The 65,780-nt window shown below is 34.8% G+C and overlaps 1 protein-coding gene across 1 annotated transcript; it reads left to right on the forward strand.

The window, feature by feature from the left end:
* Positions 1 to 27,605: 27,605 nt before the first annotated feature.
* Positions 27,606 to 57,653, forward strand: LOC149082959 (alkaline phosphatase, tissue-nonspecific isozyme-like). Its single transcript, XM_089236906.1, has 9 exons — positions 27,606 to 27,734; positions 42,247 to 42,467; positions 48,774 to 48,948; positions 50,200 to 50,378; positions 50,570 to 50,771; positions 52,217 to 52,355; positions 52,572 to 52,765; positions 54,598 to 54,720; positions 56,331 to 57,653. The coding sequence occupies exons 1-9, from the start codon at positions 27,650 to 27,652 to the stop codon at positions 56,675 to 56,677; spliced, it is 1,665 nt and encodes a 554-aa protein (XP_089093032.1). The 5' UTR covers positions 27,606 to 27,649; the 3' UTR covers positions 56,678 to 57,653.
* Positions 57,654 to 65,780: the final 8,127 nt, after the last annotated feature.

Raw genomic sequence — 65,780 nt, forward strand, 5'->3', positions numbered from 1 at the left:
CAAACGAGAACTAGCAAAGATTCACTGTAGATTTACCCAAATTAGTTACATCCGCCTGCCTGAATACAAAAATACAATTTTCTTTGAATCGAATTAGAACAGAAAATCACGAAATATTAGTTTATCCTTTAATTACCAATTCCACTCTATTCAATTTTTCAGAAAGAAAAAGTTTTTACATTTTAATGGATTTGATCCTAATTCCGGTTAGTTTTCTTCAATCATGCTTGAGTTAGGAGACAAAATGACAAGATTCCAGTCATTCGTTCTTATTTCGAAATGAGCTTTGAATCTTTTTCAAAAATTTTGTTCTTACTAAATACAGTTTTTCCAGGAATAAATAAATCGATCTTTTCATTAGAAGTAAAGTAAATGTTTGGAAAGATGATGCGTATTTGGAAGATGATCTGTATTTCAGAATGTTTTTCATACAGTGGGTGCAATTTCTAAGCATAAATTTATACATAAAAACAGTTATATAATACTACTCACAATAAATGAAACGAATAAACATTTTATTCCTTAATAAATTAAAAAAAAAACCCTTTAATTAATGGAAATAACATACCGATTACATTAAATATTTTAATAGTTTGCGATTTTGGTATGGTTTTAGAAATTTATATATAGAAAGTGTGTTTTATATGTAAATTATTAACATTTTATTGGGATGTTCTGTTTCATCTTTTTTCTTCAGATTTTTTTTTCTTTTCTCATATGATAGTCTATGACATAATTATCCTTCATTTCATTTAAAACAATTTTCTAAACCGATCAAGATCTGGTGTAATAGATGGCAAAAAATTTTACTCGAGATGGTATTTGACTTGAAAATTATAGTCTTGGAAAGATAGTAATATGCAGCTTCTCGATAGAGAGAGAGAGAGAGAGAGAGAGAGAGAGAGACAGAAAAAGGTGGTTGATCATAGAATGAATCCTGCAATAATATAACTACGATTACTGTTTGAACTGTATTTTTAGTGGACTTGAACGTGTTCTACGAATATTTTTCACACCAACCCTGTCTTTCCCCCCTTATTTTTGGAGAAATTTACTCGTATTCGTTACTTTTTTTCTGAAATCGTGGTTATATGTATACGCATGATCTCTGCATGATTATCTTAAATTTTATTTTTCCAGAAATTAACTACAAATAATTAACTTTTTTCTATGAAAAAAATTGTAAGTCATCGTAGATCTGCTTCTGCATTTTTTGAAGTAGTTTAAATTAAAATGGATCTACATTTTCTTTTTACGTACTTGTCTGCATATTATATTACCTCTGACTTCCGGCAAGCATTTACCATCTTCAATTTAAAATATATAAGGCAGATGGTAGCACCAGCTGGCACGTACAACTCTGACAAAATATGTACACTAGGGGCCACACATACAAACTCGGGAAACGTATTCTGACATCAGGGCCATCTTAAAAGAGCATCATGGTTGCCCGGGCCAAGTGAGTTTTCTGAGGCCCTACCTGGCTAATTTTCGAAAAATTCAACCACTTCTCGTTTTTCTGTGGCCTCCAGGCCCTGCCCAGGTTGGCCCATGCGTTAAGACAGCGCTGTCTGATATATACTGGTTCGTGTTAGAAATTTCGCAGATGAATGTGTACGAGGTACGTTTAAGTAAGTACACTGCTCAAAACAATTAGGGGAGCACATGGTTTTAACAAAATTACGCAAAGATGTATACCGATAAGTAACATAAAATTAACCATCCATAATTTAAAGCCTAGCAGGAAACGGAAGAAGAAAACTTAATATGCAAATCAAGTTCATGACGTCAAAAACCAGAAAAAGGAGATAAGGGCAGAAATCGGGATGTTGCAGAAACGTCTGTTTTACTGCCGTAACTGCGAAATTCGATTGCGCAGTATTGTTTTTTGAGACAAGGTGACTTGAGGATGTCTCAACAACGTGATTTACCGGAATCCATGGCATGGCGTGTTACAGGCAGACTGGAATCCGGGCAAACACAATGTAGTGTCGCGGACGCTGTTGGAATCGCCAGAAGTGTTGTTGCAAGGCTGTGGAATCGATTCCAAGAAACAGGAAATGTTAGACGTCGACTAGGGCAAGGTCTGCCACGCGCCACTACAGCAACTGATGACAGGTATATACGGTTAACAGCCCGTCGAAACAGAATAGAGAATGCTACGCAGCTGCAAAGACGGTTGCTCTTGGCAACAGGACGAAGGGTGTCCAGCCAAACAGTACGTAATCGGCTTCATGAGGGAGGGCTCTATACACGTAGGCCAATGGTCTGCATTCCGTTGATCCCACGCCACCGTGCCGCCCGAAGAAGATGGGCTGCTGAACATCGAGAACATCGAGAGCTGTTTACAGACGAGTCCCGATTCAGTCTGGAGTGTGACACCCGACGTGTTCTTGTATGGAGGGACAGGGGCACTCGAAATAACCCCGCATTCGTTCGTGAAAGGTCACAATACAGACGAGCTGGTTGGATGGTATGGGGTGGAATCAGCATAGGCGGACGTACGGACCTGCGTATCATTCGGAATGGCACTTTGACGGCCCGAAGGTATGCAGACGAGATACTGCGACCTCATGTCATCCCTTACGCTGGAGCCATTGGAGATTCCTTTGTTTTCCAGGATGATAATGCCCTACCGCATAGAGCTCGTCTGGTGGAGAACATACTTGAAGCTGAAACAATACAGCGTATGAAATGGCCAGCGTGCTCTCCTGACCTGAATCCGGACGACGCATTGCTGCGCGACCAAGGCCGCCTGTTACTGTCCGAGACTTGCAGATTGCACTTCTTGAGGAGTGGAACAGTATTCCCCAAAGTCTGATCGATAACCTCATCGCATCCATGGCAAACAGGTGTGCAGCAGTCTTAGCTGTTCGAGGAGACCACATGCCCTATTAAAACTCATGCATCATGTCTAAACAGTACTTTTTTTAATCGTTTACATGTAACCAAATTGCCCTAAATCATCTTTTCATGTTTTTTCCATATTTTCAAAGAATTAAAGCTTAATTCCAAATTTTTTTACGTCTTTTTTCTGTATTGCGCATTGATACGCGTGTACTATCCACTGTATGCCAATACGTGGCTGTCTCGCATGGTTTTCTTCACTTTTTTGCTTGCTCCCCTAAGTGTTTTGAGCAGTGTAGTAGTATAAAACATAAAATAATGTGAATGCTTTACTTTTCAATTTTAATGAAACGAAGAAAACAATTTGGGATAACCTAATTCGTAGTAATCTTCCAAATAACAGCAATTTTATTTTCTATATCCACTTCCTATAACTATTAAATCCCAATTTATTGAACCATTCACAATTATTGCTCCTAATTTCATTTACTATCTGACTGACTTTTGCTATTTGTCTATAGCATTTCTATTAATAAAATACCAAAACCTGAGTACGTGCGCTTGAAGCTTTTTACAAGCTGTCAGAGATAAAAGTATCCAAAAGTAACGGCTTATAGCGAGAAATGAAGTTATAAATTTTAGTTGCATTAAAGCGGACAACTTCTCATGTTAATTTGCTGGTAAGTAAAGTTCAATGTCAGTACCCTTGCGTATCATCATTATCATTAAGTTTGTTTCTGAGATGTGCCTATCACGTGTTCCAGAAGTGCTGCCGCTTGTTTTCCGAATTCCGAAGCAAACAACTTGACAGTTCTAGGAAGTAGATCTTTTATGGGTATTAGGTTGAGGTGAACTCGGAAAGAAAAGGCATCGGATCTCTGCCGGAAATCGAACCCAGGCCAACTCGCAAACCGGGTAATTGCGTTACCATATACATCGATGGAGACCCGACTCTACCTTCCTTATTTCATGCCCTGTGGCGTGAGGCACTGAAATGGAGGTATTAGTAACTTCCCTTCCTTTTACTTCAGCAAATTGCCTCCCCAATTGGGACGGTAGTGAGAGACGGCCTTTTCCCAGCCCAATACATCAAGGAAATACACCTTCGCTATAGTCCGTTTCAGGTTAACTTTGCAGTGAAGGGGAAGCCACGAGGGAACCGCATCACTCGTTGCTATGGGAACGAAAGCCTCTTAACCAATGTATCGATGCGCGGCCTCGGTAAGCTAGGGCCGATTCTCGCCAATCTCACTGAGAAAAATATTTTTTACGTGTAACGTAATTGCACAGTTAAATTAGTAATAATTATAGAATTAAAAGAAAACCACTGCCGATACTTTCAGAAATTAAAGTGAGGTTTTTGAAATCATTTGTTTTGTTTTTTGATTATAAAATGTTTTAAAATTTAGAAAAAAATAATTATCTTCTATCAGCGTGTCACTTACTCTTCATTGATGTGCCGTAAGTAACATTAAAAATTTCAAAAAAGTCATATATTTTTCTGCAATATTTCCCTTCCCTCAGCTGAAATTTATTTACAAAAAAAAAATCTAAACAATATTATGAAAGCAACGTGTAATTTTAAAATACTGTATATTAACCATGGCTCTCAAAAACTTGGGGATTTTTAATTTTTTCTTCAATTTATATGGAAAAAATTAATGTTAAATAAATTAAGAAGAAGCAGGTTAACTCTGTTTTCACGTGTAAATGCAGGAATAGCACCAAATAATAATAATGATACGGAAAAGTTTAGAATTTTTTTACTCACTTTTCTTGCCGAAATTTCCGTCACTCGACCTCCCCCTTCCCCGAACGGTATACGTCGATGCCACTTGTTTTCCCGACAGCTTTAGTCTTTTGTTACGGTTGATGTGCTGCTCATGGTTATTACGGATTATTCTTATGGAGTTTTGTTTACAACGAATATTCAAAAACCAAAAATATAGTATTCAGGAATGGAAGAGCAGAGAACTTTAGCGTGGCTATCTCTGGTGAAAATTAAGACACAACTGTCACATAACAGATGAAAGCCCAAACCACTGTGGACCCCCCCCCCCCCCACTCATTTATTGTATCTCAAGAGACGCTAAAGGCAAGGGGCATGAGGAGAAACAGGTGGGTGGAAGATGACGTTCGTTCGTGCGAGTGGAAGTCGCGCCTCTGTCAACACTCTCCGTGATCGGAAACTAAAACTATCCCATAAACATGGCAAAAAATAAATAATTAAAAAAAGGAGAGGACCTGTAACCAAAACTTCTGCACTCATAGAGGGCCTCTCACGTCACAATAGTATCGGCACTCTCGTGGAAGAGAAACACTTCTTGTAATCTATGAGTGAATATCTGAGCTCACTGAAGCCTATTTTTGGGAGAAAATAAAACTGACTGAATATTCGTTTTTATGTAAGCCTGTAACTGCATGTAAAACTGAATGAAAAATTGTATCGTTATGGAAAATTCAACCAAATAACGAAAAAAAAAAAAAATGTATATGTACAGTATATAATTGTGTAACGAAAAAAAACACGACAGTGATATTGGCGGGGAAAATTTCTAGGATATCGCGCCAGAGTGTCGTTGCCGTTGCTATGGATTTTTAATAATGGTAACCAATATTTTTTTATAATTTAAAGATTTTAAACAAATAAACATCGGTTCAAAACAATATTTTTTCAGTATTTTTTTGAAAATCATAGAAAAATTTGAAATATTCTGTATAAAGGATCATCGTAAACCTCCGATATATGAGAACTATATTCTGCGGCGAAGGAATACACTCTCTACCTTTCTCTTCACTGCAAAGTTAACCTGAAACAGACTATAGATATCATGCCGAGATGAACTCGGAAATGAACACCATCTGGCCACTGGCAATAAAATCCGGGTCTTCTTGCAAAGCGGACAGCGTATTCACAATTCTCACATTCTTAGCAACACAAGCGTCATTAGCACGCAGTGATTGGTTACTACGAGCAAGAAAGATAGCAAGACGTCACGAAAGGTAGAGCTTTTTGGCGAAACTGAATCTCGCCAAATAACTCGCTATGCGAATACTTTTTATATTAATTTGAATTACTAAAGTCTTATCCTTCTCTTCCACGATCTTATTCACAAAAGATGATGGCAACTCCGTTGAAAAAATTAATCTGGCCCTTAAAAGGGACACGTGAGAAAATAAAATGACAGAGAAAAAAAAAAAACACCGCCCAACCTCGAAAAATGTAATGTAAAAGTATTTCATTACGAGTGACGTAATGGCTACCACTCGTTGCGACCAATAACGCCGCACTAAATTCTTTATAATGTATCTAGGAATGTAAGGTTTGTTTATACGCAACCGGGCAAGTGCGCTTCCATATAACCAACTTGACAATCTTGCCTGTATCACGCACTATGATGAGTTTCAAATATCCCGATGCTGGTAGTCAGCGCAACTCCCGCGAATGCGAAAAGCGTGTCACATCAGCATTCGATCGTATGCATGCGTGACTTTTGTAGAAAATCTGGATGAAAAAAACTTAGAGCAATCTTTTATAGACGGGTGCAGCACTTCGATAACTAAGCACGTGTAATTATTTCAGTATAAGCTATTACTTTTGGGTAACTTTAGCCTGGACACCCTGTATTATGATGAGCGATGTACGGTAGTTATTAATAGTATACTTATAGACAATGAAATACTTTTTTCGAAGAATAGAAGAAGTAACGATTGTAGAAGAATATTTTAATCACGAATAATTATTTGAAAAAAAACTTTATTTTTTTTAAATTTAATTTTTTTTTGTAGGAAGAGGAACAAAAAAAAAAAATTTTTTTTTCCACACTTATGAAGGAACTTGTACAGGAAGTACCAAATGGATTCTCATGCGATTCGTTTTTTTCCCTTCCAATCAAATACCGAGGTTACACGGAAATTAAAAGTCATAAAAAGGGAAGTCAAAGTAATTGAGAGGAAGTCAGAAGTAGAAGTACACGTAGGAAGTCAGTGGTGGAATTTTATGCAAAGAAGTAGGTAGAATGGAAATGGACTTTGTGTGAATTCGCTTAAGAGCATATATAATGTCTTTTTTTCCCCCTCAAACTTTCTTATTTTCCACCTCGAAAATTTTCACTTTTTTTTTTTACCGCTTTATAAAATTTAAAAAAAAAAGAAGTTAAATCAGTTTAAAAAGAACAATTAATTAATCAAAACTTTTTTTGTAGAGAAATTGGCTCTAAGTGAAAGAAGTCTTTTCCGAATACTTTAAAAATTTATTATTTTCAATTCTACGCTTTACGCATTGGATTAATATACGAAATGACTGAAAATAAGCAAATTAAAAGTCAGTGTATTATGCATATGGGAAATTTTTTAAATTGGATTTTTTCCCCCACTTTTAAATACCAGGAGTTAAAATAAAGTCTTCTAAGAGTCGAAGATTAAGTTTTCAAGTTATTTTTGCTGTTCAATAAACATGACAGGTATTTACAGTGTAATCCGGAATTTCCGTAAAAATATTAATGGGGGTATAAAATTAATTTTAAATTCCTTTGAATATTTATTTGACAGATTTAAAAATGAACATTGTTTCTTTTAAATGATACAAATTATTTTAATTTTACCGAAATCATTAATTTTTTTGATATCAACAATTAATTAATTTTCTTTTGTATTAATATGCTATTTAGTTTTTAAGAAAAAAACTCATAAAAAGGAAAAACCATATTTGTAGTTATGAATCAACCTTTTATCTAACAACGGTACTTTAAAGTATGAGGTTTTATAATTTGTTATGTAATAATTGGTTTAGAAACAGTATTGTCTTAAATTAAAACTAAAATGGTCAACTAAATAATTTAGCATGATGATTATTCACACGCACGCACGCACACACACACACACACACACGCGCGCGCGCGCGCGTTACTAGAAATATATTTGTTTTCATTTAATTACTTTAGTTTTCATCATGTGTTTGATAAAGGGTTCAGTTGAAATTAATTGATGTTTAAACTAGGGGGTTCCCCCCTCCCACCTGTGGCGGCCAACTCCCACCTTTTCTCTTCACAACATATCTTGTTTATTTCGTCCCATTTCATCAGAGTGCTATGAAAAGTGACATGTCAAAGCATTAGTTTACTGACGAATTTTACAAGAATAAAGGAAAAAAAAAATCAAATGTGATTCAACAGGTATCTCCAGAAAACTTCTCTATGGGAGTCCCCAGACTAAAGCCCTGTGGGATCACAAAAAAATTTCACCTGTATTCATTTTGCAAACAAATAAATTCCAGGGCCCTTAATCAAGGACTCAATTCGCAGAATTTCAGCGGGGGCCCAGACTGAATTTATCTCGGACTTCCACTGTTGCAAATTTTACAGCGTAAAACAAGGAAAAAAAATGCGATTCATCCAAGGCCCCAAAATGAAACCTGCCAGCTTCCACATGCCCTCTCCCCCCGACCTGGAAGCTTGTCGGACATCTCCTCTGTGAGGCCACGAAAAATTTCCATTTATATTCAATAAAATCTAGGGGCCCAACCAATTACCTGGAACCCAACACGCAGATTTTTATAATTTCCCCTTTAAATGAACCATTCAAGTTCCCCCATGAAGGTATATGTGCAATGCCATGCTCTGAGTACCCCCGACTCTGTGTGTTGCGAGCACTGGTGAAATATGTATATTATACATATACATACCTCTCGGCATGCGCCCCCCCACAAGGGCGGGGCTGACAGGGGTCGGAACGATGCTCACCACTTTTTGATTTTTCACACTATAAATTAACCACAGAGGGGACCCCCGTGAAAGAGCTGGTTTGGGGGCCCCCACCAAATATCCCAGCCTAGGGGCCCTGCTGCAGGATGTGGGGGGGGGGGACAGCGCCTTTCGTTACATACACATAATTTGGCCCTAATGGGTCAAACGGTTCCCGATATATTCAAGAGTTAAATGAAAACTTCACCCAAAATCGTTACTGATTTCCGAAACAGGCCCTTTTCGAGTTTGTGATTTTATATTATAGAATAGATTTGTGCATAGATTTCGAAATTGGAAGTTTTCCTTGATGATTCAACGTAAGAAAATTGGCGTACATTTAGCAGAAAATTTTTGGCTTACATCAAAAATTTTGCAACATCAATATTTCTTGAATTTCATTTGAAAGAAAACAAATAAAAATGGATTACAAACTTATAAATAAAGTACTATCATTAATAACGACTTCATAAACTCAATTGGAAATGAAAAATAGAGAAATATCAATGTTGTTGTAGAAAAAAGTTTGACCCGTGACATTTCAGTAATAAATCAGATTATGCTCAGCGATAAATTCTTAATCTTTGTGACATTTCGAGAGAGAGTTTCTGAAATCTTTTAAAATTTTTGAAACTTATTTTAGTGCGAAAAAAGTGATAAAACCAAGAATTTCAATCACTGATTTACTTCGACAAATTTTCATCCAAACGACACAGAGTAAATTTTCTTACATTAAAATTAGGTGTCGAAAGTGTTATCGATTGACAATATTTTTGGTTGGGGTAGTATAAGTTATTATTTCTCTGTCCTTTTTTTAATATTTTAAGTTCAACTTTTTTAAAGCGCTTCCATCATCCCCATATGATGAGCGAAGTAGAGCTTAATAAAAACTAAACAAAAATTTAAACATTTTTTTTTTTGCAGTGAGAGAAGCATTTCTCTCCTTCTTCAGCTAAAGGGTTAATGTAAAGATAAAAATTTCACCCATGAAGGGTGATATTTTCATGAAATGTTGATGGGTTCCCACATTAACCAGCATGCCGGAAAACAGCGAGGGAGACCAGCGTGCCTGGAATACCCGTATTTTCCCGACGTAGCAGGAAATTCACGATGCAAATACGGGATAATTATTAAATATCTACACAATAAGAATCGGTTGAATTGAACCTATCTTTTCGCTGCATTTTAGAATATTTTTGGTTTTACGTGCTTTGCTTTTGCTACCAGAAATCTTGAACTATCATGAACGTCAGATACCAAGCATATATTTATCAGCGTAGATTAGATGAGTTAACCACTTCACATACAAGGGTTTGGCAAGAAATGTTTATTATCTGTATTTGATGAATCAGCGGTAAATTCGGTAACCTTGGTGCTAACTTAATGGCATGTTGGAAAAAGAAGAAAAATGGGGGGGGGGGGGCAAAAAAAATATATAAAAGGAAAATGTATAATAGACAAGATAGTTTTTTCAGAGTCCACTTTTCACTCTCATTCTACGTGTTATATTTTTCTCTTACATTTATAGTGTGAAGATACATCATAAAGTAGGAATATTTAAAAATTATTATATTATTATTTGAAAATTATTTAGTAGGAATTCATTGGGAGTATAGAAAGAAAGGAGGGGAAAGAAGAAAAGCTACTTCCGTAGATAATAGGGTTCCTGTAATGCTTCGTGATGGTGAAAAAAGATGAAAGAAAACATAGAAAACTTGTTTGAATTTATTTCACTGGTGTTTGGACGTGGTATTATGCCCGTGATCGTAAAGAGGTTGAATAGAGGTATTTCGTAGATTTATTATTTACAAAATTGATTATTTGTAAAACAAAAGCGGCGGCAAATTTCTATAATCTTTGAACATGCCAAAAAAAAAAAATTTCGAAATAACCATATTTTGCATTAAGTTGACGATAAATGAATTTAGATTAATAAGTCAATGTTAAATTTTCATTATTGTTATCAAATTGTTTGGCAAAAAACGTTTACTATAGTGAAAAACTGTCATTTTATTTTTATTCGCTCATTTAATTCTTAATATTAATTGATATCGATCTTTTGAATTCATTCAGTGATCTTCTGTAAACCTAGTTTTTCCTGACATGCGGAGAATGGACCACACTCTAACATGCAAATAGAAGGTGTCTCCCGAAGTTTCCCGCATCCTGGCTAATGCAGTTGAATATATGCGGTGCTATTTTCTTTAGAATGTTTTACATTCATAGTGAATTGGAATATTTACCATCAATGAACGCAACTTTTCTTTTGTCCAAATACTCGAAATACTGATAAACGATTTTAAAGTTCTCTTGAGGGAATTGGAAGACACGAAGGAAAGTTACTGACAAAAAAAGGGTTGAAATTAAACTCACTTGAGAATATTGATAGTTAGCGGACATCGTATCTGCTTTGCAAAGAAATTCATTGAAAGAACCTTTGATGAATTTGGTGACGAATGAAAGGTTTCCAATAATGAAATTTTACCGCAAGTCTCTGTTCGATTTTTTTCTTTAGCTTAGAATAAGGAAAAAACAGAAAGTCATGAGTTAGTTGAAAAGACTGGATAAGACGTTGAAATCGAATTCTTCGAAAAGAACGAGGCGAAAAAAAAAATTAGTTACTTTTCACTTATATAGATGCCTTTTTTAACAATAAAATTTCCTTGATTAACTTTGCAGAGTCATTTGTGATCGATTTCCTCGGAAATTACATTGAGAAGCTGTTTCAAATCTTACTTTCTGGTAACATTCATTCATCTGTGTTTACGACGAAATATTTTGGTTGAGATAATTCATTAGGATTGCCATTAATTCGAATTCATCAATCAGAGAGACAGAGTATACCGAGACATATACTTAATTGAAAACAATATCGAAATATCTTCATATACAGGGCTTCTCACGAAGAGATGACTCTGTGATGATGGCCGTTAGAAGGTTAAGAGAAGGTTTAGAATTATTGTGAATTCATTCAGAAACTATATTATTGTTTGGATTGTTTACACATTTTTCATAGACAAAAATAAAAATTCTATCAATTAATGCACAGATTTGAACATATCTACTACCAAAAAGATTAAATTCATTGTTGTTATCGTATGAAACTAAATATATACACATACTGCAAAAATCAGCTGAAAAATCCGGGTGGATACCATTGACCGCCCAATAATTACACACGCGATTCCTTGTCAAAAACTAATACAGAAGAGTGTTTTTCGTTTTACGATCGGACAAATATTAAGGGAGTTAGTTAAAACACTCTGAAATTTTGTGACGCGCCAGTTTTCTAATAATCAGTTTCGAGCCAAAAACGCAACAGAAAAAAAATGAATTCCCATACAGCGGGTTTCCGTAAATTGAAATGGAACTGAAATATTCAACTCCTTTAGAAGCTAAGTTCAGTTATTTCTTTCCACGATTGGCGCTTTTTCCTCTTCGTGCATTGTGATGTTTACCTTGTTATCATGTGTTACCTTCACCCCACTGTATTGGCAAATTTATCACCAGATATGTAATGTATGAGCCAAACAAGATTCATTAGAAAAATTGTTTTTACCAAAATCAACAATTTTTTTCCAAAAATGCGGTAATTTTCTTTCCTTCACTGTGAAGTAAAATATTTTGAGGGAAAGGTCAAAGAAAAAAAAAAAAACCTGAAAGTTTTAGCTTTCTCTTGATTACTCTGAGGGTTATAGCATTGCGCTATCACTTTAAAAACGTCAAATTATACGGCGGTGAATATACTCGCTTTCGGTGGTTATACGTTCGGTAAATTGGCAGTATTCGAAAGTGACATCATAATTATTGGTCAAATGGAAAAAAACTGAAAATATTTCTCTATAGTAGTTTTCACAAGGAATCACGTGTGTAATTATTGGGTGATAGATAGTATCCACCTGTGTATAAAAAAAACCCAGCAAACAACACGATAAAATATTTATTCTTACAATATTTGTGTCCACATAAAATAATAATAATAATATTAGTGCAAAATCTCTATAGCGGTCAAAATGACTGCTACCGTCATTATAAGTAGAACTGCATTTTGACACTTAACACTAAGAAAGTGTTAAGAAATTAAATCAAAAACCTGAAGAAAAGTAAAGAAAAGACTGAGAAAAGTGTGATGAAATTTCACTATTCTGAGATTAACCGTTTAGTGTAAATGATCGCATGTCGAATTAGCTTTACGGTCAAAATGACTGCACCTGTCGTTCTAGCGTTCAAACACCGATTTCGAAATAAATTCGTATGTTTGCTTTGTTATCATAAAAATTGCACACACAAGTATAGTCACTTAAATCGCATGAATAGTTATTCGTTTTTAAGCGTCAGAATATTTAACAAATCTCAAAATAAAACGTTACAATTTTTTACAAATTCATAATTTTTTCTAACCTACAAAAGAATAAAGTAATTTGTGCCATTGTTCCTCAGAATTTTCAGAATTCTTGTCACATATATTTAATTCATGAATCGAGAATACACAGTATAACTTGCTTAATTTGAACTTGATTAATTCGAACTTTTATGAACTCGCTTTGAGTTTTCCATCTTATTTAATGTTAAAATTTTTTGTTTAATTCGATCCTTTTTCATTTTTCTTGGATAATTCTAAGTTGAAAGTGGGGCAAAATCATGATTTTTGTGGGAGCAAATTTAGTTTTGAAAAATTTTACAAGAAGCTTGCCTTTGCTTTCTCGATCAAGTTCTCAAACAAAATTTTTTGGAAGCTTTGAAGATTCTGTTTTCTCTACTCTTTCTTTGATAATTTAATGCCGATTTTGACATTGTTCAACTTGAGTGTATCAAGAATGTATACCATTCGATACCGACTATGATGTTCAAGCTATGGATCAAGGTGTACCATTCAAATTCTGAGTATTTTATAGTCAAAGTACAAATTGTGTAATACGTTGATAAAAGTACGTTTCCTTGATAGCATACGAATGATAAGTAAAATTTGGGAAACAATTTCGTAACTGGTGATCATGAACTGTTTCCGTAAATCAGGCTTTGATTATGGCTAAGAAACTCTGCAGTGATGCTGATTATAGAACAGTGGAATGATGTAGCAGCTAAGATAAATTGTACAGGGTGTCCCGCAATTGTTCATGCGGCTTTTGTCTCATCAAACGTACATCGTAGAGATATAGTTTCAACTTGAAAAATGCTTGAAAGGCGTTCAAAAATTACCCTTTACCACATTTGAAACTGAAAATAAAGTGTGTAAAAAAAATGAAAAATGAAATTTTTATACGGTCCCCCCGTCCCCCAACTTCCAATTAGAAAGTTGTTGTCCTGTCTTTCCTGAAGTAAACAAAAAGAAAAGAAAAAAATCCACGTTTTTAAGTAAAATATTCGCTGAGATATTTGAATTCAAAATCGGAGAAAAGTTAGGAAAGGACAGCATAGACGAGGGAAAGGAGTGTTGTCCACTAGTTTTTCTGTTCTCTCATAACTTTTCTGTTCTCTCCAATTTTTGAATTCAAGTGTCTGAGCGAATATTGCACTTAGAGACATAGAAATTCTTCTTTTGGCCTGAGGAGAGGCAGTTCAACAATTTTCTAATTGGAAGTTAGGGGAATGTGGGGGAGGGGGGGGGAAGACCGTATGAAAAATTAGATGTCTTATTTTGTGACACACTATATTTTCATTCTCAAAACTGGAATAGGGAAATTTTTGAACGCCTTTTGAGCATTTTTTAAATAGGAATCATACCTCTACGACGGACGGTTGATGAGATAAAGGCCGCATTAGCATTTACAGGACACTCCGCATATTATAATTATAAACGATTAAAATTTTGAAAACAATTTCGTAACTTATGATAAAATTTTGATAATTGGTAATATTATCTTATGTGATTGTTGAGGATTAAGTCGCAATTTGTAGTCATTTTGCAGATCCGGGATAGAGATTAATTGAACAATTCGAATTTTGGAAAACTCTTTTTCCCGGTGACTTCGAATTCAATTTAAGGAATTCAAGGAATTCGAATTAACCAAGTTCGACTGTACGAGCTAAAATTGGGAGTTGCACATGCTGGAACAGTATACACGTTTGTGTAGACTGTAGAGGTTTGTTGAAACAAGTTTATATATATATATCATTTTTCATTTATGAAGGATCTGTATTTATGCCATGAATTTTCATACCACCAGATCGATAACTCACTGAATTATTGATAATAAACTGTCGTGTCTAAAGCATTTAGTCTGAAACTTCGGTGTTGTTAAAAGACTGTGGCTGCTGGACTTGGGTAAAGATCAGGGCAGCATACGTCGCGAAAGCACCGAGAGATGTGAGGATTGTACTAATGTCAATATTAAACATACCACCAGCTGACATATAGATGATGCGTCTGTTCACAATGGCTTCCAGGAGTCGCAACTTACTTGAACTTGTCGCGGGAAACGAAAAAATTCGCTCCTCGTACAAGTTTGTGTACATATTCTTCATCTCGTATTGAACAGATGGAATACGGGAAGAGAGAATTATAGCCCCGAAGACCAAGCAAGCGAAAAAGATCATGTGAAATAATAACGAGGCCACGTTCATTGGATCATTTACGTAGGTAGGTGCATATAAAATGATAGTGACCGATAAGAACAAGTTAAAAAACTGTTCCGTCAAGAGGACGAACAACGTCAGAGAGGAAGCATCTCTCAATTCTTGTACGATTTTCATTGTTCGTTTGTAGTGATGAAACATGAATGTCATGTTTGCATCCGAAATGATGTTCACAGCAGTTTTGACTCTGAATGTAACTTACACTCCGATGAAACATTTTGTTCGATTAGAACCTGATTCAGGTGTTCTGTAAAAGCGATGATTTTGTTTAAATTGCACTGAACCGTTAACCAGAGAAACAGACTGAGAAGTGTAGGAGATAAGTCAGCAATCATTGTAACAACCACAGATTCAGTGATGCTCAATGAGAAAAATACTCGAATGACGATTAAGTAAACAAAACATATCAGATAAAGCATTGCTGATTTATTGAGAAATAGTCTTCTGTAGATGTTCTCATGAGCATTCGTACCGATACAACATAGTCGCAATACTTTCGTAATCCGGCAAACAATTTTTCTATCATCAGATTCAGTAATCTCATGAATTTTCCATCCACACGTCGATTCTGACCCATCTCTATCAATTTCAAAACAGCCAACAACGTTCCTTTGCAACATACTTCGTTCAATAAATACGCTTCGGGTATACTTGTTATTTACTATACTTTTTCAGTTGGTTCAAGAGAAGCAATAACTTTCAGAATTTCCAGAATAATTCAAAACTGAAAAAAAAAACAAACAAAAATCTGGAGAGATATTCTCTGGCTTCTTTTTTTCAACATCATATACGTTTAGGTAAGTTGAAAAAAGCGACACCTATGTGGATTCCACATTATTCTTCAAAATTTTCGGGAGTCACGAATATAGATGAATAACAGTCGATTTTTTGCTAATGATGTATCAAATGACAATTCAACATTATCTTGGTATAAACAATATTCTCCGACGTGTCGATTACAGTAAATCGATTCGATTTCTCCGAACAGAAGGTATTAAATATGGCACCTTATCGGCTACATAATTTAGGTGACGTTCGTGCGATTCGATGATACTATATTCTGTTTTTTTTTTGTTTTCCGTAATATTTGTTCGCAAGGAAAAAATCGGTCGAAATTTCAATAGTTCTAATAACTTAATGTAAAAACAAAATTGAGTATAAACTATATATTCATTTATTGAGTGCTGAATATTGTTATCACAGACTCTACTTCAGTTTATTCACTAATTTTACACATTATCAAAAATAGTCTGGATGTTCTTGAGTGATTTCACTCTTTGATTTCTTTTGATCTGATTGCTTTTGAATAAAAACAAACAAAAATTATATTCTAAAAATTTCTCTAATTTATTCTATATTTCTATTATATTCCTAAAAAGTAATATTCTGAAATTTCCTAGTACAATCGTCTCTTATCAATAGACTTTCTGAATATTATGCCGAGGTGAGCTTGGGAAAAAACCACCGTGGTCAGGCAAACGCACTGACCATTATACCATCGCGAGAGACGGGACCACACATTTTTTTCCCTTAAACAACACATATCAGCGTAGCATGCTGAGTAGAAACTGTCGCAAGGGCGTAGCGAGGAGTGGGGGGGGGGGGACTTGAGGGTGTGTTTCCCTCCCCGAAATGTGAGAAAATGACCGAAAAATGGGAAAAAGATGGCCAAATTTATCGTTCTATCACTTTGCCCACCCCCCCCCCGAAATGAAAGTGGTCTCCCCCGAACGAAATTTCTGGCTACGCCCTTGCATTGTCGCCTCCCTTAGCTCAGCCAATGGCCTCCAAGTGGCGGCAGTAGAATATATATAGGGTTTCTGTGATTGTCAACTTCCAGACGCAAATGCGAGCCGATCTCCCAGTTAAAAAGTCTCGCTACAGAGAGCCACATGCCTACAACGGTGCAATTATTTGATCATTACACTTCACTTATAGTTAAACTTTTTTATGACAGATGGCAGCACTACACATAACAAGCATTAAACAGAAACAAACTTCACGTTAGGCTCACATCACATACACGAACATTATGCCATGTACCAACCCCAGTAGCACAAAGATATATCACATATCAAAATTTCCATTTTTTCCAGAATTTTCCCAAAATTCCGATTTTCAATATTGATCTATATCGGGCCATTATATCATTCTGGTTAAAAAAAGGCATAGTCAGAGATAAATAGATCTACGGGGTGATTATAAAAAAACTATCCCGACATATGGGCCCCTAACTATCATACCATTCACAGAAACTGAATGAAACTTTGGCATAAGGTATTTTGATGTATGCGCTCAAGAATGATATGGAAAACAACAGTGTCACTCTAACAGTTACGGTTACGGTGAGAAAATTTCGAAAATATCAAATGGCAACACCAAGTTTTTTGTATTGGAATGCGATCTCCATACTGAAAAACACTAAATAGCGTTGGAATGGTACCTGTAGCACGAAAATCCCCGGAGCTAGGCAAGGAAAAAGTAAAAATGACTTTGCCGTGCACCAGAGCATTAATGTTCGTTTCATTCGTCACACCGTTTCTTCGACTGAGATCCCAGCCTGATTAGTCCTCCACAAGGTCATGTGGAAAATTTGTTAAAACACAATAAATTGCTTTATTTTATGCTGCTTCTCTGTCCTTATTGGTTGTCCTCACTTTTAGCCTATCTACCGCCGGTGATTTTCATGCTACAGTTGCCGTTCGAACGCTATTTAGGGGTTTTCACAATGGAAATCACATTCCAATACAAAAAACTTGGTGTTGCCATTTGATATTTTCGAAATTTTCTCACTGTAACCGTAACTGTTAGAGTGACACTGTTGTTTTCCATATCATTCTTGAGCGCATACATCAAAATACCTTATGCCAAAATTTCATTCAGTTTCTGTGAATGGTATGATAGTTAGGGGCCCATATGTCGGGATAGTTTTTTTATAATCACCCTGTATATCGTGAATGTGTGTGTGTGTGCGCGACGTATACGCATACTTCCATCAACTTTTGGACGATAGATGGCGCGAATAAAACTTTTTTTTTTTTGTATCTGCTCAGCAAATAGGTGAATTAACCTAATTTTGGGGGCTGCTAAATTCAATAAAAAAATCAGTTTTTTCCTATCATGTCACAGTTCTGAGATACACAACTATCAAAAATATATAATATTGACTATTTTTTAATAAATTAAAAATAAAAACCTCTGAGTTGGCTGATGTTTTCCAGCTGATGTACATGCAAAAACACTTAGATTAATAACATATTTCAAAAGTTTCAGGTGAATTTGATTGGGAAAAATGAGATGGGACTGCTTTTCTTTTGTGAAGTGCGTCATCAATCTCCCTGATTAAAAACCAACAGTGGTACCAAATCATTGAAGTGTTGTAATGTCTCTGATAACGATGCTTCTCGGTGAGAATGTCTCGGTAAAAATGTTCATGTTGCTCATCTCTAAAAACACCTAAAATTTTCGAAAGGAATCAGAGTAGAAATTAATTTTTAGTGACAACTTGGATCACATGTTTTTTTTTGTCTAACAAATCACTCACTATGAAAACATAGTTATACAAATGCAGATGCAAACATAGAGCACAATGGCCAAAAGAGGCTTACAATGCCCAGCGAAGTGGCTGAAAAAGATGCTTATGGATGCCAAATATAGCCAAAATACAGCAACCCAATATAAAAGCATATATCACGAAAGAATAAACTGATGAGTAATACTATATGATACACTGCTTATAAACTGCTAATTTGGATTAAGTTTCGAATACAAAAACTGCTGTCCAAAGTAGAGACAACAAATGTTGGTAATGTAACTCTCTGAGGCTTCCACTCAACCCAGTAAAAAACTGAAAAGTTTTCGTCGAATTGAATTCTATTTTCGCCCATATCAAAAAAAAAGTTACCAAACCATCGATTCAAATATATTTCAATATGGTCACTTTTCTGAAATTTCGCCCCTAGAATTTTATTTTAAGACATCTAATAGATTTCGCGAAGTAAATCAAAAGTAAATTGCGAACTTTTAATGAAAATTTTAATCGGATTGATAGAGTTGATTAGCTCAACCGAAATTTTCAACTGTGATCAAAAACTGGTTGATAAACTGACTCGATTAATCGGCCCAGCCCTAGTAAAAAGTGCAAAAAATTAAGGGTTACAATCATATTTTGACGAATGTTGCTTCAAATATTAACGGGTGAATTTCTCTTGTTATAATAAAGAAAAAGGACAAATATATTCTGATTAAATTTAATTTTTTATTTCCCCAAATTTATATTTTTATGAGAGTGTAAATATCACATCTCTCTGTCATCAACCTATATATATATATATATATATATACTCCCAACGATACAGTAAATGTTACCAAGCATTTTGGTAAATTTGATAAATTTCCCTGAATTAATCAATTTTGCCGGCGATTATGCATAGTACCCAAGCGTCGATGGTAAAATTGATAAACTACCCTAAATTAATCTAATTAACTTAAATTAATTTATCGGCGTTTATTCATAATACCAAGCTCGCGTCGTTGGAAAACACGATATATCGTACTATATGATATACAATACATGATAATTCATACATGTATTGCATCATTATATCGGGGTACGAACGTAAAATTTGTTATCATTATAACGGGATCCAATTATATTCCTCACACATACTAGACTCACTGAGTTTATTTCATGTTTATCAAATTTACCAATTACATTTGGGCATTATGCATAATCATAGACAAAGACGATTAATTTCAAGAATTTATCAAATTTACCAACGACACACTTGTGTTTATTATCCATAATATATACATATACACGCAATTTAATTTACATATAGCTTTTTTTTAAAAAAAATCTATTATACTCAGGCATATGTGAGAATTAAAATTAATATTGTTTTAGGTTTTAACTACAGATACATTTCAAAACTCATCATTAATTGGAACGAACAAAGAAATTTCATACATAAAAGTAATAAGAATGAGACACTATTCTTGGTACGTGTGTGTGTATTTTGATCTAAAAATATATAAATCATCTAGAAAAAAAAATTCTAACAACATATACTTACGAAATAATTACTTTAATTACTATACCCACTGTAAATGATAAACAAAAAGTTTTTTTTCCTAACATAAATGAAAGAAAAGTGTCAAATACTTCATAAACAATTATAAAAATTAATTTTTTTTCCCAAAAAAATGTTTCACAACGTTGAAGTAAATTTAATAAAAAAAAAACTAAATAATTAAACGGTCATCCAAAAAATCAGCGCGCATTAAAAAATAAACAAAAACGTTGTTTTTGATGTCCATCATTAAATTTTCAAATATTTTAATTTTCTCCCTGAAAAACATTTCTTTTTTGAAGGAAATGGTGAACACAATGGTAATGGTAATTGAAAAAAAAAGAAGATTAAAATGGTTGTTTTTCTATCATCGATTTTTTTTTTGGCACGTGTATGTGCTTAATTCATATCAGAATTAATTGTAATAATATAATAGAAAGTCTTTCCCAATCGAAATAAAGTCGATTCGTCAGCCCCACTTCAAGTTAACGTCATTAGCAACTGTGACGACGGAGGCTAAAGTGATAACAAGAAATATGAAAAGTAAAAATATATTTTTTTCCCTTATGCTGTATAATTAGCTAGATGTCATCAGAACAGTGAAAAATTATTACAACCAAAAAAAAGAAAGAAAAACTGTTCTCTAAACGAATAGCTAAAAACACAATGGAGTTGAATATGCATATATATTATTATTCTTATTCTTTTAATTCCATTTTATCATTTGGGATTTCGAGAGACTGTTCACGATGGAGAGAAGAGAGAGAATTTATCTTTTTTTCTTTCTTTCATATTATCATCACTGTTATGGTCACTTTATCTTTGTAGCAGGGGAAATTTTTTTTGTCAAGTAATTGGACTGGTCGTTGGCAAAGCGTTCGGTTGCAGTTATAAAAAAAAATTCTGAAAACGCAAATGAGTTCCTTGACTTTGTCTTCTTAATATTCGAGATGACAGGTTGAAATTTTATGACTTAGCCCGAAGCTATTTTTCTTCCGGTTGGCGAATAACCATTTCATTATTTTTGTTGGTTTTTCTTTTTTAAATGGTTTGGAATTGAATTGGTGGTTATTATTGTCGCCGCCCATCGCTTAAGTGGTTCCTTGTTTTTTTTTATAGAATATCATATGTTTTTCCTATCAATATTTACAAAGCGAAAAGAGTATGAATTGAACAAACATTTATTTAATATGTGGTTAATTTCTGAACTTAATATGCACTTGATGTATTCATTTATGGAAGCGCATTAAAATTACATGAAGTGCTAAATCGATTTTTATTTTACAGATAATATTAACAGGAAACAGAGCTGAATCATGTCAGGCTGTATTTTTAAAGCTTACTTTATAGAATACGTTCTATATCTTTGTCATGCATTTTACCATCAAATTCCTGTTGTAGATACCTCGGTGACTCCACAGTTCTACATATGCAAAGTTAGCGACATTTACCCTCTAAGGTCCAGTGTATATTTAAATATACATGGCAAACACGTGGTCAAATCTCCCTCCCCAAAATATCATTTTCTTTTTTTAAATTTTTTGTTTTGTTTTGTAAAATACAATGATCTCTCGCTTATACTTCGAAGATAAGGGACTAAGGAAAAAACGCATGAGTGAGAGAAGCTTAAAAGGTAATTACATTATGATGCAATTTTTGACCAAGAGTGTAGAAAATCGTCTCATAACTGAGAAAAACGCGTGAGTGAAAGATAATAAAAATCGTACCTTAAATTGAGGGGAACTAAAATTCAAGGTAAAAACTATTTAATTTTCTTAAGCAAAACTTTATCTGTTTATAGATGTTAAAATCAAGCCACTCTCAGCCACCTCGTTGGGCATTTTGCCTGTTGTGGCGTTGTATTTGTATTTGTATTTGTATTTATATTTTACACTTAACTAACTATTTTAACTAAAAACATCCACTCGAACTAATTATATTACTGTGTTGATGTATTGTTTTTCAGTTAAAAATATGATAAGAGAGATTTACATCCGTTTTTTCCTTCTTTGTGGAGATATTTTTTTTTTACAATGCGTTTTTATGGGGTTGAAATTTATCCCTGTTGTACAAAATCCTGCCCTCTGGCTAATTTGGCTCATTCAAGAGTTTTTCCGGCTTTCGAACAATCATTAAAAATATTTCATTATTTTGAAATACTGTATTAGGCATGGAAATGTTACGTTTTATGTATATGAATTTCGTGATAAATACACACAAATGACCTCTTCAGGAATCTAGTACGTCTGTATTGATTTCACTAGTCCTTTTATTCACGTTTGGCCCTTGAAAAAATAATTTAGTTCTTACACGGCCCTCACAAAAATATTTCGTCACAGAATATGGCAAACAAGCGAAAAAAAAACACACGCACGCCCGCACACAGTTTCGAATTGTTTGTTCACAGGACTATCTTTGCAACTGTTGACTTAAAAAGTGTGCTTTCAATTACAAGTGTTTTCAAATATCATGCTTGTTTCTCAAAATTGAGTGTGTGTACATAAAAGGAATAAAGATCCCGTGTGCTGGAACTTCCAATTGACGTAATGCAGAGACTACTCCAAGAAGTCATTCACAAAAATCAAATGTTTTAAAGATGCATTGTTTACCGACATAATGAAGGTGTAAAAAAAAAAAAAAAAAACCCCATCATTTGAAAAGTGTTTGGAATTGGAAATATTATCCAAAAATAAACTGTTGCAAAGAGCCCTGCGAACAAACAATTTTAAACCGTCTTTATAGTATTATACTGTACAATAAATTGAAACAATAATCTTGAAGGGTGTGTTTTTTTTTAGTACGAAAAACCTATTTTCTAGCATAACCAGCAAACATATTAAATTTCACTATATAGTTATTTCATATATAGCCTCTCTCTCTACACATCATTTATGGATGGAAATGCTTGCTTTCTCAATATTAAAACCGAATTAAACATTTCTCAAGTCGAAGGAGGTTCACTCTTTTGTGACGATGGCATCCAATAACATACAAAAAGGAAAAAAAAAACCAACTTTACAAACATATTTACTATGAACAGTTTCATACGATTTCTATGAAATTCGAAATTCTGAAAATACTATTAAAAATAAAACCAGAGAGAAAGTTAGAAAGTATTGCTTTCCTTTCAAAAAAAGCAGTGTAAAATTCGAAACAGGTGTGTGCGTGCTGAGGTAAAAAAAGTCGAAAAAAAGCATTATATAAAGGATAGAACTTTTTTATTTCATAACTTCCCGCCTCTCTTTGAATCGTCCACCTATTCAGAGTTATCACTGCATGGGTATCAAATAATAAGACGGAAAAAAATAGTACCTTATATCTGTGAGAAGGTCACAGAAAGAAATGGAATTCGATACACATTTTTCCCCTCATGCTGCCATTTCAAGGAGAGAGAGAGAGAGAGAGCTCATTTCTTAGAAAGTTTGGTCTGAAAATGAGAAGAGAGACGGAAAAAAAAATAAACAACTGTTGTATATTTTTGAAAATATTTACCAAAGTGAAAGTAATATTCCCGTATATATATATATATATATGAAGTCGAAAAGAAAACACTAACAGTTCATGGTTCAGCAAAAAAAAAATTCCAGCTTCGAAGAAATATTTCAGATTAAAATTTTATTTCTTCTCTCAATGAGGAAAATACTTAAATGATTTTTTTTTTTATTCGAATATCACGAATGAAATTATCGATGCTGGTATGCTGGTGGAAAAAAATATAAGGTTTATAACAAATATATCTATGAACACATTGAATATGTTAGTTCCGTTTCAGACAAAATTGAATAAGTTTTACGTATGATATGCACATATGTTTTGAGCATAAATGCCTGATCTAAGATAGTGGAATTTTCTTTGAGGAAAATAGCGCAAATAAATTGCTGTATACATTGTTATTCGTCGTTTGCAACAGATAATACTAAAATTTTAACCACATCTCCAGCAACATAATTATTGAATTTTGTATGAAGTTATATGGAAATGATATCGAGTAACTTAAAAAAAGGGAGAGACGTTGAAATATTTTAAAATACCGATAAATGCGCATGAAAGAATACCGTATATATGCAAAAATAGAAACATTTATTGCATTGCTCTTGAAGGAGACACCGCCTCATTAAAGTGTACAAGTCAGAGATCATGACAATTAATAAGAAGAGAGTCACCATAAGATGGTGACTCTGTGAATAGATTACACCGACGTGCACACGGACGTTTTGAAAACTAATCCATGTTTTCAAATTGTATGAAGGTGTCTTGCGCACGAAACTGACGATTTATTTACTTATCTATTCATGATTTAGTGTAATTTGAAATTTGTGATTCATATATTTAAAAAAGAAATCAATAAAATTCCATGATACACCCATCTTTCGGGATTTCGAGACTGCTTCGATATTTGTTTGAGACGTGAAGCGAGGTATATCCGGTCCTTGAATGTTCATTGCATTTGCTTGAGATGTGAGGTTTTTGCGAGCATATATGATGGCTTTAAGTGTTAAACGATTAGTTTATTTAATTTTTAATCTGAATTTTTGCAACGATTCGATTAAAAAAGATATAGTAAGAAAGTTTGATAAAGGGGGGTTTTTTAGATTATGTATTTATCGACAATTTTTAAAAAAATGTACTGAGAATGGTTAATGGATTACCGCGATAGAGAGAGAGAGAGAGAGAGAGAGAGATTAAATCATTAAGGGGGAATCTCCTACCGTTTTACATGTTAAAAAAGCCTATAAAACTGTGCTGTAGTAAAAATATCATTTAAAATATTTTTTTTTACTATTATTCAATTATTAATCATTGGTTTATTTCAAATTTTCAAACATCAAGATAAATAAAGGCTGTGTTAACACATTACGTGTATGATAAAATAGCATGACATCAATCAAAAATAATAATGAATAAAAATTGATTCAAAATGAATAAAACCGTTTTCTCGAACAAACGAAACAAAATAGATGAGATTGATTCATGAATCCTTGGTATATAAAAAAAATACTTATTTTTTAAAATTTGATTTCAATTTTATTTTCAATAACATCGAGAAAATAAAGTTTCAACCTTTCTCATCATTTGACGAACTGAATAGTTTCTTTATTTTGAATCAGATTTCTCACTCAATTAACATTGATGTCATTATATTTTTATCATGCGTGAAAGATGCTATAATTGCAATTTTTCTAATGTTAGAAAATTTGCAAGAAAAATAAATATTAGAGATATGTAAGATAGTGTATTGACCCTGTAACATACACTATCGAAAATATGTGTACCAAATTAGAAATAAATTAGTGACTAAATGATATATTTAATGATTTCTAATAAAATGAAGTTTTGAAGGTTTATTGACCATGTTCTAAAAACAGATACAAATACAAAATCAGAAGCCACAATAGGCAAATTGCCCAAAAAGGTAAAATATAGAAAAGATAAGGAAAAATAATGTAATGAAAAATATCAATAAAAAAATATAATGGAAAAAGCCAATAAAAATATGGTTGTTATAGCCCAAATACATCAACCCAATGGCAATAAAAGAAAAATAAAAAAGACTGAAAAGCTAAAATATATTGCCCATAAAACTAAGATTGTCATTCATTCAAGTATGGATAGGTGGCTTCCCGATTATTTCCACCACACAGCTTGTTGAACTCTTTTAAATATTCTTAAATAAATACAATCGATTTTTATAGTACTGTGAAAAGATTTCGTTGTCGTGTAGTTATTTTTGCAGAAAAATTTGCTTGAAACCAAAAATACATCATATTTTACAGAATAATCAAAATAAACAAATATCAATGAGAATATACCGTACATTACTAATTTTGCAATTCATGTTATTTATTTATCAAGGTATTTGGAGCAAATAAACGTTAGGTACATCAATGTACGTAGTAACATCAACTCAGCAATATATCGAGGTACCTGCACAAAGAGTTTCTGGACTTGCAAGTCAAATATTTACAAAACATTTTATAACTTGGAAGCAAATAATTTCAACTGCAAAATAAATTAACAATTTTTTTAAACAATCTATTTGAAATTAGAAATCATTGTGAACAAGTTTTATTTCCCCAAGCTATTGATAGGAAAATGATTTAAGGTATCCGACTACCTTTCTTGTCACTTTTCCTTTAAAATAGTATTAGATGAACTTTAAAAACAAATTTTGGTATGAAGTGTCTCAAAATGATAAAAACAGCAATAAAAATTTTGGACTACTTATGTATTATGCAAATGTATATATTGATTATAATTTTTGTTAATTGCATTTTTAATTGGGTTGCTATATTTTTGAAATATATGACATCCATATTTTTATGGCCATCTTTTTCTCAGCCACCTCGTTGGGCATTTTGCCTGTTGTGGCCTTTGTATTTGTATTTTTCTATGAAATAGTCTCTCATTTTCATGTAAAAAATTTTTCTTTGAGCAAAATTCATGTAATATTCGACACACGATTGCAAAAAATTCTGTGAATTGAATGTTCTGTTATTTTTACCGTACATTTTTAGTGATAATACAGGCTATGAACCTAAATTTAAAGGATTTTGTAGTTTGTTTGTGAATGTTTTCAAATTTTATTCAACATATAATATGTAAAACACTGTAATTAGTCAAATATATATGATAGACCTTAGATTTTGGTTCATATCCTTAACAATAAATATTAAAATTTAATAATGATGCAATCGGTAGATTCTTAGAAATCATGTTTCAACCTCAAGTAAAATGTCAAAAATAGCATTCTTGGTGAAACGCGTTTAAAGATTTTATTCACGAATCACTGGTATGTACAAACTCAACCCTCAAGTAGACGTAATTTCATTTCTCAGCGTCATATAAACAAAACAAGGCCTTCTTTGGAATTACAAGAAAAAATGAAGCTTTCACGAAATGTAAAACTCGATATTTTCTTGAACCTTCACTCGCATATCGGGGATGTCGTAGATGAGACTTTACCAGTTTTTTTTTCAAATAATTCCCAACATTTTCTTCCAAAATTACGTTTTTAAAGTAATCAGATGAATCAATATAAAATTAATAGATTTTCTTTGACTTTATAGTCATATTCCCCAATTTTAAAGGTAATTAAGGGTCTTTTCGTGCAAGGCAGCAACATGATCCTGACGTCATGTCATGCCATGTCATGTGCATTCGATAAACTTTTCTGGAATAGAATCACCCGCTGTCCTGTCATTGGATTACCGGGGGCTGATGGATAGCGCTGTAGATGGCGCGCACTTGACATTTCTTTAGGATGATCGGTGGTAGTTAGCTTCTCTGTGCTTTCTTATTTATCGCTGGCGCTTCTCTGGTATAGGGATGTGATCTTCTCAGAGAGAAAACACTTAATAATAGAAAAGAATAAAAGGAAACAGGAGCAGCAAGAGGAAAAGGAAGAAAAACATCATGACTTCCACGTGTTGCTCCTTTCTAAAAGCTTCTTTCTTGACATCATCATTCTTTATTAATTTCGTGATGGTTGCGTCGCAAGGTAATACATATCTATCATTTATACGTAATATTTACTGAATAGCTGAAGCTATTATAAATTTTTTTTCCTTCATGCGGAAATAATAATACAATATATTATTTTTTTTATAAATGATGAAAATTGATCTAACTCATTTAAAAATATTTGAGATTGTTTGAAGCGGTAGTCTTCAACCTTTTAGACAATGCGGGCCAAATTAAACTTTACATGAAGTCCGCGGACCACCAAGTCATATTGTGGTATTTTTGATTGAACACTTTTATTTTCTGAATTTATTTTTTTCATTAAATTTGAATTTTTATTCATTTTTAAATAACTTCTTTTAGTTAATTGATTAATTCTTTTTAATCAACTCTTTCTTTTATTAAACCTGATATTTGTTCCGGTAATTCGGAAATTATTTTTTCATCAATTTTAAATTTTCATTAATTATGATGATCAATTAAAGATTATTATTAATGAAATTACTCCTAACAGTTCTGAAATTACTCTTGCCAACTCTCAAATTACTCTTGATAATTCTGTAATTATTCCTAATAATTACGAAATAATTTCTATCAGTAGTTCTGAAATGATTTCTTTCAGTAATTCTGCAACTATTTGGTCATTAATTATAAATTTCCATCAATTATTAGAAATGATTTTTTTCAATAACTAAAATTATTTTTTTCAACAATTTAAAATTTTTTTTTCATCAAAGTGTTTTTTTATCATCTGTATAAATTCTGTAATTATGCATGCCTTTTGGATGCTAAATTTGGCCTCGTCATATGTAGTCTATATGAAATCATACGCTTCAAAAACTGTTTTACCTGTCCACGAATTTGTTGCGACGACCCTTTTTATTGTATCAAATGCTACTGAATCTAGAAAGTATCTTATAGCTCCAAATAATACAGTAGTGTGCAGATTTGAGTGGCCGATTTTTTTTTCTCGAATTTAATCATTTTTCACCTCACCATCAGACCATCAACTCACCAAGATGGTCTGTAATTATACATAACTACCGGTTATTATGCATGATTACCGAATTTATCACATTTATCGAGTAACATAAATGGTGTACAACAGAAAATATATTCTATGAAGTACATCATCAGGTTCCTCGGTTTTTTGATAATGGCATTATAATGTTTGATAATTTTCAAGGAAAAGGATCTTATTTTTGGAAAAGGAATTATTTTTTTTTGGCATAATGACAGTACATTTTGTTATAAGTTCATTTGCTTAAGTGTCGACTTACACATTTTTGCAATATTTTTTAAGGAAAATATCGCGCACTTTTTACTATACTCAAAAATATCTAGGTTGCCGGTGTAAAAACCATATAGTTCGTTAATTAAATATGTGCATTTTCATTCATTTAATTTAGAATAAATACTTGTATAGTACGTAGATTTAGGCTAATTACTTGCCCTGTAAATTGCTGAGACAAATTTCAATAATAACACTCACGAATCATACCTGAAGATAATGCTATAGCAACGGTTTAAATGTTCGGGAAATATGTAAAATACGATGGCAAAAGAGCGGTAAAATCCTTATCTACTAATTCGTTCTTAAAAATTTTCCCTTATATTTTCACTGTTTTTCAGAAATTAAATTTACGAAATCTCCAATTCCAATGTTATTCCTCTCTATAAATTTAACTATTTGAAAAATTGTGTAAAACGAAAAAAATTGCATTTTTTTTAGAGAAAACTAATATAAATATGCGTAAAACGCAATTTTTTTTAAAATAAATGAAAGTTTTTTCAACTAATCAATTGCTATGGAAATTGCGTGATCAGGTTACAATAAAAAAGAGCAAAACATGAACATAAATGGGAATAAATTTTCACCAAATGAAAATAAATATACAAAATATTACGCAGGAGATATTTAAATTGATAAACACTTTTTAAAAAAAAAAATTAGTATAAGAAAATATTTTTTTATTATACCCAGTAAACGAATATTGCATTTTTTTTTAAAGAAACGATCAAGAAAAATGAAAGACTTTTTATTAGCTATCAATTTGACCAATGAAAAATAAAAAAAATCTCAACGACACGCACCAGTCATTTCTATTAACATTAAAAGAAGCTACGAGAGAAAATATGTGCCCAAAGGCATTTCTCTCCTTATTTCTGAAAATGAAACGTCCTCATCTGATATGGAAGAAAATTTCTTATTTTTCTTTAATAAATAAAAAATTCAATTAAATATTAATTCTTGGACGTTTTTGACAAGAATTTGGCGTCAAAAATTCAGAATATTTGTTTTAGAAAATATTTCACTCTCAGGAGGAAAAAAAAAGAGAGAGCGAAAAAAAGATGACTTTTAAACAATTTTTTTATTATCTTTATGTGGAAAATTCTTTTTTTCTTAACCCAAAGCAATATGTTTTTATTATTCTAAGTTTTTTCAATGTTTTTCATTGGAAAGTCCGCTAGATTTTGAGAGAATTTAAAAGCGTTTCCATATAGCTCTATTATAACAGTTACTTTCAAATTTTAACTAACCCGGAGTAAACATGGATGAAAAGCAGTTCAAAAACCGTAAATTACTTTAATAATGAAGCAATTGTATAACGTTTTAACGGTTTTTTTTAAATATTTGCTTTAACGTTGTATTGGATAAACAGAAAAATTTAAGTAAACGTGTGCACTTGACGATATCAAAACGCCTCAGTTTCGGTCTTTCACATGCTTCACACTCTCTAGTCTCTAGGTCTTGGTCTTCGCCTCTCACACACCAAGTCATTCGTTCGGTCCCTCACATGCTTCCACATTCTCTAGGTCAGTCCCCGAAGAGGTCTGGATTTGTTTTAAACGACAATGTCTCGTTAAAATTCAAAACGAAGAGCAACTTTGCGAATATCAGTGTAACAAGACAGTTTTCTTCTTTGAAACATCTCGGAATCCGGGATTTTTGAGCGTTCCGTGGCGTTTGACCATGCGGAATCCCCAAGAACACTGAACACTCATAGGAAATGTGTTCAGTGTGCTAATGTGTTGGTCTCCACTTTTCGATTCCAGCAGTTAAAGTCTATGGAGATGTTTCTATCCGAAATTCAGTCTCGGCCAGAGGTCTTCAATGCATGGCCCGTTGGCCAAATATGGTCCTCGAAGCTTCTTGCACTGTCCCGTCGAAGCAAAACTTACATAGTCACAGAATTTTTTAAAATGCCGAAAAAACCCTCAATGGAAAAATGCATTCCAGAATAATTTGTGAAAAGAAGTAAGTTCGAAATTACCTTTAGAAAGGTAATGGTAAGGTCCTCTCATTTCAGAGAAAATGAGAGGAAATAATTTGAGAATTAATGAGAAACAGTTTCAGAATTAATAGAAATGATTTGATGATTATTGAACGAAATTACATCAGAATTGGTGGGAAAAAGTATTTTTCCATTTATGAATACTTATAATTAATGAAAAATACTTCCTGAACTATTTAGAAGATTTTCAGTGTTAGTAGAGATTTATATTCGATGGAAAAAAATTCATAACTGATAGCAACTTATTTTCAGTTAAAAACATTTTTAGGATTTTTTAATGAAAATTTAAATTTTTTTTTTTATGAAAGAAATCTCAGAATACGTAAAACTCTGAAATATATAGGTCCCCCTGTTTGACTAAAAGCCCTTGGCTCCATTATGCTCGCCTATTGAGACGCCACTGTGTGAATCTAGATGCCATATTATGACTTGTTGCCAGTTGCGCTTCATGGAAGTTTTGCCCATAATGACTGAAAGGTTGAAGACCCTGGCCTAGATCAAGGGGCCTAATCGACGCTTCGATTATTTCGTGATATTTAAATGATGGTACCTAGTGCTATAATGCTATCGAGATATTGCTGTAAATAAAAGTTAGCCCTAACCAAATGCAAGTTAGCTAGTACTACTAAACTACGTGCATGTTTCTACGTAAGCATTCCCTTGCGGAATTTATAACGAATCGCTACATACAAGAACGTGTTGAGTGTAAATGAATGGGTCAAACATATTTATGTTGTCAGTGTTATGCTTGTTTCGTGTAATACTTGTGCTGCCATTTGCTTCCATATTTTGAAGTGGAATGGAAATTACCTAAATTTTCACGTTGTGTAAATATCTGTTGTAAGTATTACCTGCTCTATTTTTTTAACTGGGAGACAGGCTCGTATTTGTGCCTCGAAGTTGGAAAACCGTCAAAAATCAACTGCAACCGATTACCACCGTGCTTCCAACGGTGTTCGAACCTTGATCCTCGCGATGAGAGGTTAGCACGATGCCCACACGACCGCACAGCGGCGACTACTATTAATTATAAAACAGCTACTATGCGAAAGAACGTCGATGAACGTCTATCTTGATACTTGCCAGAGCATTATTGATTCAATGTCTTGGTACATAAAATCTAAGATTAGTGTCAAGATTGACGGATTGCATGTTTATATACATGTCCAGAGGAGATATACAACATTTATTCGAATGAACTAATGCCCATTTTAGATAAAATATTTCTGCTGTAAAAGTTTTTTATTCAAATGTTCTAATTTTTTGTGATGGAAAAAGTATTTTGAAATTCCGGGAAGTTGGAATTCGTTTCATGCAATTTTTCTATATCACTTAATGTACTCAAGAACATAAAACAAAATCACATCATCATGTTCTAGAGAAATTAAACAAATGATATCTTATGATTTCTAATTTTTCCAAACAAAATATGCTAAATAAATATTTCATATTAAACTTCTGTGTGTTGTCTAAGAGATATATTTTTTCTAAATAATTTTTTGGGTCTTATATCTTCGTAGATTATAATGAAAATTTTGTTTTCATTGTTTGATTAACTCATTTGAGTACAAAGAGAGAGAGAGAGAGAGAGAGAGAGAGAGAGAGGAAGGAAGGGGGGAAGGATTTGGCTTCGCATAATATTTAAGCCTTGTAGCTAGATGTTGTACAAGTATATTTTATCACTTACAGACGAAACCCTACCAAGAGGTTGGCATCGAAAGAATTCTCGAGAAGCCATTTCTGGTTTAGAAATTGGCGTATTTTATTATCTTCTGAGTAGTTTTGTTTTCCACCTTATGTTATCGACAATATGTTGCTATTTTCATGCATGTTATTCTTTTGTAATTGATTACTTAGATTACAGTTTAATGTGAATAACTAACACAATTTCATTTCACTTCAACTTTTTTTTTTTTTTCAAATGCGTTGTCATATTTTGCTGTCCTCAATTGAGGCTACTTGTTCAGTGTTGATGTTATTTAAAAATATCTCTTATATATTAATTTGTGCAATTTCAATAAAGTATTTGAATATCGAAATGGAATTTGAAGCTCATCAAGGTGTGGACACAAACGGGTTGTTATTATATATGCATATAAATACCGAAAATGAAGGGAATTAGATTCTTTTATATTCCCACTGCTTTCGAAAACATATACAGTAGACTATTGAAGACATTTGATACAGTACTGTATTCGTAGAAGCATTTGAAAGAAAATGTCATAGGCAGATGTCGTTCGTATTTTTCAATAACTTTCTTGCAAATTTCACGTAAAACGTGTAGATACTGGTGAAAATTCTAAGGTTTTCTGTACACCGAGTTTTTCCTAAATATTATATGAAAAGCAAAGAAAGAGAGGAATGTTATTCTGTTTTTTGTAGAATCTAAATCACACGAGGATTTCATTGTAACTTCTGGAGAGTCATTTTATTTTGTTTTCAAATCTTCACTGAATGTTGGAAAGGATGTACTTGTTACGCAAGGAAAAGTTGTTTCGTTAAAAAAAGCTTAAAATTCTCACGATGCAACTCTTGGGAAACGCACATGAAGGTAGCTTCTACAGTGAGATAAATCAAACCATGTTTACCGACGACTCTATCACAGTATTATATTTCCTTAAATTAACTCTATGTAAACAAAGGTTCTTGAATTCTGATCTATTTGTAGTCACGTTTACAGGTGAAACGATAGCGAATAATAAAGATTTACTGTTTTTAATTTTATTAAAGGCTTCGTTGTGCCTGCCTTCAAATGACAAAGTTCACATCATTTCATTTTAATTTGTTCATTTGAAAGTGCAGTCATTGTAGAATCCAAAACAGTTTGATTTCATACGTACAACATCTATAGAAGCAAAGTCACGAATTTAATGCTTTTAGTCTGAAAGTGAAGACTTTGAATGCGATTTCAAGATGTTCAAGATTTTCAAATATAAATGATTTGTGTTTTTTTGGTTTTTCCCTTCACGAAAAACTTGATTTCTCAAGCATTTTTCAAAATATCTCTTTGAAATCCGTCCACAGTATTCCAAACAGCTCTGAACTAAAAACTAAGCGATATGGTTGGAAGTTTTTGATTTACATGATTTTGGAATGATGATATGAAGTACTCTGACGAAAAATGTTTGATACAAGCAGCAGTGTTTAGTGTAAAATGTCTAGCAGAAGTACTAAAAATACGCTAATTTTACATATCATTGCTTGCTAATTTTCGCTGACTCACCATCTAATCATTCGATGTGGGACTCGCTGCTGTAGCAATCTCTTTCTGTGGTCATGTCTCCGACTCTGTTGTATCTCTGTGAAAGGAAAGTTTTCCGACAAGGACGGACCGGGTATCGAACTTGCGACACTTCTAAACATCCTCTGGTACTTAAGGTGAGTGTCTTATCGACCTGGAGTACCACGCCAAAAATTACTAAAATTGTGATGACGTTTTTTTAAAAATTTTATGTATATGTTAAGGTAAATGTGATAAATATCGGTTATTTTTGGTGGTACGATTAAATAATCGACGTTTGGGTTTACCCAAAACTCAAAACGAACACGGTCGTGTTCATTTTGAAACCGGCCGTTCAAGCCGTGTTCGTTTTGAATTTTGGGTAAACCCAAACGTCGATTATTTAATCGTATTATCAAACCCAAAAGGTAATCCATTTCTATTTTTGGTGGGTTTGGTAAATATATGTCACTTTTACCGGCGAATATGCATAATAACCAAATGTGTTTCTTAAATTTGATAAATACTTCAAATTTAGCGCCCAATGGAGTGGTATACGTTGCTGTTGTTTGTTGGTGCGAACTAACGAGCATTGGCTCTCGTCTTCATCATCATGATTTTTCTGAATTCCAGAGATTTTATTCAATCAAAAAATGCAAAATGATTTCCTTAAAAACAACCATTTGAATAATTTGGAGTACAGTAATTCAATTTTTATTTATCTATCGATGTGATTGAAGGAATTATTGCGGATGTGTTTGGTCTTGACTAGCCAATGATTATCAATTTTTTTTTCCGAGTGGAAGGTCGGCCCATAACACACCTAATCAAGTGCTTCATCGAAAAAGTAAATAAATACATAAAATGTTTGCTTATTTTTTAAATACGTATCTCACCTACGCACAAATCAGGCAAGGAAATTATTATTTCAGGAGCAGTAGTTTCCATTCTTGTTTCGTACATCATAACAGCTTGTTTTTTCGTCCACATCAAGCAAGAGCATAAACGGTACAGAGGATTGTATCATTGGAATTATGGGCAAGCCGAATATAGACAATACCCCCCTCTCGATCACCCCTCGGTCAACCACCGCTTCCCCCGTTCAAGAGCATGTATCCGTATATATACAAGATTCCAGTATATCACTCAAGGACAACGCATGAGCTGTGTGGAGTGGACACAAAACAGTTTAGTTGACACCTCCTATATACCCTATAAGTAAGACAGGGCGTGGGGCAGTCTACAGAGGTTTTAGAAAGGTTTGAGAGTTGAGAGGTCTACCAAAGAGATCTATAGGAATGTTATTTGCTCAGGTGCTCACAAACAAGGGAAAGGTTTTTCACCTGGTAAACATGGAAAATAAAGATGTCATTATGAATATTTCATATTTTCGTAAAGGATGGTTGATGACGTATGCGTCATTCGCTCATCAAAATACAGCGAATCCTTTCTCGATGCTGACGTTGCATATGAATGACCCCTTGCGACTAACAGTGGATATTTCAAGAGAGTTTTGATTTTCATTTTTTGTCCATTGACAGCTGCTGTTTCCACAGCGCTATCTGTCGTTAAGGTTGTGTACCACCAATGGGACAGCTTGTGGAATAAATATTATGACCTGTTCCGCAAATATGCTGCCAGAATTAATTCTTGGCGGGATTTTTTTTCTGATATTGTAGTCTATCCCAGGATTTATAGAAAATTCACCGTTAGCAGTTCGTCCCCAGAGAGTGAGTGACCGAGTGATTGAGCATATGCGTGAATGTGTAAGCGAATGGGGGTGCGAATGAGTGGTGAATGAGCTAGTCAATGAGTGACCAAGTGAACGAACGAGTGAGTAACCATATGAATGACCGTGAGAGATTGAGCGAGGGACCATATGATTGACTCACTCCCCTGCTCACCCGATCACTTATTTTCTCATCCTTCCTCACTTCACTCCTTCTCTTACTCACTTGCACACTCACTACCTTACTCACCAACTTACTAACTTATTTGCTCACTCGCTCATTCACTCCCTAATTTGTTCACCCGTTCACTCACCAACTCTCTGACTCATTTAATCTCAATTACTCACTTTTTTATTCCTCACCCACTTCCTTACGTACTCACTCACTTAACTTATCATTCACCTGGTCATCCATTTACTCACTACGTTGATGAATTGATAGTCGATGAATTTTCCCAGCGGTGATTTTCCTGTCGGTAAATTTTCCGGTTGTAAACTGGTGGCGATGAATTTTCCACACACACCGGCTATTCCAGGACAACCCGCATTTACATTCGGTAGGTCTGAAAAATATTTCCTTAAAGTACCATACAGTAAATGAATTGTCAGGTGAAAAATTCTGAAACCTTTACAAGAACTATTTAATAGAACTATTTAGTGTTATATTTGCACTGATTGAGAAACAGTTCGTGTTTCTCGGGGCAAATATACTCAAAGAAACGTATAAAAGCAACTTCTTGAAGGCGGCATAATTGGAGAGAGGGAGTAAAATGAACAGAGCACACACATAGAGAGAGAGAAGATGCTGTGGGTTGGAAATAAGCATCAATTACGCCACCTGACACCCAAGTTCCTCTTGTGTGCGTGCGGGAGGGTTATATACTCTCACAATCAATTCCTTGAAAGGAAAATATTGATTGATGACTTTGCCACCCACAGAATTTTCCTTGGTATGACAGCCAACCAATGTCCGATGGTGAGAGCAATGCATCACCGTCTTCAGTGTGTATGGGATATATATTTTCGTCTCCTTCCTTCTTTAAGCGCTTCCGCTCGAGTGACGAAGAACTACTGTATAAAAGGCAGTAGTTGTCCGGTTGAAATTACATGCTTTGTTGCTTGTATTATTATAATAATACATTTCTCTTATACGTTTATGGACTGTCAGACTCAGTGCTAAGGAGAGAGATTCGGCCGAGATTTGTACAGAAACATGACAGAAACCTTATTCCCCCCCCCCTTTCTCAGCTAATCGATAATTCTGAATAATATTTATACTGTATTTTATTTGGCACAAAATATTCACGATAACAGTTATTTTCTGTGGATGGATATAATTAGAAATGTTTTTTTTTTCTTTTCAATTTGCAAGCTGCGTAAGCTGTAAAACAACTACGGCTGGTCCAATTAATCGATTAATCGGGTCAGTTCACCGATCTGTTGTTAATCGCAGTTAAAATTTTTAGTTGAGTTATTCGAATCGATGAATTTGATTAAAATTTTCATTAAAAGTTTGTGAATAAACTTTATATGTTTGAAAAATTTTGAAATAACCGATTAGATGTTTTACATTTTGGATAAGTGTCTAACTATGTTTGAAAATATTTGAATCAGCATTTTGATCAAATTTTTCGGCAAGTACATTCAACGAAAACTGATGATTTCAGTTTCAAATTGAGTTTGATGGGAGTTTTAAGAGGCAACACAAAAATTTATTGTCTCCACTAGGAGCAGTAGTTTTTCACATTTTTTCTTTTTGACATTCTTGGATGCAACAGCTCCTCTTTTCTCATGTATTATTTGAGAGCAGTTTCTTAGAAAACAAGCAACAGTATGAACGAAATTAGTTTCGAAATCATTTAGTAACCTAAAATAACTGATTAAAAAAAGCACGACAAGATCCAAATGAAGAAATTACAGGCTTTAACAGAATTATGTTTAGCATATTAAATTGCTTCAAGCGGACAGCCTAAATTTCTTAATTAGACAGCTGCCGTATACAGCGGCGTCGGAGCCGGGGGTGCTGTGGGTGCTCCAGCACCCACGGTAATTCGTGACATGGATCCGAGCACCCTCAGAAGTGATACAGAAATTAAAAATTTCCGATATAAAACTAAAGACGAGCACCCACAGTTGCGAAACACTTCCGACGCCCCTGGCCGTATAATTAAGTTATTATAATTGTTTACAGCTGCCGAATAGGCGTGTGGGAGGGAATTGAATATATTTTATAGCATCTATAAATATTATATGGTCACAAAAAATATTCGACTAAAATTCGACTCATCAGTTAAAAATGTTGATCGAACAGTTTAAAATTTTAATCGATTCTCAGACTTGAAACAACCAATGATAATTATGTATTAAAAATACGTTTACTTGATGAAAGTAATTGACAATTGCATGATCAGGGGTGGAAAGCTTTTTTTTCAAGCCGTGTCACACAATTAAGATCACATTTTCAATGCGCGTGCAAATTTTAACATGCAAACAATACGTACCGTTTTTACGGTATATACGTGTATATATGTATATACATGCGCATTTTCTCTGTTTCTGTAAAATAATTGTTTGCCTGTTTTCTTACGTTCGTAAAAATGTTCAGTTTTTCACTATTTTGAGTTCTAAGTTGCTTTTCTTTTTGAGTCATAAATTCAATTATTGCAATGCCGATCGTGTATATACGTATGTCGGTAAGATCTCGTGTGTGTCGTGCACCTACACTATGTTGGGCACAGACACCCCGGATCCTGAGGACTCAGGGTACTTGCGCCCCTCCACCCGAATAAATTTTGCAAGAAGGCTTGGCCCTTTCCCCCAAAAAGAATTCATGGAAATACAATGTAAATGCATGTCTCCCATGTGGACGATCTTAATCTCGTACAAAGGGGGCAACCGTATAGTGGGAGAGTGAGTGAAAGAAAAATCTGCTGTACTTTTTCTCCGAGATCGCCGCTCCCTTTGGGAAAGAACGCAAACCATCCCAAGACAGTCTCTCTGTGCGGTCAGCGGTCATGTTTGTCTGTCTACTCTTTTTACCCCATCTAATAAGGTAACTGGTTATTTTTTTAGATTTATTGCCGACATTTCAAACAAAGATGAGTCCAAATTTGTTGCCAAAAGCCTGGACGTAAATGGGTTAAGGAGTTGTATATATTTAAGAATTGAAGAAAAAATTTTTTATGTAGATATTTCGTTCGTAATTAAACTAAATTAAAATCGAATGAGTGGAATGTAAATAAGCAGGGTTTCAATTCCACTAACTGTGAAAAAAAAAAAATTTCAAAGCACAACACAGTGTTTGCTGAAATTTGAAACTATTTTGTAATTTGAAGTATATATATTTCTAAATTCCACGATAGAGTGCACAAATATCATATCTGCTGGACAAAAAAATTTAGGACAGCCTTGTTTAAGAAAAAATTTATAACAGTTAATGCAATTAACTAAATTGTGATCACTTATTCTATTTGTTCGATTTTCCAAATGAAGACACAGAAATCACCCAATATAAGTTCCAAAATGAAGTAAACAACTGGAATGATCCGCGCATTCGGGTAAAAAGGAAAAAAGCCAAATCTATTTCAATCTTCCGAATAAATGAATGGACATTTTGATATTAGCGTGTTTTCATTTTGTGAAACGACATTGTCTCTCTCTCTCTCTCTCTCGTCTATTATGCTCGGAGTGATTTGTTCGTTTGAATTCACCGACAGAAATGAAGAAAAAATAATAATAAAAAGTAAAGAAAACCCCCCGAAAGAGAGTCATTCGATAGATGAAAGCACATGTTCCAACTAAATTAAATTACAATCAGGTCCATATACTGAATCATCATATTTGCATCAAGGGGAACGAGACGTATAATTCAAGTTAATAGCATTCGAAATTCGATTTAGACAATTAAGGTGATTTGCTCTCGTATAATAATGATCTATCTTTTCGAAAGGCTACTTTTGCCGATCCTTATAATACTTTTTCTTAATTTTTTTTTTTTTGTTCTTATCTTTTCCCATTGAATCACTCTGAGCGATTTCCTATCGTGTTACTCTGATGTTAATAAAATGTATGGAACAACGTTCGGAAATGTTACTTTCCTCCTTTTTTTTTCGGTAGCTTAAGAGCCATCAATGCATAATAACGTACAATTCTTTTACGAATTAAAGATAGTAAAATGAATGATTTATCTTGTTAGGCTTTAGAAGGAATAGGAATGTAATTGAAAACCATCTAATCACCTTTTGTCGAGTTTAATTTGGAAATCGTGTTTCGGTTGAGTTTTTACTTAATTATCTATACATGTACTAGACAGAATACTCGAGGCGATTAATTCGTGAATTTTCGATTCCTAGAAGTGAACGTCACTAATGGTAGCTCGCAACCGTAGCTCAGTGTGGTTCGATACCAAGTCACTGTTTCTATCAGTGAAAGAAAAAAAAAATTTTTTTTATAATTTGTAATAATGAAACATTATCCCTATATAACTTTTCCCTCAATTTCTTATACTTAGAGAAATCTTCGAAATTATTTTAAACATGCATTTGAGTAAAACTTTAGAATGTTAGAAATTGATGGCGCTTTCCATGGCACCTCAAAGCACCTCTTGGGAAATCATTCAGTGATTTACCAGATTTCTTAAAAGCACTGAAAATCTAATCTGAGGAAAATTTCCTATCATGCGATATATTCTTTTCTAAATAAGTCCATAGTTCTTCTGATACATAAATGCAATAAAACTCGAGCATAACGACCTCGGCTGCAACGACACCTAGGTTATAACGTCAATAGTAGGCGTTGTTGGCTGATCCCCGTAGAGAATAATGTTAAACCATTTTTTTTTTTTTGTTAGCGTTGCTCTCAAGCACAACGTGGTTTTCTTATAGTTTTGAAGTGAACGTATTTTATATTTTGAGCTCGTACATTGATGTTTCTAAGCGATTCCTAAGCATTCGATTTTTACTTGTGGGCTGTTCATGAAGTTTCTATAATTACCAGCAGGATATAGCTTAGAGGTTCTCGTGTCGCCTATTTATTTCAAGCCAAGGAAGAACGATTTGCAAGCCTTGCAGTTTGGAGGGAAATACCCCGTGTGTGCATAGGGAGGGGGGGGGGGGGGAGCCATATTGCTATTCTTCGGTGATGATAGAAAAAGTAAGTTTCCAAACAATTAATGATATTTTTATGTTATTCAAATCTATGTAAATCATATAAACACCATGTGCTTCCTGAAGTGCAAGATCCCATATTTTTTTAGATATTGCAAACATTTTTTTTTTTGCCATGTTATAGCGTTCAGAATGCCTAGTTTACTTAATATATGTATAATCCCCCCCCCCCCCCCCGCCAAAAAACCTTTTTTTCTCCTCTGGATATTTCAAAGGTTGCCAATTGAAGGGCTAATGAACCATGCTTATAACGTCGATGAAAATGCTATGAACTCGGATGCAACAAAAAAATTTTCGTTTTTTATAGCGTTTTTAATATCTAACGATGGATAAAAGGATTTCTAAGAAGTTTGGGACTCCGTCGTGCTCCTGATTAACATGATCCGTATACGGGATATTACTGCAGTTTCCTGTAATTTCGCCTTTTCCGACTTTTTCTATTACAAAAAATGTCCCGTTTTCATTGCGTGTTTTTTGGACGAAATTTACTTCAAATATTAATCATTACTAGAATCAGAAATGAAAGTATTTTGCATAATTTATAAATCTTGTAAAAACTGATATTGCTACAGATATTCATATCTCACTTATTTGCTATGTAATTTTTTTACACTTACATTGCGTAAGTGCAATACTGCCTACTGGGTTGTGTGATAAATAAATAAATTAAAAAAAAAAAAAATCCCTGAATGTATTTTCTAGTACTGTATTTCCCGCCAACGCTTATTCGTTAGCCATATTTGGCGATTTTTCTGAGAGTTGGTAAAATCTATTGTGAGAATTGGTGATTTATCTCGTATTTATCACCACGATTTCCCATTTTCTCCTGATCAAATATGGTCACTCCAACCATAATGAACCATAATGAAATAAAAGCTGCTTTCATAGCAATGATTGCATTTGATTGCATTTTTCGTCAAAAAAATTCTCGAAAACCGCAACCCTGGTTGTAAAGACACCTCGGTTATAACGACAAAAATTCACAGAAACATTGCTGTCGTTATATTGACTGTAGCTTTGAGTAATATTAGTGGTTAATTATGTGCATTGAGACATATTGCATCATTGCAATATAATTATCTGTATAAAATGTAAATATTCTAATTTATATTTATTATTATTATTTTTTTTTTTTGTAGATCAGAATCACTGGTATCAACAAGCCAAAACTCAACTGCTGAAGAACCTGAAAGGCGTTGACAGCTCTGGCATTAGTAGGAACACTATTCTCTTCATAGGTGATGGCATGGGACTGACCACAGTGACGACAGCTCGCATATTACGAGGACAGAAACTCGGCAAGACAGGAGAAGAGCACGAGCTGGCGTTTGATAAGTTTCAGCACGTCGCTCTGGCGAAAGTATGTATATTTTTTAATGTTCTAACTTCAGTAGAATTTCTTTATAACGGACAGAGAGTTTTGCCCAATAGCAGGGAGTGTCCATTAATAAACAGTTAAACTCGGTTATAACAACACCTTTTCTATAACGTTAATAATTGGTGATCCCGGCTGATTCTCATAGAGAATAACGTTAATGAGTCGCTTATAACGTCGATGAAAGACAATGAAATCGGGTATAATGACATATTTTTCGTCATCGATATGACCGCAAACGGGATATTCCCGTATTTTTGTATAATTCTATAAGAACTGCTTCATTCTATGGGGGGGGGGGGGGGGTTGAAGTGAAAGTTTCCCTTTTTTTCATCAAAGCTTACTTTAATACATAATATTTACTAGAAACTTGGATAAAGGTAAATTGCGTTTTATAATGTTACATTTTAATGTCAATTAATGATAATCTATCTTAAACTCTTTTTACCCTTAATATTTCTTTCCAGCCATCACGTTGGGCGATTTGCCTATTTTGGCTTTAGAATTTGTATATGCTGACTATATCTATCTCAAAAATATTTACCATGTTCATTTTTATTTATATTTTTGCGTGGAAATACATTTCAAATCATTGCAGACTTGCTGTAGCATTTCATTACTTGCTAAGGCAAGTTCTTCACACTGAGGCGATGCGGCAAGCGATGCAGCATGCAGTCCGACGCAGACTGGTTGAAAAAACCTGAAACTAAAAGTTTTTTTAACCAATCCGCGTCGAGCTGCATCGTTTGCCGTATCGTGTCAGTGTGAATCCTGCCTTAGGATTAGTGTGGATCCACATCAGCAGACACACACCGTTTCGTGACCACCTTTTAACATAAAAATGTCTGTGAATGTGCAGCCTCGATGCGATAGATATGAATACATTCAAGAATGTTGAAGAATGTTTTCCGTGCCTGACATGACATGGTGAGTGCCTGCAGATGTGAATCCAAACTTATTCATAAGTAGGGCTCGAATTTCTACGTATTTGCATATTTTATTATTATTATTTTTATATATTTCAATAATTTTCTGAAAATCGTTTTGAATTTGATTTTAACTTGTTCACTTGTTTTCGTTCTTCTGAATGTGTCTTATTACATCGGGGTATTTTGCACAACAGGATCACCGAAAGTGCTAGAAAAGTACCGCACTTGGCATTGCTATTTCCTGTGTGTGACACAAACTACTTTATCTAACTGAATTTTCTTATTCAACTAATCAATTACAATTTTTTGTGGTGAATAAATACAGGAAATCGCATTTTCTAGTGTTACCAAAAATGCCGATTAAAAAAAAAGATGACAATAACAGCATAAATTTGATAACGTGATGATAATGTTGGCTCTCGATGTAATAATAAAGCACAAAGATATATTTTCTTGGTCCGCAGGGTATCGTTATATCGAGGTTTCACTGTTTTACGGACTAAAAACAAATAAAATGCAATGTGATGGGCCTGAGTGCGTTTGTGCTATCATGTTTAAACATTAGCTGCCGATCTCAAGAGACGACTTTATACGTATGAAATGACTAGGTGGGCCAAAATGATCAAATGATTGAAAAAGTCCTGACAGCATAGAAATAAAAGACTTAATATGAAAATTCGTAAATGGAATCATCCATAAAACAACAAAAAATAAGCTACAATTTCAACTGAAATCTTGTCTTGCAATTCACCAAATGAATATATTTCAAATTGTATAAATCAAAGGAAATTGCTATCAATATAATTCTCATTTAGTTTCGGTTTGACTTGTCTTACTCTCGTGAATGCATCGATAAGTTTAAACTCGCGTTTCATTTGTATTAAAATTCACAATTCGATTCGGAAATGCAATTAAATTTGCATACATAAATCATCAAACCTATGCTCACATTAAGCTAAAAGGTAGACTTTTCTTCAGGTTACGGTTTGTTTGGCGGACGCCGGAGAAGTGATACGAGGAATAGGAAGTTCTTCACCGAGTTAATTAGGATTTTAATTAGTGGAACATAGATATCCAACAGAGTACTTGAAAATATATGAGAGAAAATCATTTCTATTGAGTAAAATCAACATGAGAACACTTGACACTTGTTGAAGAGTTGCTAAATTAGAGAGCGAGTTTTATCATTTCCGAGTTTTTGTAGGAAGGAACATCCTAAATAGAACGTTGTCCAGAAAATCCACACGTACAATCCGTATTAAGGGGCAATTCAAGTTTTACGTAAGTACGCGTGGGAGAAGGGGAAGGGAGCATTTATATACTGACTTTCGAGGACGAGGGGTTCGAATGATGATTGCATGAGCAATATGGAAGGGTTTTCACAGAGCCGATCTTAAGGGGTGTGCATATGTGCGGTAGCAACGGGCTCCGCCGTTTGGGGAAGGGGTGGCGCACTCATGGTAATAAAAGTGAACGAATATGTATGTATATATATATATTAAATACATTTATTTTAGTGGTAACCAATCTGGGCTTCAAATGATTTGATGTTGGAATTTTTACCGATTCTGGAATTATTTCTTTCATCAATTCTGAAATTATTTCTGTCGTCAATACGTCAATTCCGGAGTTATATTGAAAATTTTTGAGAGCTGCTGAAATTTTAACCGTTCGGAGATTTATGAAATCATACCAAATTGAGGGAATCGGAAATAAAAAGTTCAAGGTAAAAGCTATTCAATTTTATCATTTTTAATCATTTTAGTTGATTAAAAAATTCACTCGAATTAATCGAACTGCTGTGTTGTATTTTCAACTAAAAATGTGCTCGCACGCATGCACGCACACACACACAGCACAATTTAACATACGTTTTCGTAGATTTTTTTTTTTTTTTTTTTCAATACGTTTTTATAGGAGTGAACCGTAGAGGAGTTAAAGATTTTTGAAATTACAGAAACTCATCATTGGATATACTTGCATGATCATTTCCATGTTGACATAGTAGAAAGTGAAACTGTCTGAGTTAGGGAAACATCAAACATGTGATATTCAGTTGTGTATATGTGCAGGTGAACTTTTCTAATTTGACCTTGGTAAATTCGAATTTTAGTGGTTTCCCCTGAGTTTCATATTCAATTTAATGTTAGAATTACTTACAAATACAAATACAACGCCACAACAGGCAAATTGCCCAACGAAGTGGCTGACTTAAGAACATCATGGATCCCCGAGCCATTTTTTGGAGGCCCTACCTACTACTGCTACACCACACATGCATGCACCCCGCCCACCCCTCAACCCCCCGCGGAACCCCCCAACGAATCGGTACATACGGGAATGTGCGCTTGTTATGAATCGGATTTTTTTGTATTGTTTTAGAAATTTGATTCAGATATCATTTGCAAAATGTCTCTTTTCTTAGAATTTGTGACTAACTATTAATGATCTTTATCTTTATTTCGTTGTTTTACTGAATTTTTCTGGAATATAACAACATGGCCTACACTTGAACATCAACAAAAATTACAATAAAAAATTTGAACTTTTTGTTTTGGCTCTAGAAAGCAAAGATTTTGTTACCAGTTTCACATACTGGCTTTCTTCTCGCTGCGAACTGGTATTTTACCGGACCTTACATGACTTCATTAGCATCTGAAAATGACTTCAGATTGCAATGCAAATGCTACTGTTGTCTGGATATACGAAAGTTTTTGTGTGTGGTTTACTTTTTAAAACATGTAGTGCTGAAATCGCGTTCATTGTCGGGTAAAATGTGTAGAGGATTCGTATCTCTAGCACTATTGTTTGTATGTTTTGGAATATCTAATGCAGCTCATAGTAATATTTTTTACTATATCTAAACGAGGTTTAAACGCTTGTTCACCCCTAGAAAAAAGTGATTAACTTACAGATGCGCACAGAAATAGGGAATATAGTAACATTGAAATTTCTGATAAAAGAAGACGAAAACCTATCTAACAAGGAAAGGTCTCAGGATGTCGTTCCCAAAAAATTTAGTACATTCATCTCTCTCACACCCAGAAACACATAAAATAAAATAAAAAAACGGAGTGCAATTATTAAAGCCGCAAAAAATTATAAAAAATTATAACAGTTGGCTATTCATCGCCCCTCACAATTCTTGGCAATTACCTATAAAAACTTATGTTTTCTTTTTCTTTCTCTCCTCCAGTTTCTCTCTTCCAGAAACTAGTCATCTTTCTTTGTTTTTAAATTTATTCTTGGTTTCTATTGGCATTCAAAATACGAATACAGTATTTAATTTTTTTTGAGTGACCCATAATAATTCCACCGGGTTTTTTTTTTTTTTTGTATTTTTGTGCGTATTTAAATGATTGGAACCAGTAGCTATTTTTTCACAACTTTTTGAAGATGTCACCTTGGAACCCTTTCCTTGTAAGAAAGTAACAGAGGTTCCCCTATTCCAACACTTGTAGAGGCTGGGGAAATGTTAGAAAAAAATAAAGCTGTTGGAGATCGAAAGTCGTATCTTTCATCCTTAAATAAACAAGATTTTGTGCAATGCTTTAAGCACATCCAAAGAGTACAAAATGTACAACAAATGGAATACTTGTAGATTTCGTGATCGTTCTACATTTCATATAGACACTAGTTACCACAACGTTTAAACCGGTATAGCAAGAGATGGCATTCAATCCATTTTCATGATTTTAAAATTTTTTTTGATTTTTTTTTGTTGTTGAAAGTTTAATATCTCCTATGTTGATGAATCAGGTAATTGGAATTTTAGATAGTCCGAACTTTTTTTTTTTGCTGTCTTCTTCAGCTTCGAATTAAGCAAGGTCGACTGTATTGAGAATGTTGTTTTCTCTTATTCTGCAACTATCGCTCATATCTCGAAACACAAAGAGGCGCAGAATGCGTTGATGCCAGTGGACGACGGCGAAGAAGAACCTTTTCACACGGAGAGTTTGTTCCCCTGTAGCACTTCCTCGAAACAGAAAGTTTTGACACTTTTGTTGGCTTCGTCTCATTCATTCCGGGACATCAAAAGGTTCTTTCAGATCTTCTCCATATTAATTCGGACGGCGACGACGACCCACATGTGCCCAATCGATCTAAGAAAATAAATTATAGGTGAAGGAATTTAGACATCTTGGGAGTGTCCTTAAATCATTTGATCAATATTTCCAAATGATGTCTTCTCATGTCGTGAAGATATAGGTAATTCTTTTCTTTCGTGAGGAAGGAACCTCATTATATTAAGTACTACGCAATTTTTTCCTCAACAATCCCATTATTGTAAATGGAATGATTAAAAATTGTTTCAAATTAACTTTTTGGCATTTATTGATTAAAATTTTATCAATTGATCAAGTATAAAAATAATACCAATTAAATTTTGGAACTCTTTTGGGCTTTAGATACCGAAACAGAATTATGATGGAGTAAATATAAATTCATTTATTATTTTTAGCTTGTTTAGATTTAGTTTATAAAAAGTAGGGGTCTCCAACGCATGGAGGCTTCAACGTGGGCCACATGGGGCCCTCAAAGCTTTTTTGCAGTGACTCTCCGACGAAAAGGCTCATATAGTTACAGAATCTATAGAGATGATGGGAAAAAAAACCTCAATAAAAAAAATTGTTGCATAATTTGATGAAAGAAGCAATTTCAGAAATTACTTTTAGAGAACATTTCGGAACAAATGAAAGAAATAATTTTAGAACTAAAGAGGAATAATTTTAGAATTAATGAGGAATAATTTTAGAACTTTTTCTATATATTGAGAGAAATGTGTTTTTTTTTCATAATTATTCAACGAAATAATTTTGGAATTGGTGGAAAAATTGTTTCGCAATTTATGAAAATAATAATTAATGAAAAATATCAACAAAATTATTGAAAGAATAATTTTCAGAATTAATGAAGATTCATATCTAATGAAAAAAAATAATTTCAGAATTGATAGAAATTCTTCTTTAACGAAAAAGTAATTTTTTGGAATTTATGAGAAAAGTTTATTCATTGAAAAAATATTTTCTCAGAATGAATTAAAATCTATATTCAAGGAAAAAATAACTTCAGAAGTAACGGAATTTTCATATATTCAGTAGAAAAATTATTTCAGAATGAATCAAATTATCCAACAATGTAGGGCCCCCTGTGTGACTCATAGCACTGAGCCGTTCTCTTGCGCCCACGTGTTAAGACATCACTGAATCTACATACGGCGTGAATCTAAATGCTACAGTATAATTTGTTGCCCTTGCGCTTTTCATGGATTTTTGTTTTTGGCTCGCAATGTCTGAAAGGTTGATCACCCTTGATATTACGCATGTACTCGGTTATAACATCTCTTTTGAATTATATATAGACATATATCGAAGATAGTCAAGTTGGTGATTCAGGTGCGTGTGCAACAGCACTTCTTTGTGGTGTCAAAGGAAGATTCGAGACAGTCGGACTTGATGAGGGAGGAAGATTCAATCAGTGCCATACTGTAGAGACTTCCAAAGTTCAATGTCTTGTCGACTGGGCTCATTCTGAAGGTGAAATTTCTTGAATTGCTATTATATGAATTAAGAAAGAATGTGAATGAAATTTATGAAAAATGTTTTCTTATGGTACAATCAGGGCGATGTTCGGTCCTTATCTATGTATGGTACACTCATGTCAAAACATTAATCAAGACTGCTGCTGGACAGTTGTCAGAATTGACGGAGACCACACGTGTATAGCAAAGTGTATGAGTAATATGTATAAACCGCAAAAAAAACCCACTATAACACAGTTCACCTGCAAGCTCTCAACACCAGAGTATGTTATAGTTGAAAAAGAAAAAAGAATGAGGATGTGATGAGCGTTCATTTGGAAATGTACTTAGTTATGGTAGCCACACAAGCCATTCAATGATTGTTCAGACTTTATTGAGCAGCCTGGCGGGAGGAGCACGAGAAGGGGGGGGGGGGGCAAGGCGATAGAAAATTAAATGTCTCTGAATTACTGAAATGTCCAAAGAAAATACCTGTATATGCTAGCTTAAACAAATTCTGTTAATTTAAAAAGTTTTCTTGGGCGTGTTAATAACTGAAAATTCGAATTCTGTTAAGGAAACATTTTCTGGATATTATGTCGAGGTGAACTCGGAAAGAAAAGTCACCTTGGCTAAACCGGGACTCGAACTCAGGCTATCGTACATACCGGGCAAGAATTCCGTTCTTACCCACTCAAACGTGGTGTGCCCCCTAGGTCTCCCCAAAGATTTTCCAAAAATCAATCCTGCGTACGCCCCTGAGTGTGGCCAAGAATTAGTATTAAGAACAACAAATCCCATGTTCGACGTAAAGCTCTTTTAGTCTCTGAAATATCCATTTGGGGTGCTTTTTTTTGTCCTTGAGCATACCACATTTACTTAATCAAGTTGAGATCACTAGACCTCAATGATCACTTCTTACCTGAATATCTTCTTTTTTTTAAATAATAATGTGATCCTCACATATTCTCAAGAGAAGTGTATGATCTATCCAGGGAATTTGTTAGCGTTAGTAGACATCGATGTCCGAACCTAGGTTCGAACCCAGACCTGCGCAATCTGCACTGACAGGGACATTTACAAAGGTGAAGCATTGCGTTTGAAGCACCGTGTTGTTATGCACAGAAACTGTGCGTCAACTGCATCTTGAAACAAATAAACATGAACTTTCAGGATGTTTTATAATGACCATTTATAATGACCTTATACACCTTATAACGACCATTTCCAGCGATATTGAGTTTAAAATCCATTATTTTATGATCAGGTAAATGGACTGGGCTGGTAACGACTACACGCGTGACTGATGCGACTCCAGCAGCAATGTTCGCTCATTCGGCTAATCGTTACTGGGAAAGCGATGACAAGTTGCCCAAAGATGCCAAAGAGCATTGCAAAGACATTGCCAGGCAACTGATCGAAGATGAGCCCGGTAGGAAAATAAATGTAAGATTTTCAAGGATAAATGTAGGTGAAATCAATACGTGAACTTACGTAATGCATTTTTATTCGTATCTTAAATTAAACTTTGAAGTCTCAAAGGACATTTTCCAATTCTTGAAAATTGAAACTTTTCATAATTTCCTTTTCTTAAATTTATTGAAGACCGTAAATAATTTGTTCGTTTCCACAATTAGGTTATCTTGGGTGGAGGCCGAAGACATTTCTTGCCGTCAGACGAAAAAGGCGACAAGATGAACTCGGGCAGGAGGCACGACAAACGAGATCTGATTCAGGAATGGAAAGCGAACAAGAAATCAAAAGGACTGCGTTACAAATACGTTTCGAATCAAAGAGAACTACATAAAATCGATCCAACGAAAGTCGATTATCTTCTTGGTAAGCTTGCTAAGACGATTCAATCCGAAAGCCCCCATTGACGAAGTCAAATTAGTTATCGGAGATTTTACTTGTTAGTTTCTGTCAATGTCTTCAAGTAGTGTCTTATTCAGATCGGATCGTGTTTGGTACGTGGTTTGTTCAAAAAGTATCCGATCATAAATTTTCGTGTGTGAACGAATGAAGCTTAGGAGGCGTGGTTTGGTGAACGTATGTAGACAATCCTGGTACACATGCTTGAATTTTTTCCTTTTTGCAGAATCTATCACAGTGAGGAAGTGTAAGTGAGCAACATGTCACATTTTTGTTTTTGACAAAATGGCAGGAAAAATGTGAACACAACGCTACTGCTTTCACCGTAATAGAGCTGCCAGTTGCGACGCAGAACCACGTTTTAGCGCTCTTTCGTGATGGTTGTACCGTGGGGTGCGTACTCGTGATGAACCATCACCACTGGAATCATAGAAGGCGGTCAGCATGACTTTGACACTGCATCTCCTGAACACTAAATCATTCGTCCAAAATAGAATTAACTGATCCAATGCTAATGTTACTTTCGTTTACAAGTTTTCTGATCGTGATTCGATGATAATGCATCACCAGAGTCCTCACTTAGTCAATAACGATCTCATTTCTGGATGTTGAAGAAAGAGCTTCACTTTCCATGGATGTTCGGTCATCTTTGATGCGGTTGTACCACTTTTTTGTTATCGTCGTGGTGCTCATTTCTTCATCTTCGTAAATCCTTCGAATCCGACGGATTGTTTCAACTCGGGAATCACCAAGCTGCACGAAAAATTTAATGTAGTAGCGTTGTTCACGTGTTTCCCGTTATTTTGTCAAAAACGAAAATATGACTCACTTAATATTCCTCATTCATTGGTGATCTGCCGGCGAATGGCATCTTCTTCAGACAGGTTATTTAAGAATACGCACTAGGATTGCCTATATACTTGCACCAAACCACGTCTCCCTAGCTTCATTGGAATATACGCGAAAAATTACGTCTGGATACTTTTTGAACAAACCTCGTATAAATTATCTTTTTCTGATAGCTAAACGTAAATTTTACAACGATATTTTTCAAAGTCCGCATCGTTGCTCTCGGGACATCGCCAAACCGTCAAGGGTCGCAACAAGATCACAATATCGATATGCGCAGAGACGGTGGTTACCGTAATTTCGTGCGGACAATCCGCAGATGAAAATTCTACAACTTTGAGGAAAAATATCATCGCATATTTAACAATAGTGTATAAATCACGTGCGGAAACTTCACCCATCAATAATGAAATATTGAAGGATGGATTCATACCTTCATTAGGACGCTTACGTTTCATAACTTTCTAATAAGTAGTTACATTTATAGGCAACTCTTAATAAGTGAACCTTGATTATGTACACCCTGTAAATCATATAATTATGCTTTTTTTGTTCAACTGCAGGTCTTTTCAACCAGGGACATATGTCCTTCGAATCGGATCGTCAACGTAATCCAGACGGTGAGCCCTCAGTTGCTGAGATGACAAGAAAAGCGATACAGATCCTGAGGAAAAACTCTGAAGGATATTTTCTAATGGTTGAAGTTGAGTATGCTCAACATTAATCCATTAATACCCATGGAAATAATAGAAAAATTATTGTTATTGTAAAATATTGCCAGAAACGAAACCAACCGTAAACACTACCTCAAAAATACACCAAGAGATCTTTTTTAAGTTTAAATTCAAAATTTAAGTGCCGTTTCCTCTTAAGTGCTCAGAATAATCATAGATATATTTTGCTTTTTTTCAAATTCACAGGTGGTCGAATCGACCATTCCCATCACTTTAATAACGCTCACCGGGCCCTCATCGACACCCTAGCTTTGGAAGACGCCGTGATAGCAGCGATGGAAATGACGAGGCCGGACGAGACGCTAATAATTGTTACATCTGATCATTCGCATGTCTTCTCATTCGGAGGATACCCGAAGAGAGGGAACCCGATATTAGGTAGTACGAGAAAAGATCTCACAATTTCAATCTTCGTTGAAGCCTTTGTCCAATCAAACTTTAATCATGAAGATACCAAACACTTTCGAAGATTACTAAGCTAACTCATTGTCAGCAAAGTTATACCTGATATGAACTATTTTTTCATGTGAGAATATTAGCATTAAAATATTATTAGTATTTATGGCTAAGTTAAGGAAACATTAAAATAATTTCTGTAGTTTAGGGCACCTTTGAAACAATGATGATCTTTTCTGGTGACAAGAAAAGCCCAATTTATAGGCGTTAGCGAGTCTCTCTTGCATTACTAGAGGTGCACACATGCCTCTTTCGCAGTTCTCGGAGTACGATACTACTATATATACTCCTAAGATGTAATATGTATACGATCGAGAGTACGCGATGGAATATTTAGAGATAAGAGAATCCGCTGAAAAAAGAACGAGTTTTATAGTAAAAAAAAATCAAACGTTTGCTATGGCGTAATATACGTAGGACTACGCAAGCTTCTCTGCAAATTGCGAGAGAAGCTTGCGTAGGGCGTTTTGCGTTCTTCTCTGGGAGTACGCAATCCTTGTGCACTGTAAGCGTAGCTCCTACGCATTTCAAGGAGATGCGCATGCTTTTCTAACTCTCACGAATTTCTAGGAAATCAGCATACCTTAACCTAGTCCCTATTGTGCATTTATAGTAGTTAAGAAAGCCTCTCAAGCAATTTAAGAGATGTGTACGTGCTTTCTCCCTATCTTTATGAGTACTACTTTAACGCACACCAACTCCAGTTATATATCGCCATATGACTGTTTCCACGTAGTAGAGTTGGGTGAGAAATGAAGGTGCCTTCTATGGATGGTCCCCCCAGGCTCGATCGGTAAAGAACTTTTCCGATGCTCTTTTGGCTGGATTCGAATTCATGGACCTTGACAGCAACCTATATAGTGGAGACGAGCAACTTAACACTGTGCCAATCGGGCACATCTCTATGAGTTCTGACACATTTTGTGCATTTCTTGCGAAATGAAAGACTGCACATTTCTAGGAGTACGCACACATCTTACGCATTTCTAGAAGTATCCACACATCCTTCACGCATTTCTAGAAGTATCCACACATCCTCCACGCATTTCTAGAAGTATCCACACATCCTCCACGCATTTCTAGAAGTATCCACACATCCTCCACGCATTTCTAAGAGTACCCACACAGCCTATGCATTTCTAGGAGAACGCACCCTCCCCACTCATTCCTGGAAGATGCACTTCTTAAGACGTTTACTTCATTCGATTCCTTTTTTGTGCATTTCTAGCGATACAAAAACCTCATTACTATATGCATGCAAACCTCCTTACATTTAAAGAGGTACGCACTTTCTTCGCAGTTATAGGAAATACGCATGATCCTAGCGCACTTTTAGTCGGTTTGCAAACCTCTGACGCATTTCCTGAAAGTTTTTGAAGCATAGAAGATTTGGGAATCACTGCTTTAAGGAATTCTCGATATGATATGATATCCGTGTTCTAGGGAACCCTTGAAATAATATTTAGGCTCATAATTCTTGGGCATATATTGAAATCCCCATGAACCTTAACATATACTCAGAATCACCTGTAAAGTAGTCATGGTCCTGGGAAGGGGGAAACGGGGGTCTTCGACTTTTCCGTCAATTTCCGAATCTGATCATTGATTGGGGCTGTTTAATCAAGGTGTCGGTCAATAACTTACGAGAAAGAAAAGTAAATGCGAGATCGTGCTCACTTTGGTGCTCGTGAGAAACAGGTCGAAGATATCTTCTTTGCACTCTCTCACAGATTTATTTTCTCTGCTCTTTCTAGGCCTAGACAGCAAGATTTCAGACGTCGACAACATGCCGTACACAACACTACTTTACGCAAACGGACCAGGATATAATCACAACTTTCCAGGTGGAAGAGAAAACTTGACAGGCATCGATACAGGTTCATATATATTGATTAAATTTTTCATAAATTTAATCTACTAAGGCCGGCAAAATACTATAAAGGTTTTGTGAAAATTATTTTATGCAACTTGACAAATGCAACCAATAATGTTATATTAGTCGGGGTTAAGATTGTAATTGGTTTCATTTTTTCGAATGTAACCTATGAGCTTATATTCGTTGCGTTTTTCAAGTATTTTAAAGGAATTTTATGAAACTTTTATAGTCCAATACCGGCCTAACAAGAAAAGGGTTCCAAGGTGTCGTCCTAAAACTATTGTGAAAAAACTTAAGTGCCCTCATCTCAACAAGATATACATAAAAACAAAAAAAGTAGTTTCTTCAAAAATTTCTGAAGACGTTACCTTGGAACCTTTTTCTTCTAAAATGAAAAGTATAGTCTCATATAAATTGTATTTTGTTAGCAGGGTTTCCATTAGCTTCTCATTAACCCGTCCAATGTTTCTGACGTAATATTACATTCTGTCGAAGAAATATTAACACCATTCTTTCTTTTGCCAAGTATGTGCGCCGATTTGAGATAAGAATGAGAATTTTTTCTAAGAACCTTGTGAATTTCTCGCGTGAGCAGATAAAAACATGTTTTTCACTTGAAATATTCATTTTTCTTCTTTCGCTAAGCTTGTCTTTGCTTGAAGGTGGGTCGGACATTAGGATAATTTCGTACAGAGAGGATTTAAAACTGGCTATAGTGTGCGTTATCAAATTAGAAATGATATCAAGTACAATATGAAAAGGCGTGAAGTTATTGATAATGCGGGTATAACGCTTATTAACCCCCCTCCCCCATTAATACTGTATTTCTAACTTTCTTCCGAATTTTTAATTTTAATACCTCAGTGAACATTGCACTTAGAAACGCGGATTTTTTTCGTTGGCGACAGAAAAGACAGGGAAACAACTTTCTCACTGGGATTTTGAGCATAGGGGGCCCGTTATAAAAAGTCAATTTTTTATTTTATACTTTAATAACTATACAACACTTTGCAATATGAATGGCGTGTCTGTGTTCCGCACGCCATTTGGCTACTTTTTTTAACTGGAAGTATGCGTTTAAGATTAACGGTCTACCAGTAAATTGAGGTGCATGCTGTTAGCTCTCTAATAAGAGTCTGTATAACTCTTTAATTCCAGCTAGCACTATTTTGCACGTGTCAGGAAAAGCTACATATTAAATATCCGATTGAATCAAACTCTGACCAAACCTTCAAGAACCACAAACCCATTTCTTTTGGCGTAATAATATCAACTAGGCTAATAATACATTTATTATAATCTATTATTGGAAAAGTGGATTCAGTGAGTGCAGTAAATTTTTTAGCTATTTTTTGGACACTAAATGCGTAGATCTTAGTTGTTTTTCCAGTTTTATACTAGTTATAAATACTTTTTATTACCTATTTTAGGCATTTTTGATGCCTTTTGTCTGCCTATTTTGACCATTTTTAGTGCCTAAACTCTCAGGCTCTATAAATATTATTATAGAATAAAACCAAAATTATATATCTCTAGAATGGTGTATAACTTAGCTTTTAACTTGTTGATGAGAGAATTTAATTCCATTTATCCTTTTTCCGACACATATAGAGGCAGCGAATTACATTCAACAAAGTGCTGTTCCCAGGAGATGGGACACTCACGGTGGAGAAGACGTTCCCGTCTACGCTCACGGTCCTATGGCCCACTTGTTCAGGGGTGTCATCGAACAAACTTATGTTCCGCACGCCATTGCTTATTCTGCGTGTATGGGACCCCAGAAGAGCGACTGCGAGAGGAGGAAGCAGATGTACTACAGCAGGAGGATTATCCAGTGTCCATCTGCTCAAGTCGATAGATCCACCAGCAGTATCATCATGACGACGACAGCGACAATGCACACGAAACATTTATTCTTTTTAGTGGTGGTTTTCTTTGGTTACAGTTTCGTAACGTGAAGGAACGGACCAATGTAATTTTGAGAAATTATTCATCGTAGATTGTGTTTTAGAGGTTTAATAACGAAATGACGATAGCGGCAATTTAGAATGGTGCTCCAAACAAACAAACTAAAAAAAAAAGAAACCACCAAAATTCAGTTTAGTTTTTTATAACTATAAGGTGAGGGGGGTTGAACGATGTTTGATGTTTCTATGGGGTGACTTTGAGCAAGCATTATTTCAATATTAGACTCATTACTCGAAAAGTCGAAACACACTACGCATGACGTTGTGAATTCTGATTCGTAGAAATCCACAACGTCTCTGACGTAACGTGATTTCATGATCACTTTTCGATCGTTTAAAGATTTTTCACGATTTCACGATTTCTTTGTAAAGGCTTGTAGCCCTCATACGTTGCATTATGTTCAACTTTCTTTTTTTTTTTGCTTGGGTAATGCGTTGTTTCGCGTCAGTTCGACATATCGTGCGGAAAGTATCATTCGGAAAATCACATTCTTATTTTCATACGCTCATTCGTGTATTTCTTCTCAGGTTCCATTATTCCACAACTTTTAGTTTATTAATTATGAAACATGAAGTTTTCAATGTTTTTTCAACCCCATTCATTGCAGTTTCAATCTTCATAAATTTCTGTCTATCATGTAGGTTTCTTTATAATATTTGAGAGGTTGGTTTTATGGTCAAGTGTATGCTATAATCACTGCGCATGTGCGAGTATGAAATTTTGTTGTCTGGAATTTCACGTGACAAGGTCTCTAGGATCTAGGGCTTCATTCCCTAGTTTCTGTTCACTAAGAAGGAACAAAAAGTACTTATCTGTCGGAGAAATGCGTCTCTTAATTCCTTTAAAAAAATTTCAATTTTTGATTCGTTATTTTAATTTAGTTGTAGCTCACGAAATTATTTTTTTGGACGAAAATATATATATTGCTTCTCCTTTTTGTATTTAATTTCACAATTAAAAGTTTGCTTAGTTGAATACATTTTTTTTAAACCAATAAGATCTCGTGAAAATGTCCGTTTATTTGTTGAGGTATCTACGTCAAGGACGTCATTGGTCTTTTTTTCTTCACCCGTTGGAAATATGGAAAAGACGCTTTGGGAAAAAAGTTTCATTTTTTCCTTTGAGATATACAGTGGATCATTATTTTCCTTTTTTGTTTTAGCAAAGCTTCGAAATATTTTTTAACATTATCTGTTTTTTTAAAATTTATCACACAGGCCTCAGAAAATATAACTGAAGCCTAGCATGGCCATATTACTTTCACTTATCTTATCTTGGACTGCGTCGGTTGATGCCGATGGTGAATGCCGGATACTTTTTCAGAATCAGTTTAGTAAAGTACGTTGAGGTTGGGTTCGGTTTTTCGAAGTCGAAGCATTTTAGAATTTGTACGAGTTTTACTGCTTTGATTCTTCAGGACTTTAAGAAGAATAAAACTACAATAAATATTATATACAGTCGTTGGTCATTGCAACGACCCCACGTTATAGAGACCGTTCCATTACAACGACTGGTACGATAAGTCAGAAATTCTATCATATAAGAAATATCCTATACATATACCTTTCGATATAACGACCATCCAATATAACGTCCGTTTTCAAAGGAACTATGGGGTCGTTATAATGAGCGTCGATTGTATTTACCAAAAATGACAGGTTTTACATATCAGATATGACAATAACCATTACTGTGTCAAAAGATCGGCAAATGCCGCTCCGGGTTGATCGTCTGCTGGAAGCGATTAGAAGCGATCAAGTCGCGAGCAGTCGTCTGTATCAGCAAGACTGATTCCATTGCATGGATAGCAAGAGACATCCACTGCTAACGATTTCGACCGAGTAACTTCCGGCGACTTGAACAGACATGTGACCGATCTCGCCGAAACGGGATTTTACGCATCTGGCGGTTTCAACGTAAATTTCTTGCTAATTGAGTCGTCGGTGAATATCACCTCAGTACGAAATCACGCATTCATTCTCGTGGTTTAAGTGAGCACCATGACCCTCCCCCAACAAGGCTACCCTTAGTAGGGCTAAAGTACGGGAACCCGGGACAAATCCTCTTACATTTGTTTTTTTCAACACTATAAATTCACTGTTGAGGAAGCTCATCGAAGATCTCAGTGTAGGGGGCCTTATTCCACGGTGGACACTGAGATGCTCGCAAGGAAAGTAAAAATTTCATTCCTACATAAAATAAATATGCCTTCTAACCCTTTTCTTCAGATAAAAGGAACATTCCCTGTTTTGTTTTTCACCTGCACAGACCTGTTGTTTATCTGTACACAAATTTGGATATCTGTGCGGAATGACAAAATAACAGGACACCTTATACGCTACATAGCAGCCAAAAACCGTGCACATGAAAACATTCCGTGACACAGACTCCAAACGCCCATAGTTCGCGAACTTATTCACAGTGAAAAAATGGTGACTTTCCTAAATACTACAGGTTTTCCACAACAAATAAACGCGGGGAAAAAAATTATCAGCAAAAATATGCGTTTTATAAAATACTGAAAGAAACTAGACACACAGTGCAGCCTTTTAATTACAATATTACGTACAAAAGAAATATCATTGACCTAGAGTCTTTGCTGCCACCTATCAAATAAAAATGCAATTGTTATAATTCTTCGATTAAAATTTAAGACCGATTACTCTGCCGCATATACAAAATAATACGTTGATATTTTATTAAACATTTTATAAGCAATAATATTAATTTTAATATATCAAGTTTGCCTCAAAATTTTAACAGTTATTTTTCTTTGTTGTAAAATAATATTAGTAAAACGCGTAAAATAACATTACAATTGTTGATTTCAGTTAAATTAAATTCTCAGATAACTATTTCCCTTTTAAGGACTTAGGATGTTTTTAAATGTGAAAATCAAAAATTTAAGACGATGAAATTTTGCGCGTTTTACTTATATTATTCTACAGCGCAAAAACCGCAACTGTTAAAATTCCAAAGCAAATTCAATATTTCAATTAGTAATTTATGAAGAACTCAATAATTATCACATTTGATTATTGTTTAATTTGATAATTATATGTTTTAATTTGATAGGTGGCAGCAGACGTCAGCAGGGTCTTCAACTTTCCAGACATCACGGGCTCAATTCGAACACTTTCCATGAAGTCCATGGGCCACCAAGCTCAATGCCTCTCTCATCGGGGGTCCCAAAGCCAGATATTTCACGGGCCTCTCTCTAGTGAATTTATAGTTAGAACAGAAAATGTGTGTGTGTGGGGAAATAAGAATCTTTCGTCTCGGGATGGAGCACTGCCAACACCATCTATAGCAGAAGGCCTCCGCGCGAAGCTCGTGGCGTCTCTGAAGAACGTCATCTCAACTACAGCCATTTGATATGCTACAAAAAAAGATAAAGATAGCGCATGCGTGGGCCTGCCATATCCAATGGCTGTAAGTGAGATCACTTTCTTCGGTGACGTCACGAGTTTCGTGTGGAGGCCTTCTGCTATAGATGGTGTTGGCAATGCCATTTTGACCACAGTGTCACGCATTGGCAATGGGTGGATTCCAGATAGCCCCACCCTTGTTTGGGGTTATGCCCATTTATGCTGCCGCTCAGTATTTAGAATACTGTGAGATGACATCCATATTCATAAGGACTTTATATAATGTACAATGGCGATAATATAATGCTTATGGGCGATAAGACCTATCGCTGATACCACTGATATCAAAATTTTCATTCAGCTCAGCAAGATCTTTTTAAGCAGTCTGATGTTAAGTCTTTTTTTGTATTTCATAGATAGCAGCAGGGTTTCGAATGTAAAAAGATATAATTTGTTATTTAAGTGATAAATATATGCGAGAGAAAAAGCGTTGTTTCCGAAATTCCTAAATTTGTAGATATTACGATACATGCGCAGGCGTCTTCGAATGTGTTCCATACATATGTTTACAACAGATGACACCAATACACCAACAATGGACAACAACTGTTTTTCCCGTTAAAACAGAACCGCGCTTTTTTTTAAAATCATATTAGTGCTTTTTGCTTTTCAACGGAGGGTATTCATTGACTATCAGGCAATGAGTGCTCTTTCACCCGTTTTGTTTGTTTCTGAATTGAAGAAGGAAGATATTGTCAGTGACTCTTTAACAGATTACTCCAAGGCTTAACGCATAGAGGCACGACCCTGGGGGGTGCCGCTCTTCGTGACCATACTGGCACTCCACGATAATGGAATCAGGTGCTATGATAAACAGCAGCCATCGTTTGGATAAATGAATATAAACGATGAGAAAAGAATAGAAAAGAAATTGATAAGTGTGCTTGGACTGGAGGACTAGTCCGGGGCCAAATGCGACCCGCCAAGGGGATTCATCCGGCCCGTAAAAGATGTTTTTAACAGAAGGTATCAACTCCGCTACATGATAAGTACAGTAGTTTGTATCCCGTGAGCGGTAGCTATCGCGCATATTCGGCCCAAAGACCGAAAAAGTTAAGCACCACTGCCCTATGCTATATGGTCATCATGCATGTAAAAAAGAAAGATCCCAGAATCTACAGACTGGTCGGTGTGCTGTTAAGAGACCCATTTAAAGAACGTGCGCCCTGAATACATCCAATTCTAGTCTTGCATTTTCTCTTTTAGCTCAATCTTTTATTTTACATAAAATGGTTCGGAAACTTCCAGAAATAAAAGTGAAGGTACATCTGGAAAGTGCTTCCTTAGATGAATATAAAACGTAATCAGCAATGATGTTTGACGAATAGTTCTGCTCACAACGGGGTTATGGCTATGTTATGTTAGCGTATGCATTCTTTATCAACAAAACGTTCGTTAGTCGAAATTGTATTCGTTATCCGAGATAGGAATATGGTGAGAAAAAATCTACATGAGCCGAAAAATTTGTAGGCCGAAGCATTTTCGGGCATTTTATTACTTCATCTTTGAAGTTTCGAACTGTGATTTTGTAAGCCACAGTGAAATTTTCATTAAAAAGTATTCACTTGTACTGAAAATTAGAATTTTCGTTTAACCCTTTAAGTTGCTTTGACGAGATATCTCGCCTCGCTGAAGTCCTCTTATTTTAGCATTGACAAGCCCAGAAATTTTGTAAAGGTGATTTCTCAATTTTCTCCTAACATTTTTCCGTACACTCCTTACTTTGCACCAGCTGAATATTGGAAGAAATTCCGTTCGTTAAAAAAGATGACATTTTATAAGGGGCTTGGTGATTTCTGATGTGCCATTTAAAGGGTTTCTAAATATGTATAGAAAAGAAATTGATGAGTGTGCTTGGGATTTTTTCTATTTTTCCTATGTAAATAAAACACAGAACTTTCTAGACAGATGAAGATTTGTACATATTTCCGTTCAATTTTAGACATTTGAGAATTTTTCTATAGCCCCCCGTGTGCTTCATGTATTATTTTATTATCATTACATTACATTAGCATGGAATTTTTATTGCAACTTCAAAGCATTAAAGAAATGTGATTTTGATCATCATAATTTTGTATCTGTGTTGTTTGTTGTGTGCAATCGTGAATATTCTTCATAGATTCCATTTTTTCATTAAAAAAATTTGTATTTCAAATTGCAGTTAATATATTATATCATATGAATTCATTTATTCTAAAATGTATACAATCATAAAATATTTTTGAATTGATTTCAACACCTGCCGGTTTTTGCCACCTCAAATCTATTTACCGATTATTTGATAATAGCGTTTGGGATGAACCTTCAACTCGTCGTGGATTTAAAATCTTATAGATACCTTCATTCCCCTATTGAATTGAGTAAAACGAATTCTGGATTCGGTCTTTCATCAATAAATAAGAGATTAACGGGCTCGAAACCGATCAGTTGGAAAGAAAATTCCATTGACGAAATCCTGAAAATTCCGTAAATCCTTTGCTCTTTTCCGAAAGGCAATATTAGTTCAAACTTTTCCGTTTGAGATGTCGGCGAAATTGAAAAGATTCGTGATCCTGTCGAACCTAATCCTTTTCCCCAGCTCTGAACATGGTTTTATTCATTTATTATTTGCAGTTGTACGGTGTCTTTTGAATGGTATTTTGTAACGGGGGATTCGCTTGAAATGGAGCCAAATCTGAAATTTACACTTTTAGTAACTTGAATCTGTCTCTTCTAGCAGAATGATTCTTTATAGTATTAGCGAACGTATTCGTGGGTAAAGATCTGTAACATTACTCCACAATAAAAGAAAACGTTGAGACTTGAAATAGGTTATTCAAAACATTTCATGATGTCAAAAAATGATAGTTTCCATGATTTTCCGAAATGATTAATAACTCTTAAATGCGTAGCTTTACCATATGTGAAAAGGGTTATTCAAACGTTCATTACTGCATATCCATTTGAAGATCAAAATTCAAAATCGCCTTTGTTCATATAAGGTGATTTTATATTTTTCCATTTCGTATATTTAATATGCTGGTAGATGTCCCAGTTAAAGACAACTATGGAGGGGGCCCCATAAAAAGTCTGGATTGGGGGTCCACCTAAGATCCTGGCGGAGATTCTAAGGGATAGCGCTCTAGTTGTAAGATACTCGTCTTCCACCATGAAGGTTACCTTCAAGGTCCACGGTTTGGATCTCAGGGAAAGAACGTAGATAACGAGTTCTTTACTTACTGAATCTGAGGCGAGACCACCGAAAGATGGCACCTTCATTTCCCACCCGACTCCATCGGTAGTAAATTGCTGTATGGCGGTATGACGGTAGTTGTGAGGTAAACTCACAGATAGGCATAGGGAAACCCTACCACTACTACTTAACCGTACATCTCGTAGATATCCTACTGCGGGATTTCTAACGAATTGGTACATGCCGAAATATGAGTGTACGTGTTGTGAACCTAACGTGTAGTTTGGTTGTCATGTGCAAAGCTCCCATCTGATATCAATTTTTCTAAGTATGAGTGAAGTGTAATGATTGAATAATTGTACCGTTGTAGGCCTGTTGCTCTCTATGGAGATGATTTTTTAATGGGGACATCGGCTTGCAGTTGTGACTTGAAGTTGGGAACCACAGAAAACCAAATTTAGTCGACCAACACAGCGGCGACAGTGGGTGCGAGCCGCATTGCAGGATGGGGGAAGGGGGCAATGAAATGAGGATTTGAAAAAAAAGAAGAAGATTTATTCCCTGTTACGTTTGTCAGACTCGCTTATAAGGAACACAAAATTTTTATACATAAGAAAGATTTTCAGTTTTCCGTGAATTTCGTAATGCTTATCTATGCTATTTTGCTTGTTTATAACGGACACGATTTCAGCGAACTATGCCTATAACGAGTTTTCAACCGATTTCCAAACATGGAACTGCCACGAATTTCTTTACAATCTTACCCAAATCTTCTAAATTTAAATTTTTTTTTCATTATTCTGTATTATATTCCACGTATTCTCCGGAAATGAAAACTTGCAGCAAAATTATTTCTAGGTTTCCTGGTTTTCCGGCAACACTGGCGGAGATGCAAGGGAAGGGGAAAAAAAGTAACATGTGTCCTTAAAAATGAATGATTAATTATCTTCCATCGTCTGAACAAGAGGTACAATTTGAATGATAAATTACTGACCACGGCCTCTGGTGGTCGCTTTTTCTTGATGGCTTTATTTTCTAAACGCGTCTCCTTTTTTAAGGAAAATAAATAAAATTTTCTCGCAGAAATACCTTAAAAAAGGGAAAGACTTCATAATGAGCCCGGTATTATGGGCTTAAACCTAGCTTATTATGATGTGTTGTTGGATTCTGGAATCACCAAATATTTTTTAATCACTTACCCCCCCCCCCCGCCCCCGTTCGTGTTTTAGAAAAAAAAAGTAATTAGTACAATCCAGATCGATATTCAACGAATTACATCTTGTAGACATATATATCGATTAACACATTTCTACAAAATCCTCAACGGCTTTCTCATTATCGGGACACTTCTCATATCGAAATATTCACAAATTTTCCAATAGATTTAAATATTTAAAAACTGAACTACGATTACTTACGATTCCTGATTCTTTCATAATGCCAATCATCACATGTGCCGAATTTTTACACAGCATTCTATTATGCAGATCTCTGATAATCAGTATTTTGCAAATAAATAGATATAGTGAGTATGACATAAGGGGCAGAGGCCTTGGCTCGAATTATTTTTCAACATGACCCAGATCTTCTTCGACCACCTGCTTATACAGTCGGTCACGTTTAATCGGACAACATATAAACGGATACCCCACTTGAACGGATAAAATAAAGAGCACTGAAGTAAAGCGGCCCAAGATTTGCACTGAAGATTCTCCCACAGAGACAATGTTAAAGTTCCCCCGCTTAATCGAACATTATCCGAATTTAAAAGTTATACGCTGAGCTCGAGAACTGGGCCTCTTTCAACGGCATCTCGAGAGGGCCCCTGGGTGGGCAGGAAAAGTGAGAAAAATCTCAAAAACGGGATTGGTATTTTTTTGGGATTTTGCGAAGACTTTTTTTTTTAAAGAGAAAGAACAGATAAAAAGGAGCTTGAGATTAAATAGATAGCAAAGTAAATTAAATTCTGCCGGGGAGCCAAAAGTGCGAGACTTTTCAAGCAGCAGAAGACAAGTACATATAATTCCGAGGAATTTCACCATCAATCGTTTCATCTACAATCAGTTGATGTAGGCAATATGTCTTGTCTTGTATGGCAACATGTCTTGTATGGCAATAAGGGAATTTGCCGCTGTTATGATTGAAATACATTTGTATTGTTTGTAGGGCTGTTGCACTCTGTGGCAAGACTTTTTAAAGGGGCAATCGGCTCGCATTCGCGCCTAGAAGTTGGGAACCATATAAAACCAACTTCAGCCGACCGCCACTGTGGTGACGGTGAGGACCGAACCCGGGACCTCGCGACGAGAATCCGTCACTATGACCACTTGAATTATTTCCACCGAATTATTTCCCCCCGCTAATGAGAAGTACCCGTTAAAATATAGTGAAATGCATTGAGGCCCTAAGACACAGACTTGTAGCAGTTGCGAAAGATATCCGCCAAAGGGAAGTGTCCGTTATGGAGAGCGTCCAATGTGCAGTTTATAATAA

The sequence above is a fragment of the Pholcus phalangioides genome, unplaced genomic scaffold, assembly GCF_987345545.1.
Source record: "Pholcus phalangioides strain wild (caught in Gottingen) unplaced genomic scaffold, Ppha-v1.0 ptg000009l_1, whole genome shotgun sequence".
In the NCBI taxonomy this organism is placed as follows: domain Eukaryota; kingdom Metazoa; phylum Arthropoda; class Arachnida; order Araneae; family Pholcidae; genus Pholcus; species Pholcus phalangioides.

Excerpts from the sequence above, each read along its gene's own strand:
- LOC149082959 (XM_089236906.1), top strand. The coding sequence starts at position 27,650 with ATGACTTCCACGTGTTGCTCCTTTCTAAAAGCTTCTTTCTTGACATCA. Across the intron at positions 48,949-50,199 it reads CGACTGGGCTCATTCTGAAG|GTAAATGGACTGGGCTGGTA; the intron begins GTGAAATTTCTT and ends TTTTATGATCAG. Across the intron at positions 52,766-54,597 it reads GAGAGGGAACCCGATATTAG|GCCTAGACAGCAAGATTTCA; the intron begins GTAGTACGAGAA and ends TGCTCTTTCTAG.